Source organism: Bidens hawaiensis, unplaced genomic scaffold, assembly GCF_021521415.1.
Source record: "Bidens hawaiensis isolate Kalapana, Puna unplaced genomic scaffold, B.hawaiensis_p1.1 tig00028457_1, whole genome shotgun sequence".
NCBI classification, from domain to species: domain Eukaryota; kingdom Viridiplantae; phylum Streptophyta; class Magnoliopsida; order Asterales; family Asteraceae; genus Bidens; species Bidens hawaiensis.
This window is the reverse complement of record NW_027494639.1, coordinates 19,394-80,341: the sequence shown is the minus strand read 5'-3', so window position 1 is coordinate 80,341 and position 60,948 is coordinate 19,394. Positions and strand designations below refer to the sequence as shown.

Sequence of the window (60,948 nt, the reverse complement as noted above, 5' to 3'; positions counted from 1 at the left end):
TTTGACCTCGGTTTCTCAAATTGACTTCCTCACGAGTTCTTTTAGGACGAAATGCGCCTGAAATACAAACACTTGTTAAATAATATAACACATTGGAAACAGCAGATAATAAAACAACCACTTACTGCATCAGTGCATCTACAAGAAGCTTCAGCGGGTGCTCTGAAATAATTCAATAATCCATTAATAAGTCAATTCGATTAAATCAAGTAACCCGAAAGTTTAATTATTTATTTATTTTTTTTTTTGATAAGGCGCCTATAACCGCCAACAACAAAAAGAAACTAAAAAAGATATTGGAAGAAACCAAACCTAATGACATACGTTTTATGACTATTTTTATTACAAATCAAAATCACAACTCTAAAATCCATAATAACCAAAATAGAGGCCCGCTCGTGTCAAAATGCCATGAATCAATCCTGACTCAACCAAAATATGTACTAACACTCTTGGCCCACATAGAATTGTAATTCCAAATTTCCAATGTATATTCCAGGGCCTGTGATCGAATACTGCTTATTCTCGGCCCACATAAACGAGTACAAAGGCATCCGGTAATTAGCCCATATCCATTTTGTTAAATACCATAAGGTCCTCTGAGCTCTATTTTTTTTGTTTTTGCAACTTCACTTTTTTCCAGAAAGACCAGAATACCCTTTATGGTTATTATCAAAAAAATTTTCTCAGCCAAACAATCAATTTAGAAACAATCATGTTTAGAAATCAATTTAGAAATCCTCAGCCAAGCATACCTTCAATTAATAATGTAAAAGTTAGTAAAAGTACAATATGTTGACATTATATTGACTTTTTAACAGGTCTCCTTATCCTTGCTGACATTAGTTTACTATGTATTCTTCTGTTTAAACATTGCTACTCTTTTTGCAATCATCTGATCAAAGACGTACTCTTCAGAAAAACATATATTTCACTAGATCTGTCAAGCATACCTTCAATTAATAATGGCTGCTTCTGATATTGCTGAACTGATCACAGATCACGAGCGTCTATGTTCAAGAATCCAAAGGTTGACCAAAGGTCAACTGTCAATTGATGAACCCTTAATATGAAACCATCCTTTTATACATAACTTTCTGTTATATTTAAACTTGTGAACACAGTTTGGTCAGTATGGAAAGTCAAACTGCTGTGATTGTCTTTGAATTTAATACAATTACAAACATTATATTATTACTTATTTCTAGCTTGTGCTTGTTTAAACATTTCTGGAAGATATTTGTTTCTCTTATTCTAACTAAACTAAAAGAATAACTGTATGAATAACTTAAATGACTTAACCTTCAAATTACTTTGCTATAAGCCTATAATCACTTGTCCGTCTATGTTTTTCTTTTATGTTCTAGGAGCTGTTATCTACACCAATGCAATGAAATAGTGGACAGTCCATGGAAATGAAGAGGGTACTTGCTCGTATGCTAAGAGCAAATAGGTCTACGTCTTGCAAAACTTTTCTGTTATATAATTTTTGTTGAACATTAGTATTAATGAATCTTCTTGTAAGTTGATATACGTTTTGTATAGATGGACGAAGCACTATGTTTTCTTTTTCGTTTGAGCAGACAACTTAATGTATAATAATGTTTACATTAGAATTAATTGACTTTCATTAGTCAAACATTGCAAGTTTGATTGACTTTGACTACAAACGATCTTTAATTAGGGCTCACTATATTTCCTTCGAGCTTCATTCAACCCACGATTCCTGATCAATTGGGTCCGTATCCGGGCTGATCTAAATCCCCTTTCCGTTTTACCATTTTGATAAACCCATGCATAGCCCAGTTAACGATACTATTCACCATCAAGATACAGTTCCAGACTTCCAGCTATTGTTCAACCAACTTTTGACTTACTGGTCAAAAGTGACCAAAAAAGTCCACCTTCTCCAAAAGTCAACTCTGGCCAATAGAAATTCGAGTTTGATTAAAATTTCAGATTTGCACAAAGAATTCGCAACTTCATTTTTTTCCAGAAAGACTAGAATACCCTTTATGGTCATAACAATTTCTTGACAAATAGATTTCCAAATCTTGATATACACATTCCGTTGACTTTCATCGTTCCTCCATAAGTCAAAGTTGACACCAAAAGAGTCAAACCAAATAGGAGTGCCAGTTTTGACCAGTTTTCTTCTCTTTTCCATTTGTTCCATAATGACCAAAATACCCCTTTTGTCAAAAACCTTTCAAAGGGTTCTGAACTACCATGATCTTTTAGATACTTCGTCTTCCATTAATGCAAAGGCTTCACTTTGGTGAATATGAGGATTAGTGCTACTCAGTTACTTTTAGTAAAAAGAAAAATTCAACCAAAACATGAATTTCAAACTTTTCCCAGCTGCAGTATCTTGTACCAAGTAAATAGCAGGCCTAAGAGCATGGTGCTGCCACCTCTATTTCCGGGCTAGAATGGTAATGAAAAATACAAATGTCAAAGCTGATTCGAAATTGGTCAAATTTGATTTAAAAAGTCTAGCATGATTAAATAAATAGTCAAAAATTTTAAAAATTCAGGTTTGACCATAAAAGAGCCAACTTTGACTCAAAAGTCAAACTTGACTAAAAACTCAAACTTTGCCAGTTTCTTTTTCATCTTCATACTTTCCACCTCCACTTTCAAGACTCAAAAAACATATGATAAAAGTTACATTATTGCTTCAATTATATTTATTTCTAAAATGTTCACAGTAATATTTCTGAATATGCAATAGTAAAATTATTCTTTGCCTGCAAGGTGAAGCATAAGAACTTTCACATTAGCTCTGCAGCAATAAGCAGTGCCCTAATATGATCAAATCAATTTGTAAAATTGCACTTACTTGCACTGTTATCTGCAATTCAGCATCATTATGACTGTATAGGTAACATCACACGTAACTATAGGTAATTTATCCGCAAACAAATGATTAGCATGTTTAATTTCATACAAAAACTGACTCGCCTAGACATTATATCAACCCGGTAATGTGCAGCTAATTATTGGTCTCGATCCTGAACCAACCGGCAGCCAATTTTACTGCCTTTCTTGGTTTCGATTCGGTTCGGTCATACCTGATACCTTGGCTATAAATATCATTAAGTGTTCTAGTTAGGGGTCACTTTGAAATTATTTAAGTCATTTGACCTTAAAAATAAACTTTAAACTCGTGGCTATAAATAAACAGTGGTTTATGGACAATTGGAACTATAAATATCATTAAGTGTTCTAGTTAGGAGTCACTTTTATCCGGGCTTATCTAATTCCCCTTTCTCGTTTTACCATTTCGATAAACCCATGACACCTCATTTCTCAAGCATAGCCCATTTAACCAACTTTTGACTTATTGGTCAAAATTGACAAAAAGAAGTCAACTCTGGCCAATAGAAATTAAAATTTAGATTTGGACAAAGAATTTTTAATCATTAGTCATGTGACTTTTTACCGAACTAGGGCGTTAAATACGTTTTATATTCGTTATGTTAAGCAAGCATGCTGTTAAATATGATGCTTATGCTAAATCCATGTTAAACATCTTGTTTAACGAAGTTAATAATAAAGATGTACATTTTGAAGAACTTAAAGGGGGTGAAGTTGCAACTTTGGAAAATAAGTTCGTTAAGAGTTTAACAATAAGCCGTTGATAGATTTGTTCCATCATATGATTTCAATTCTCTATCGTTTTCGTTTATGTTTGTTTCTTTATATTCAATTTGTATTTTCTTTGTGTACTAGTTCCTCGGTGTTATTAATTACATTCCATATGACCAAAATACCCTTCCACCATTTAGCTCTCTTACTCTTGTTTTTTATATTTGAAACTGATATTATTAATTATGTGTAACTTTATTGTATACGAATATTTACATGAGAACATAAAAAATATAATGAATACACATAAATCTGGTGCATAAATTATTTAATAATACACATAATTTTGACTTAGAAAGTCAACAAATATTGAACATGTTCTTATTTTAACTGGTGCAGGGCACAAGTTTAAAATATTTTTTAATAAGAACCGAATGTGTAACATGTTTATTACTTGTGCTGCTGGTGTATTCAGATCAGATTTTGCTTAACTGATGACTTGTCAACTGCTAATGGATGATGTTTATCCGTTCTTGGATTGATGTGATAAACTGGTGATGTATTGCTGTTAAGTTGCTCAAATACATATGGGTTCAAAGGTGAAACATGGTGCTTTTAACTTTATAATGTTTATGGTGTTATGGTTCTTGTTAGCCTGTTATGGCATAACAACATTCGGTTCGGCCCAAGAAACCAACCAGTTTGGGCTTCGATTTTAAATATACATGTTGTAGTCGGTTTTGGGTTGGTTATGTCTGAACCAGAGACCAACCAAGAAACTCGAGACTGAACTTAAATAAATATTTAAACTGCAGCAATAGGCTATCGAAAACAAAAAACCGATCTGTTCATTCTTGAAGCTGTTTTGCTCTATATTCTTTTTTGGGGGTACTGAATTTCAAATTCTGGAAGATTAACAATTGTTCTTCTTCCTATTGTAGGTTGTCACATTTTGGATTGGGCTTCTGGAAATGTTATGCATAGATTATATGGTGTGAAAGTCAACGGTGGTCAAAGATTGGTTGGTATTGTTTTTAATTATCAAATATTGATGATCTGTATTAAAATCATAAACTGGACACTTATAGACTTCTGGGCTATTATAATGACCAGGATACAAATGCCCGACCATACAAAAACCAGACCAATCCATCCTTTGATGGTCTGGACCTTATAGACCGCTGGCTGCTCTCCACCCCCTCTATCTCATCAAACCCAGATACCCCTTAAACAGGTTATAACATCTCATTGCATTAAAAACTAATCTTACCAAATATTTGATTTGAAAATCCTATAAAATAGGGATACACTAAAAATTAATATCCTATTCTTTTTAATAAAAAAGATATTTATAATTAAGAAACAACTTTATAGTAAAAATAAAATAAGCGGGTCATGGGTCTCACCAAACCCAAATAGCTTTTAAACGGGTTATAACATGTCATTTATTTATGAGCCCTTTCATCCCTAAGTATATTATTCACTTCCTTAAAATAAATAAAAATAAAATTCAAAAAATATATAAATATTAGAAACGAAAAATATGAAACAACCCCATGATGTGGAGGATAAAAGCTAGTATAAAACATATAAATTACATTATCATTATATTCCGTGACTTGAATAAACCCAACATTTAGCCAGGGGGGCCTTTAGGATCCAACACGTTGCCTGTGTGGAGTGAAAAGATATACTCACCGTAAATCAAAACAATAGTATTATCTTGTTTTCACATTTTATAGGTCTAAAAAGTATAAAGACTTCCTAAAGCAATCATTTTATAATAATTTTTTTTTTGTAGTTAGGAGAATAAAATAATTTAATTCCACAAAGTAGAAGATTGTGAAAATACATTATTATGTTGACTTATAGTAGCTCCTGGTTCACATCTTGCCCAACTTATCTTAACATACCTTCTTTTGTTTAGACATTTCATTTCATCCTACATTTTTTTGCAACCATCTCGTGAATTTCTGGTCTACAGGGTTTATAACTACTCCTCTTATTACAGGACGCTTACCTACCAACGCTTAGATCCGGCTCTACCCAAACTTTTCTGGTTCACCCTAACATTCCCTGCTTGTCCGACTGTTACTGAGATAAATCTATTCTTATGCTTCTCATAAAATTATTAGTTTTCTTACATTAATCCTACCCTTGTATAGAAATTAGAAGTTGCATAAAGTTGACACTTCGTGCTATGTTATATGTTATGTTTCCTCCACTCAAATCCTATGGCAAGAAAACAGTCGACAGAACAGAGCACCAAAATGTCTGGTGAAAGACAGAGTAACACTCATTGAGCAACACAAATGTCAACGCTCGCTCCTTATATTCATCTCTTCCCCAATAATCCTATTTCTATTTTACGCTCAAAACCACATTCAGCTTTGCTTCTGGTTTCGGCACCAGTTACGCATGTTTAAATGTCGGTTAGGCGCATTTCAATTAGTTAACTTATTAATGCAGCAATGCTTCATTATCTTCCATTGCTCCTCTTGAAGCAATCCTTTTCGACATTGATGGAACTCTCTGTGACTCCGATCCTCTTCATTACTACGCCTTCCGTGATATGCTCCAGGAGGTACTTTATTCAACCGTTTTGATCTCCGTTTGTCATTTTAAATCTTGCTAAAACATACTTAGAGAGCATTGATTTTCATTTTTGATTTTTATAGATAGGCTTTAATGATGGATCACCTATCGATGAGGAATTCTTCATAAATAACGATAGCGGCAAGCATAACGAAGAGCTTTGTAATGTTCTTCTCCCCAACTGGGAGTTTGAAAAGGCCATGAAGTTCATGGTTGACAAGGAAGCTTTGTTTAGAAGGTAATTTGTAGGGGTACGAGCTCGACTGGGCTTGAGCTCAGCTTGCTTTGACTTACGAGAGCTCAAGCTCGAGCTCGGTTCATTACTCATGTTTCAAGCTCAAGCCCGGCTTGTGCGCAGCTTGTTTGTTATTATTTTTAATTATTTGTGTTATTGAGAAAACCTTAACGAGCCTAAAGCTCGGCTCTGCAGTGTGAAATAAATACATAGAAGTTCAAAAAAGTTAAAACTCAAAACTACGCTAGGCCCGTTAAGGCTCGACAAACCTAAACGATCTTCCCATACGAGGCTTGAGCTTTGGCTAGATAACTAAACGAGCTTTTATTTGACGCTCGGGCTCGGCTCATTTCGAGTTTTTTTTATTTATTTGATCACGAGTAGCTCACGTGCGTCTCTGCTCGTCTGCACCCCTAGTAGTTTGTATCATTATTTAAGTAAAAGCTAGTAAGTTTGCCCTTCAAAGATAAAATCTATAAAAACTAAAAAAAGATATGTTCTTTGACATAAAGTTCTGAGTAACTCGTGTTAAAAATTTTAATATTAATCGTGTTAAAAGGGCCCATGTTTGTGTTTGAGGAAATGAAACATTTAATTAATCGTGCGTGTTGGTGTTTAATACTTCTGTCAATCGTGTCTGGCCCGCTTAACACATTCAGACCTGATTTGCTGTCCCGTTGAGGTAAAACATGATGCCTTTTAAAGTTATAATCTTTATTGTACTGTTATTCAAGTCATTTTGACCTTAAAATGTAACGTTTTAATTCTTGTCTAAAAACAAACAGATTGGCAGCCGAACAATTGGAACCTATAAGCGGCTTAAACGATGTATGCAAATGGGTAGAAGATCTTGGCCTGAAACGGGCTGCGGTTACAAACGCTCCAAAATCAAATGCTGAGTTGCTGATTTCAATGCTTAAACTACAAGATTTCTTTGAAGTGATAGTTTTAGTTGAAGAATGTGCAAGGCCAAAACCTTTTCCTGATCCGTACCTTAAGGCTCTAAATGCACTTAAATTTTCCCCAAATCACACATTTGTGTTTGAGGTATGAACTCAACTCAATCATCTGTTAAAATAACCAACTGTTTCAATACGTATGCCAATTGCCATGTGTTTTCATGTGCAACTTTTTGTGTGTTGCCTAGGATTCTGTTTAGGGAATTAAAGCAGCTAATGGAGCCGGGATGGCGGCTGTTGGTATGGCTACTAGAAACCCTGAACAAATGCTACTAGATGCCAGGGCATCGCTCGTTATCAAGGATTATAACGACCCAAAATTATGGGAAAATCTACAAGAGATGGTACAACAAAAGTCGCCTATTTGATCCAACTATGACAGCAAAGTGCATCAAAAGTTTGTAGATTAGTTGGTTCTTCAAATTTAATAACCATCTCTTCGCTAAATTGCATTATCTTTTTAAGACATTTCATACATATGCTTTTTATTTTTTCTGAAAAATATATACGTATGATGAACAATAAGGGGATGTGAATTTGGGTTTTTGATTGATAATTTGTGGGTGCCACTCAATATTGTCGATCATGTGATCTTTTTTGAAGTATAAAAAAATAAAAATAAAAAAGGAACATGTCTTCTTTTTTAACGACCAACGAAACTTATATGATTAATCAAAATTAGGTTGTTACCCGGCGCGTTGGCCAGTTCTGTGTTGGTTACACTCGGGCGTCGTTTTCATAAGTTGACGCGAATTCGGTTGGTATCGGCAACGTTCTTTACGGTATCAAAACTAAACCAAAAAAATAATTCGTCAAACTAACGTATTTAAAACAAATTAAAAACCGAAACACCACACCATCTTACATTTTCATTTCTTGATTAAGTATGAAATATATAAATACAAAAATCTACATGATGAGAGAATGTATTTTTTTCTTGATATAGCATATGTGGAAAACAACAAAAAATTTGCCTAAAAAAGGCTCGAACTTGGGACTTGCAAGTTGCAACAACAAAATAATACCACAAAAGCAACTTCCTTTTTTGTTATTTTTATTACTTTCAAATAAGGACAAACAAAAACAAAAACAAAATAAAATAAAGGATGGGGGGGGGGGGCCTCAAAGAGGCTTGAACTCACGACCTAAACTTTGCAACAACACAACAAAACCACCCCACTAGCTTCCATTTTGTTATCTCTCCTAGTTTCAAATCAATAAATTTTCAAACAGATTTCAAAAATAATAATAAAAAAAAAAGAAAGTTAGTGGCTGTCACAACCCCTTTTACTGTAGCTAAGGGTTTCTATTTATATATAGTATAATAGTTGTCAGGTTAACAATCCTCAAAACGCCTTAAAAAGAAATGATTCTACATGATGAGAGAACGTATTTTTTTCTTGATATAGCATATGTGGAAATTATTTCACTTTCAACATATGCGAAAACATTTTTCTTGACATAGCATGCCAGTAAAAGCATGAGAAAAATATACTCATTTTGACGCGTAAATAATTCTTGATAAACTCCATCACGAAAAAGATATACGATTTAAGTATTTGTGGTAGTCTAGATATTTCGTTTTTGTTTGTTCCATGTTATCTATAAACAAAAGCACTTTTCAACATCTTTCTACATATTCTAATAAAGTAAAATGACTATTTACACGTGTCAGTTTGTGATTAAACCTTATAACTTTTTTCCCTACAAACTAATAATTATGTCATAAATCAATAATTATTCACTTTTCTTTTACACTCCATTTATATTATATCTATAACATGATTAAATTATTCACTTTTCTTTTAACTCTATTTTATTACATATATGCTATACATTTTTATAAAAATAAATATTTTTTATAAATTATAAATATATGCTTTAATTTATCCATTTATTTTTTCAGTTAATTTACTAAACTATATATATGTTAAAATGTAATAATATATACCATTCACTTTCATATATAATAAAGTTTATCCTGGTAAGTTTCTTGATTCTTTTTATCAATGATTGTTTCAGGTTCTTTGTGAAACTTAAATTTGATTGTTACGTTTCAAAAGTTGGTAAATAGATTGTGTGGTACAAGTTAACTACGTTTGGCTCAAAATTTGTTACGAGCCAAAAAGGGGTAATATGAGTAATTTTAAAAGTTTGAGAATACAAGTAGATTTATCATCAAATTTGTTACGGGTTCAAAGTTTTGAATTGAAAATGTCAAACAAATGAAAGTTGGAATTTTAAACGTGATTTAGGTTTTGAATTTATTTTCAATCACATTTTTGGAAATAATAAAAAGATTCGGGATTTGGCTAATTAACTATTTTCCCACAACTATTAAAATTTAAGAAAAGACGGCGAACACTTTCGACATGCTACCTCCAGGCCTATTAACGCTTCTAACATTTATCAAATTTGAAACATTTATGTCAGCATTGACTTTTCCTTTAATGGTGATTAAAATGTAGTGTGTGAAACATGTCATACAAAATTATGCTCAAGTAAAGCAAAACGCTAACAAAATTTAACATGTTAACGTGTTATTTTTATGTGTTGTCATTATGGCAAAGTCAAGAAGCCCCCTCAAAATTATAAAAATAATTTTCATGGTGTAGCTCAAACTATTATTGTATGAAAAGTCTTTTTTGAAATTCGTTCATAACCAAAATTCTTTCAGTTATATATATATATATATATGATACCGGAAATCAAACTTCCAATGAATGGACCGCTCTCAGGTATATTTTTGCACTTGCGTTATTATTATTATTATTATTATTATCATTTTTATCATGTTCTTTTAAAAAAAAATCATTTTCTGATATAAATAAATTCAATTTATATATACATAGTATATATATAAGCATAGATGTAATCATTTTTTCATATACAGTATGTACTTATTTGCTTTATTTATAATTTATTATTTTGATCATCCCGTGTATTATTTTATTATGAAATTAAGGTATGAGGTAGGGCTATTCTCGAGTCGAGTCAGGGTGGTTTCGAGCTTAGGCTCGAAATTAAACGAGGCAACTTAGCTAGGCTCTAGTTCGATTTTGAAGTTAAACGAGCTTAAGATCGAGCAAACGAATAAGCCATGACTCGAGCCAAGCTTGGGTCGATTTTGGCTCGGTTAAGAAACGATCCAAATCAGCAAAGGATGTTTCAAATCAATTTTTTATAACTAGTTTTAATCGAGCTTTTATCAAGCGAGCCACGAGCCCGAGCTTTAAGCCTCGAGCTTCTTGAACAGCCCTGGTATGAGGAAGTTAAAGAGAGTTAAAACTGATTTTGGAACAAACGTTAATTAATCTAAACTGGACCTGCTACCAACTTCATCTTCTCCGGTACCAAGGATCATTTTAAACCTAAATCTTTATTATCACCATAAACTATTTTCACATCTTTCAACCCTAAAGCACCCCTCCACCCTCTCTATCTCATCGGCAACCACCCAAGAACTTCCGTTCAAGACCATCACGCCCTCGCATTAACTTCCCCAACCGGAACTATCTGCTTACCCCATCCTCATCATATTCCACACTCAATACTCCGGTATCAATCAATCGATTTGCTCGTATACATTTCTAATGGAAGAATTTGGGTTTGTTCACAACAATAAGCCACCGCCTGTGAAGGACAAAGGAAGACAGAGGAGTTGGTGTTCTGAGGTGGAGACCACCACCGTGGGTATGACTGTTGTTACATTTGCTGCTTCGATGGTGATGGTGGTTGGCCTGGGAAGAAGAAACATGGTTGTGGTGGGGTTGATGAATTTAATTATTTTTATAGAAATAATTAATATATATATATATATTAATTTTTTATATTCAAATGGCTCCCATTTACTTAAAATTATATATGAATTTTTATCTTTATTACTATATTAAGGTTGAAATTACCTTTATACCCTCATGTGCCTAGCACATGCTAAGAGTTAACTGATTTTTTGGATGGTCGTTAGTCCAAAGGACAAAAAGCGAGATACATTGTCGTTTAAAGGACAGAGAATCAAAGTAAACTTTTTAAAGGACCCGATTCATAAATTGAATATGTTTAAAGGACAAAAGTTGTAATTCTGTCTTAAATATAATCATAATTTGAGTTTTAAAATTTTCTAATGTAAAGTTTACAAATATTATTTTGTCTCTAATCATATAACGAGTTATAATTGATTTTAAGAGAGGTAATGAACCTAGGTCACCGAAATTGTTACCGAAGATGATCACTTGTTTTTTCGGCCAAGAAATCAAGGCCCACGCTTTTGTCACCACTAGCCAAATATTTCTTATTAAGCCCACTAGATTACATTTTATTTATTGGGTTGAGTTATTCTATAAATGCCAACAAAAATGAGAAGTATGAGAAGCCATATTTGATTGACATGTGTTAAGTGGAGACCAAAGGTAAAAGAGTATAAAAATAATAGTACATATTTTCTCTCTCCACGTGCAACTCACATGTTAATTCTCCCATCATTTAAAACGTCCATAGCTTTTTCATGCAACATTATTTTTTTAAAGATAAAAAAACGCTTGCTATATAACAATATAATACTCATATTAAAGATAAAAAAACGCTTGTTATTATAGTGAGATTTAAAAAAAATGTAGCATGAAAAAGCTATGGACGTTTTAAAATAATGGGGGAATTAACATGTGTCTTGCATGTGGAAAGAGAATGTCAACAAAAGTGAGTTATTACCTTTATGCTCTTCTCATCAATTTATTTTTCTTAAATTAATCTATACAATTCAATTTTAAGATCAATGAATTAGATTCATTCTCACACTTCTCATTTTTGTTGTCTTTTATATTTTAACTTTACCATTTATTTACTTACACATTTTACTAAATACAATTATAGTTGTATGATATTTAATAATTTGAATTTTAAACTTTTATAAAATAATAAAGTCTAGGAATTATACATTCGAATTATAAACTAACAGAATTTAAACTTTGAATACACGAATACATGAGTATTTATAAATTATCTATTTACTTACATATTCTATAAATTTATTTATAGGTAATTCAGCCATGTCTATCCGTGAGGGAAGTGAAGAGCTTTGAAGAATTTAAGAAGATTCTTAATATGTTATCTAACAGTATTCTCATCAAACCCCTTATTTTATGTGAGGGGTGTTTTTATAATTTAGAGAGTGATTCATGGTGTTGGTGTTGTGAGTGAAGAGTTTTTATATTTTAGAAAAAATAGTGATTTTTTTGTATATTTGAAAAGCTACTTTTCATCCCCTATAATTTTTTAATATATTTTGAAAGTGGTTGTGAGTAACGGAAAGAGAAAAGGTAATGATAAAAGGTATAAAAAGTATTATTTAATTGAAATGGAGAGAGAAAATGTTGTGAGTTTTAGTGTAATTTTTGGTTTAGAGATAGGGGGTAGGATGAGAATGCTCTAATAAGAGGGGGCGGGGGTGGTCCGTTATACAAGTGCCATCACGCGTGATGGCCTCACGAACACCGCCGCCGGTCCCCCCATCACGCGTGATGGGGGTCCGGCCGTGATGGCCATCACGTGGTGAATACCAAGGAATCCGACCGTTGGGTGTAAAAAAAAATAAATAAATAAACAATATAAATTAACAACCATTTATATCCAACTCAAAATCAAATCCAACTCAAAACACTCTCAATCTTCTACTACAAAAACCTATTTCTTCACCACTTCAATTCAATACAAAAAAATATGGATTTTCCGAGCAACTCGTTTCCTCTAGACACCGATAGCTCTTCTTCTTCGGACGATGACATTGTTGAATGGTTCCCGTTGTTATATAACGAACTCGAAGGCCCGAGCCGTCCAAAGAAAAAAATGGTGGATCGTGATCGTATACATGCACACGAAGTGCTAATGAAGGACTATTTTGTGGAGGAACCGAAATACAATGACGAGACGTTCAGGGATCGGTTTCATTTGCCGAAATCTTTATTTTTAAAGATTGTAGCGGACGTCGAAGCAAGCGAAGAATGGTTTCAAGAATCTTACGATGCGAGGGGCAAACGAAGTTTTACGGCGCTTCAAAAATGCACATCCGCTATTCGTCAATTAGCGACAGGTAACCCACCCGATCAATTCGATGAATACTTACAAATGTCTCAGAGAACTTCACGTGAATGTCTGCAATTCTTTTGTAACGCGATTATTAAATTGTATGGCAAAGAGTTTCTACAAAAACCAACAAGACATGACATTACACGTCTTTACGCCGCGCATGAGGCTAGATGGCATTTTCCAGGGATGCTCGGTAGCATCGACTGTACACATATCGAATGGAGGAATTATCCACGGGAGTTTCGAGGGGCGTATGTTAGGGGTGATATCAAACGACCGACTATCGTACTTGAAGCGGTTGCGTCAAATGATTTATGGATTTTGCATTCTTATTTTGGTGTTCCTGGCTCAAACAACGACATCAGTGTTCTATACACATCACCGTTGTTTCAAAGCGTTACAGATGGTACCGCACCCTTCTGTCCGTATTTTGTCAACGGGAGATATTACAGACGTGGCTACTTTCTTGTCGATGGTATCTACCCGGCATGGTCTGTTTTTGTGAAAGCATTTTCATTTCCTGTCAAGGTCAAGAAAAAGACGTTCAAGAAGTTGCAAGAATCGGCAAGAAAAGATGTCGAGAGAGCTTTCGGTGTCTTAAAGGGTAGATGGTGCATACTTAGTCGACCGGTTCGTGCAATGAAAAAACCCATGATCTCTAGCATATTATATGCATGCATCATATTGCACAATATGCTAATAAAAGAAGACGGACGTGCAATTTCTCCAGATTGGGTTTGAGATCCCCACGGAGTGCCAGCTGCTTCTTCTCCGGTGGAACCTGCAAAACCACCAAACCCGCAGCTTCCCTCTCCAACGAATTTTTTCTTTCGACATCCCGCAATGACTGCATTTTAATTGTGATTTATCTTCCCGGGATGATGGCCCATTCGATTTTCACCCCTGGTCTGAGCAGTAGTGCCCTTATGATACAAACCTGGTTCCGATCGGTTCCCCTGGTCTGGTGGTAGCCAACCCAGCCGCCACTCCTTGCTGTGATGATACATCCGCACCCAAGATGTTCTGGTGAGGGTATGTATGGGATCCCATCTCAAAACTTCCCTCTTTATATGATCATATTTCCGTTCTAAAGCGATAAGGAATTGAAATAATTTTTGTTCAGACCTGATTATGTTGTATGTTTTGATAATAGCTGCACACGTCATGGGATTGGGATCAATTCACTCGATTTCTCCCCAAGTGCCCTGCATCACGATCCAGAAGTCTTTTGAGGGGCATGGCATTTTGTACCGAGTAATTAACACCATGAGTTTGTCTTGTACCCTGCACCACAAACAAAGGTGTTGACCTTTAACAAGACAAGTAATTAAACATTAAACAAAAGTAATAAAACACAAAAGAATCCTCGGTACAAGACAAACTCGTGGTGTTGACCTTTAACATGGAATTAAACAAACATAGGCGTTGACCTTTAACAAGACAAGTAATTAAACAAACAAATCCCGTGGCGTGTTAAACAAACAAATCCCGTTACGTGTTATTTTATTTTACTTTTCTTTTGTTATTTTATAAAGGTACAAGACAAGTAATTAAACAAACAAAGGTGTTGACCTTTAACAAGGAAAAAACAAATAAAAGTAAAAAAATATCCCTTGATTCCAGCCTCTAACGTTATAATCTTTGCTGTCATATTGTTGTACACATCTTCTATTTTGGGAAATGATGATAATCCGATCCTTTGAAATATTTATAATTTACTTTATTTTCTAACAAGAACAATTAGGATTAACCCTTCAATTTGTAGTTAAGAAAGTAAGACAGATTAATTCCAAAAAGTAAAAAGATTTTGAAAATTCATTATGCGGACATTGTATTGACATCTTTAATAGCATTTTATCCTAATACACATGCTGTAGTTAAAACATTCAATTTATCCTACTTTCTTTACTGGTGAATAATTCTTCAAAAAGGTCTGATCTTTTATGATCTCTCATGCATAGGATACATTCAATGGCTTCTTCAAGTTCATGTGGTCACAACAAGAGCTACAAGTATAATGTCTTTCTGAGCTTTAGTGGTGAAGACACACGCAAAACCTTTGTTGATCATCTTTATGCTGCACTTGATCGACAAGGTATTTACACATTCAAGGATGATGAGAGACTCGAGAGAGGGAAAGGGATTAGTGATGAGCTCTTACACGCCATTGAAGATTCCAGGTTCTATATTATTGTTTTTTCCAAACGCTACGCATCTTCATCATGGTGCTTAAACGAGCTTCTGAAGATCATGGAGTGCATTAAGACCAATGGGCATTCTGCTTTCCCCGTGTTCTACGATGTGGAACCCTCTGATGTCCGCAAACAAACTGGATCAGTTGGAGAAGCCCTTGCTACACATAAGAATAAATCAGAGGTTGGAAAACGGAGAGAGGCTCTAAAACAAGCAGCCGGTTTGTCTGGTTTGGATGTGAGGAACACTGCTAATGGGTACTTGTTTTTCAGTTTGTGTATAATGCCAGGAGAACGAGGGGCCGAATTGGATTGGGCCATAACTGGTTTGAATGAAATTGAGCTCGGGATCATGGTTCAGACTAAAATCAGTTTGGTTGAAATTAGTCGTTTTATAAATATAAGTACCAAAATAGGTGATCAGGCTACATCTTTTTATATGTCTAGTAACACCAGGTATTCACGGTGGAGAGGCGGCAACAGCGGGTATTATCTGCGGTGACCATGGTCGTGATTGCAACGGTGGTGTTGTATGCGACGGTGGCGGTTAGGGTGTTGACGGAGTGATGGTGATGGTAGTGGTTGCTCGCCCGGACGCATTATAGATTAACTAATGTGTTCTGAGCATCCCGTTCTAACACTTTGTATACTTTGGGTAGAGCCAGATGAACTTGAATGTATTGTTTGCCCAAATCGACCCATGTATTGGTTATAGAGTCAAATTGACATGCTTAGTGATAATTATTCATGTGGGTTCTTGATCAAGCTAATTGAATCCTCTTTTGTGTTCTATAGGCATGAAGCTAAAGTCATTGAGTTAATTGTTGATTGGGTTTCGCTTGAGTTACGTTCCATTGATATGAACGTTGATGAAAATTTAATAGGCATGGAACAAAGGGTGCAAGATCTTGATCGGTATTTAGAGATCGGTTTGGAGGATGTTCGCATGGTAGGGATTAAGGGCATGGGAGGTGCAGGGAAAACAACTTTAGCCCGAGCTATTTTTGATAAAATATCCACTGATTTTGAAGGTAAAAGCTTTGTTGAGAATGTGAGGGAAAACAGTTAGGTTTGGAGAAGTTGCAAGAACAAATTCTTAGAGATGCATTAAAGAGTAAAGACATTAGCGTAAGTGGTATCCAAGAAGGGAAAAACTTAATGAAAAATAGGTTACTTGTGCTTCTGATGTTGCTGAACTGATCACAAATCACCTGGTTCTACGTTTAAGAATTCAAAGTTGACCTTTCTGCGTCTACGTTTAAGAATTCAAAGGTTGACCAAAGGTCAACTGTCAATTGATGAACCCTTAATATTAAACCATCCTTTTATACATAGCTTTCTGTTATATTTAAACTAGGGAACACAGTTTGACTATTATGGAAAGTCAAACTACTGTGATTTTCTTTGAATTTAATCTAATTACAAACATTACATTATACTTATTTCTAGCTAGCGCATGTTTAAACATTTCTGGAAGATATTTGTTTCTCTTATTCTAACTCAACTAAAAATACAACTGGATGAATAACTTAAATGACTTGACAATGATCTTGAGATTATATATTTTAAACGTCTATGTTTTTCTTTTCTGTTGTAGGATCTATTATCTACACCAATGCAAAGAAACAGTGGACAGTCCACGGAAATGAATAACTTGCTCATATGCTAACTTCAAAACCTTTTTGTTCTATAATTTTTGTTGAACATTAGTATTAATGAATCTTCTTGTAAGTTGATATATGTTTTGGATAAATGAACGAAGCGCTATGTTTTCTTTTTCATTTGAATAGACAACTTAATGCATAATAATGTTTTCTTATAAAGTTTTACACATTAGAATTAGTTGACTTTCATTAGTCAAGCATTGCAAGTTTGATTGACTTCCAGCGTGTAGAAGTAACTTAATAGATTTTGCTTAGCCACGTTAACTTGACAATAAACAACCGCTTTGGGTATCATGCTCCTCAGTGTATCCGATACCATACCAATATACAATGACACGTTTGATCTGATCCTTCTGAAATATGCTTCTGCATATCGGTCAACTAAGGGTATGGGTCTGGACCAGGTGGGTTTTTGCAGTCTCCAGGTTAAGGAGTGGGCCCCATTTTGTAAGCTTCCGGAAAAAAATTGACGGTCAGATATGAAGACTCCATTTTTACTAGTCTAAAAATAAAAACTGTCTTTTTACTCTCTTCACGAAACTTTTCCAATGCTTCACCCGCAGCGGCAGGGAGAGCGGTTTGCAGAGTAGGAAACCGCCTGAAATCCTGTTTTCATTATAATTTAGTCATTTAGGGTATGTTTGGCAAGGAGCTTTTAGGGGTTTCAAGCTTTTAAGAAAAAGCTCATACTTTATTAAAAGCCTTGTTTGGTTGGAAGGAGCTTGAAGCTTTTAGGTCATGAGAAAAAGCTTAATGCTCCAACTAGTAGCGTTTGAAAAGGGCTACGAGCTTTTAGTATTTTAATTACTTAAATAACCTTCCAAAATAAGTATATTTAATACTATTGTTTTTTAATTATGCCAATTTTGGTCATTTTATACATTTATAAAAGATCCAGCTACTCTGCCAAACACTTAAATATATCTAAAAACTATAGCATCTAGCTACCAGCTTCCAGACACCAGTCACCAGCTTCCAGCCACCAGCTAGTTTTGCCAAACATACCCTTAGTGTTACTTACAAATTCAGTATTAATAATAGTGAAAGAGTTTGACCTCGGTTTCTCCAATTAACTTCCTCACGTGTTCTTTTAAGACGAAATGCGCCTGAAATACAAACACCTGTTAAATAATGATAAAGCTTTCTTGGGACAAAGAAACTGAGCAAGATGTTCGAATAAACCAAACCTAAAGACATACGTTTTATGACAAATCAAAATCGCAACTCTAAAATGCAAAATAATCAAAAAATGGCCCACTTAGAATTGTAATTCCAATGTATGTTCCAGGGCCGGCGATCGCAATACTGCTTATTCTCGGCACACATAAACGAGTACAAAGGCATCGGCAATTAGCAATGCTCCTCTGGGCTCTAATATTTTGTTTTTTTTAATTAATAGCCAGTGTAACATAACTAGCCCAGAACTGTTTGCACTGCAACACTTGACTAAACCAGGCTCAATTGTTTTTATTCAACCAATCTCTAACTAGGTCTCACTATATTTCCTTCGTGTTTCATTCAACCCACTCTAACTGATCAATTGGGCCCTATTCCGGGCTTATCTAATTCCTGTTTCTCGTTTTACCATTTAGATAAACCCATGACACCCCATTTCTCAAGCATAACTCTGTTAACTATACTATTCGCCATCAGGAAACAGTTCCAGCTCTTGTTCAACCAAGTTTTGACTTATTAACCAAAGAAGTCCACATTCTCCGAAAGTCAACTCTGGCCAATAGAAATTCAGATTTAACTGAAATTTCAGATTTGGACAAAGAATTCTCGACTTAAACTTTTTTCAGAAAGACGAGATTACCCTTTATGGTCATAGCAATTTTTTGTTCAGCTTTTATGACCAATAGATTTCCAAATCTTTATATACACATTCTGTTGACTTTCATAGTTCCTCCAGAAGTCAAAGTTGACACCAAAAAAGTCAAACCTAATAGAATTGCCAGTTTTGACCATCTGTTCCATAATAACCAAAATATCCTTTTTGTCAAAAACCATCAAAAAGCTTCTGAACTTACCATAAACCATCCTATAATACAAAATCAAGTCAATAGAAGTTTGGAACTCCACCAAATAACTTTTTCCTCAATGAAATTGGAGAATTGCAACTAAGCAATGGCTTAGGGGTAAATTAGTAAAACAACTAGTATTTGACTAAAGTAAAGTCAACAGGAAGTAAAGTTCAAAATATTCTTATTTTAACTGGTGCAGGGCACATGCTTAATATATATATATATATATATATATATCTTTTTTAATCAGAATCAAATGTGTAACGTGTTAATTACCTGTGCTTCTGGTGTATTCTGCTCTGATTTTGCTTAACTGATAACTTATCAACTGCTAGTGGATGATGTCGATCCGATCTTTAGATTGTATTGCTGTTTAGTTACTCAAATACATGAAGGACGCAGTGTGACTGTTAGTACATGAGAACTGTTAGACAGGTTTTATATATACAGGGGTATTATAGTCATTTCCCTATTTAGTTTCTTAATGATTGTTAGGTAGTTATAATCATTGAAACAAGCTTATACACATCTCCTAAACTTCTTATACCATGAGCAATTAAATCAAGAATTCATTAGTTTGACCAAAGGTCAACTGTTGATGCAAAATTGGGTTTCTGGACTTAAATTCTTCGAGCTCGTGCGTGCCCGCACATCCCGCGGACACGAATGCAACTCCGAAAACCTGGGCTCGCGTGAGGTAGTTTTTTTTTTGCACTTGTTTTTTGAGACTGCTCGCTGGTGCATTTCGTAACTGAAAGTCAATGACATTAATGATCATTATTCAGTAATGATTACTAAATTTCAGTTTCTCTTAACTGAATAGTCAATGATATTAATGATCATTAATCAGTAATGATTATTATCTTTCAGTTTCATTGTACTAATGACCATTATTATGATAATTACTAGTTATTATTATGCACTAATGGTCAACAATAAGTTATGAGTTTTATTGTTATAAAACTAGATGAAATGCTTCATTTCATACAACCCGAGAAAACACACAACTCTCTCGTCCTCTCCGCTGCAGCATTATTACGGTTTCGTTTCAGACAAGTGATCAAGTTCGGCAGTCCGCTACTGCTTTGAACCGGAGTACCCTGGGAACAGACCGCGAATCTGTTTAAGGGAATTGTGTCAAACACAAGCCCGGTTCACCGTTATCATTTATTGTTTCTATTTTATTATTTCCGGTTCTAATACTGGAATACCAACACATGTAAACCGTAAAATTAAACCGCATTTCTGTGTTTTCAAAGTGTGCCCATCGTGTCCATATCCTCTCTAAAATCTCCAGAGTAATGAGATCAGAATCGCATCCTTTTTATACATATTATGGAAAGTCAACTGCTGTGATTTTCTTTGATTTCAGCCTAATTATAACATTATAATTTACAGATTTCAAAATTACACCTGTTTAAACATTTCTGGAAGATATTCGCTTGTCTTTTTCAAACTTAATGCTCACAGATTTTAAATTTGTCTCTGTTTGTTTCCCCCCTTTCAAGAGGGGATCAATATAATTACTCAGTGAAGCACATGCTAACCAACTAATCACCTGACAACCGGTTACACTTCATAGGTCAGGTTTGCACTTCATAGATTTGTCAAGTATTAGCATACCTTCGATCGATGGCTTCTTCAAGTTCATGTGATCACAACAAAAGCTACAAATATAATGTGTTTCTGAGCTTTAGTGGTGAAGACACACGCAAGATTTTTGTTGATCATCTTTATGCTGCTCTTGATCGACAAAGTATTTACACCTTCAAGGATGACGAGAGACTTGAGAGAGGAAAAGAGATCAGTGAAGAGCTCTTACAAGCCATTGAAGATTCCAGATTCTATATTATTGTGTTTTCCAAACGCTACGCATCTTCATCATGGTGCTTAAACGAGCTTCTGAAGATCATGGAGTGCATTAAGACCAATGGGCATACTGCTTTTCCCGTGTTCTATGATGTGGATCCTTCTGATGTGCGTAAACAAGCTGGATCAGTTGGGGAAGCCCTTGCCACACATAAGAATGAATCAGAGGTTGGAAAATGGAGAAAGGCTCTTAAAGAAGCAGCCAATTTGTTTGGTTTGGACGTGAGGAACACTGCTAATGGGTAATTCTTCATTATATCTACACTATGGCATCTCATGTTCTATTGGCAAATTATAATGTAAAAGACTTGCATTCCAAATTGTATGGATAATAGCAACGCAAACGGACGGCCAGGTCGGGCTGGGTCATAACGGGTTGAATGAAAATGAGTGATATGGTCTAAAATATACATATTATTACATAAATATTCTCTACACTTTTAAGTGCTTGTGAGCCAAGTTTTTATTGAATATTATTAATATTTGGTTCATATGCGAGTTTTTAAAGATTTCATGAGTCAACGAGCTAAAAAGAGTATTTATCAATACTAAACTAAGTTCATGAAAAATTAATATATCTGATATGTTATTATAATTTTATTATAAATAGAATTCTACTATTTTAACACATAACGTTTAAGTGATTTTAGTGATTGAATTCTTTGCTTTACATTTAAAATATAATAATATTATGTAACCCTTCCAACAATATATTTGATGTAGGCAGGAACCAAGAAATAATGTAGTAGGCTATAGAGTTTATTATATTGGGCTTGTTTAGTGCTTTTGAACATGGACTGGATCAACGAGCTTTGCACACATGATGTAGGCTGAATACAAAGAAAAAAAAAGAAAGGGTTTTGTTTCAGTAATTGGAATGTCGGCAATAATTATTAATATAAAAAAGGTTTTAGTGATAATATGAGGAGGAGACCCCTACGCATCAGGTGAGAAAATCAGACAAAGGGGACAGCACGCAAAAAGAAAGAAACAAGAAGAGGAAGGCCGTTGGTTCGAGTAGAGAGCATCCGGTTTCAACACCTACTTATCAAAACATCATTATTATTTATTTGGTTTGAATATATTATTTTCGTCATGAATTTTTGTTTGAACCAATTTATTTTCTTTTGTTCTTGAGTATGTGTAGGTCCCTATTCGGGTGGATCTAACGTCGTCTTTGGATCAACCTAACTTAGTGCTAGAGGAAATCACACTAAGCAACCAAGAGGTCTCGGATCTAGAGATTATGTTCGGTTGAGTGTAATAAGAGAGAAAGAGAGGGCCGAGAGAAGGAGAGAAAGTGTGTAATTAGATTTTTTTGCAAAAGGTTATTTCTCTCATGGCATGCTCCCTATTTATAGGGTGGCATGCATGAGAAGCATGAATTATATTCACTAAGGCCCAATGGGCTTCTTTACAATGGACCGTGGCCCAATACATACAAAATGACCAATCGGCCCCAAATACATAACCGAACCAATACAAAAGACTAAAACATACAAAAGGGGCCTAACAATCTCCCTCTAGTCTTTAGTATTGGAACCCGTCGGTGTCATAATCTAGCCAGCCGTCCTCGGGTAGTGGAAGTTCAACAACTCTTCTAACAAATTTGTTGAAGGCTTCCACCATCCGGTCTGTGTTCTGATGACCAATGTCCTCGACGGTTCCCAGGGGTGAGTTGTAGAACTTCTTGATATCTTCTATATGCAACCCCATTAGCTCATGCTCGTCAAATACGCGAATCTCAGGCAGATCTTTGCAGCGTATGATGGCCTCCCCTGTTGTGTTGTCAAATTCCCAGCCTGTGAAGTCTCGGAGGATGTTGGGAACAAAGGGCTCTCCATGGTAGATGATATGACAATTCTTTGGTGCCCTGTATCTCCACATGGTTCGTGGCTCTCCAGTGACTGGGTCTCTTGGGTTCTTGTACTTCCGACTCTTATTTGGCTCAAACTCCTTGTAATCGACCTTCGACTGTCGATGAAGATAATCTGGGATCCAACTATCCAGAGTGCTCCCAACCGCACCATGACCTAGAGCTTTTCGAAGATAATTGAGGTCAAGCTCTGGTAGTGACTTCAGCTCATGATGGTTGAGATAAATTAGATCACCACTATATCGCCTAATCGCCGAACACGCGTTCTCCTTATTATACTTTGCATATACAGTCAGCGAATCATCGTGGTAAGGATAGATGAGATCGTTGGCGCATGCAAGACTTGACACTATATGATTCTTTCTCTTTCTCTTTAGTAGTTCCTGTGTCAGATCATCTGTTAGAGTGGAGACGGGATCAGCAGCAGGAGTCTCCGTAGCCTGAACTTGAGCAGGAGGAGTGTCTGGATTTGGTGAGTAATTGATGTAATCGTCTTCAACCCTCGCCTCCGTATTCTGATCAATAAGTTGCTCCAAGTTCTTTCCTGCTTCGATAAAGTCATCCATAGCATCTACAAAGTCATCAGGAAATAAATCTTTATACATGTCAGTAATCTGTGTGTCGTGTTCCCAGACTTTGCCAGCAGAGTCGTGAGCAGCAGGGTCTTGAACGTCATGTTGAGCTAGTGGAGGTGATTGAGTGTTATCTCCACCTCCACCTCCTGCTGCCCCCGGCCCCTCCGTCTCCACCTGCTCCACCTTCATCATAATTATCGTCATCTTCATCAAAACTATCATGAACTTCATCATCGTCGTCATCTTCTTCCTCATCATCATCTTCTTCATCACCATCATCATCACCATCATATCCACCACCAACACCGCTAGACTGGCCGCCTTGTTGTACTAACCTCTCCTTTAGATACTACAGCTTGAACTCCTCGCATGGTCACAGAAGGACCTGCGGCAGGCTATGAACCACCGAATTGAGAAGTCTCACCAGACCTTCTCCAAGTTCCAAACACGGCGTCAAGCCTATCCTCCAGACCATGAAATTCATCTTCTTGAATGCCCATGAGATGAGGTCTGAGGCCGCCTGGTACTTGCTTACCATGTCTTCATTTGTCTTGAGCTATAGCTCATTCAGACGATCTTGCTCTTTTATCTTTCCTTGTATGGCCTCCACTTCTGCTCTAAACGTATCGAGAAAGGCGGAGGAAGCAAGCTAATTTTCCAAATTTGCAACTCTTGAGTTTGTAGCTTCCTTTTCAACATCCCACATTCTCGTTGTATCTTATATCTTCTTGTTTACACTAGATCTAAGAGCACTAGCACTTGGCAAGTCTCTTTCAAGTGTAGTCAGCCTATCTCCAAGTCTTGTGTGATCTGCTCTCAGATTAGCGTTTTCAGAGGCCTCACGGTTCATTAACGCTTGTAGATTCTGGATTCGGGTGTGGAAGGTGTTTGTCAACAATCTTTGATTTTCAGCAAGAGCGTCACTTGCCTCCTTCTACTCCTCCAACACCCTTATCCTTTCCCTCAGAGCCGCCTTTCCTTCTTCATCCTCAAACGCCTTTTGTTTCATTTCCTTAATGAACTTAAGGAGCACAATTTCTCTTTCCGCCCTCGGATTCCTCCAGTGCGACGATCCTATCGAGGATAGGATCTGGAGGTGTCGAAGACATCCCTCGGGAAATGGGTTTTGGTGAGATAATGGTGGATGGTGGGGTGGTGGACATGATGGGTGGTGAGGTTGTTGGCAAAGGTAGGGTGATGGCTTGGGTAATGATTGGTGAAGTTGTAGTGGTGAGTGGTGTTGGTTGTGTTGTAGGTGGTGTGAAGGTTTGGGTTGGGGAGGTAATGACGGTTTTGCTCCGTAAGCTTGTTGTTTGTATTGGTAAGCTGAAAACTGATGAGGTGATATGGATGTGGTTGTTTGGGTAGGTGGTGTTGAGACTTGAGAAGGTTCGGGTTGGGTTTGTTGTTGTGGTGGTGAGTGTGGTAAGGAAGGTATTTGGGGTAGGAATATTGAAATTGGTTGGTCTGTTGGTGAGGGTTCAGGTGAGGATTCTGGTGAGTCATGGAGTAGGGTCTTGGTTTTCTTGGCTTTGGTTTTCTTTCTGGTTTTTGGTGGCTTATAGGTAGGGATTTGTATCTTGGTTACGTCTAGTGTTTTGAGGGCTTGGGCCAGGGCTTCTTTGGTGATTTTTGGTTGGTCGGGTGGTTTGTCTTGTGAGGGAGACTTGACAAGAAACTTGGTTGACTTCTAGGAGTCCCCAAGTTTCCTCAAGCGCTTCAGGGGCGGCTGGTCTTCTTCTTCCTCCTCAAGTTCTATCACTTTGCCCTTTTCAGCCACTTTCCTCTTCAAGTCATGCTTGGCCTTTGTTCGATCCTCGGCCGGCTCATCACTGGAATCTTGTTCACCTTCAACTACGGGTTCATCATCATCTTCACCCTCAGTAGACGCCTCTTCCCCGGCAGGCTCTGTCTCCTCAAATAAACCAAACTTAGGACCCGGCCTTGGTCCTTGATACTGATGCCCCCTCCCTTTGGTGCTAAGCAACACACTGAAAACCGAAGTTTTAATCTTATTCACATGTTACGGCTCAGGAAGTGACTTCTTGTCCTTGGCCTTGTTGGTCCTCGATTGTGGAACATTTGGAATTAAATTGTCTAAAAGCAGCTGTACGAATCTCGGGTACATGAGCCATGTAGCACCACTCTTTATGTTTCCAGCATGCACAAGAATATCCTTCGAGAGGAGTTGAACTTCTCTCTATTAGTCAATGCAAACATAATACGAACCCAGTCTGTACTCATACTGTCGAATCCTCCACGAATATCAGTCAGAAAATGGGTGACTATGTGGAATAAAAACCTCCGGAAGATGACTCTTTTCGAGGCTCCTTCGTATCCCATCTGTTCAACAAAACCAACCAGCTTCTTCTTGTTTCCCTTTTCATACGTATAATCTGGCTGGTCAGCAATCTTTAACACCCGTCTAATGTATGCTTCTGTAATTATCAACTCCTTTCTTGCCACAATTTTTGTGAAGGATAGAGAATCAACAGCAATCTTGGCAAATGCTTAGAAGTCCAAGATCCATTTATAGTAAACGGCTGGATTGGCGGTGATAGCATAGGCAAGTGGTGATTGCTTGAGCCCTTTGACCATTGAAGTGAATACTTTGTCAGCCTTTGTCTTAGGCAGCCCGAGAGCACAAAAATTGTTATGTCCCTGAAATTTAAACCAAGAGATCATGAGAATCATCATTAAGTTAAAACATAAACATAAAGGTTATGTACATAAGCATTAAGTATTTACATCTACATAAGTTAACTAATTTACTTCAATTAATAAAGTTTAAGTATAATTTTAGTTTTAATAAGTTAACAAAGTTATCTATTAACAAGTCAATTTATCCACAAAGTACAAAGATCAAGTCCAAAAAAAAAAAAAAATTGTCCAGGAGTCCAAACAGTCCATTTATGTCCAAGCAGTTTAGTAGCTTTATCAGACTTTTAATTCCAAAAAATTTCCAAGTGTTGGTTTTTCGCTTGAGGGCTCATTTCGCTTCGCATGACCATGAGAAGCGAAACAGATGGTGTTTCGCTTCGCATGTTCATGCGAAGCGAAACCTCCTTTCAAGCAAACACTTGAATGTTTGATTCCTTTTCCTTTTCTTTGGTGTCGCCCAGATCTGAATTAGGGTTCTGGAAAGTTTGAAGGCAAACCCCTTATATCTTCATGGTCAATTGAACACTTGAATGTTTGAACAAAGACCTAAATCTACAAACTTTTCAAATCAATCCTAAAAACTAATTAATAATGATGATAAACAAGATCTAAAGTCTAAAAACAGAATCTGAACATGATAGCAACCCAAATCATGAAGATCTATACTCAGATCTAGCAGGCGGTTCATAAGAACCGCCGCCTCGATCTCTGTGAACCCAGAAACATAAAGATGAAAGGATTTATGGGGTTCTGATGCTATACCGAGGGTGGATAATCTGGATTCAACGGCATATTGGAGAATAAACAGGAGGATCGGTGAAGAATTTGAAGAGATTTTAGGGTTTGAATGTTTGAAGATGAGAGGGAAGAGAAAGTAAAAGATAAAAGTGTTGGGTGAAAAGTGAACCAATACAAAAGACTAAAACATACAAAAAGGACCTAACAGTATGGTTGTTGGCTAAACCCCTAGACCGCCTAGGCTTATGATGAACTTTTGTTAATGTTGGATTTTAGTTTGGACTTTGTTTTTGTTATGGTTTATGATTAAGAGGTTTCTTGTTATTTATTCGATGCATATGTGTGCTTACCGGTTGACAGTTTAGTTAAGTTTAAGAGTGTAGAATTTATTACTTAGTGTCTAGATTAACGTTTATTTAGTTAATAAATTAATAACTACTTTTTGCACATCAATGAGCTTGGATCAACATGCAGATTTACAAAAGTATCACTAGTGACACAAGTAAAATCAGTTTGGCTGAAATAAGTCGTGGGCTACATTTATTTATGGCGACTAATGACACAAGTATTCATGGTGGAGACCCTAGCAAAAAAGGCGGAACCAACAAGTATTACCATTGGTGACCATGGTCGTGATCACAACAGCAGTACTGGTAATGGTGATAGAGAAGGCGATGACAACAGTGGTTGCTCGCCTAAACCCTTTGTATAATTTGAGTAGACCTAAACGTATATTTGTTTTTACCCAAATCAACCCATTTATTAATTACAGAGAAATAATTGACATTCTTAATTAGTGTGTATAGACGTGAAAAATAGTTATTCATGTGGGTTCTTTAGCAAGCTAACTAAATCTTCTTTTGTGATTTACAGGCATGAAGCTAAAGTTATAGAATTAATTGTTGAGTGGGTTTCACTCAAATTACGTCCCTTTGATATGAACGTTGATGAAAATTTAATAGGCATGGAACGAAGGATGCAAGATCTCGATGCATATTTAAAGGTTGGTTTGAAGGATGTTCGCATAGTAGGGATCAAGGGCATGGGAGGTGCAGGGAAGACAACTTTAGCCCGAGCTATTTTTGATAAAATATCCGTTAATTTTGAAGGTAAAAGTTTTGTTGAGGATGTGAGGGATAAAGCCTCTTGGTTAGGTTTGGAGAAGTTGCAAGAACAAGTCCTTAGTGATGTATTAAATGATAAAAGCATTAGTATAAGTGGTGTTTATGATGGGAAAAACTTAATGAGAAAGAGGTTGCTTAGTAAAAGAGTTCTTGTTGTTCTTGATGATGTGGATCGTAGAGACCAGCTTGAGATGTTAGCTGGTGATCCTACTTGGTTCAAGCCTGGAAGTAGAATTATAATTACAACCAGAGATGAAGAGGTGCTCAAAGAACATAACATGAAATGGATACATGATGTCAGCCTTTTATCGGAGGAGGAAGCAATTCGTCTTTTTAGTAGGCATGCATTTGGGAAAGATGTTCCAACTCTAGCATATTAAAAGCATTCACGTGAAGTTGTAATTTACGCTGCGGGTCTTCCGTTAACCATAAAAGTTTTGGGTTCAAAACTATGTGGTAAAGATGATAGGCAATGGGCGCATACACTAGAAAGACTCAAAACAATTCCATTGAAGGAAACTCTTGAAAATTTGGAACTAAGTTATGAAAGCCTAGAGGACGAACACAAGGAATATTCCTTGACGTGGCATGCATCCTTCGAGTTTGGGATAAAGATACAACAATAAGAATACTTGAAAGTATTCTTATTGTTAGCTGGTGATCCTACTTGGTTCATAAACGTTAACGTTTGCACGATCGATCTCTTTTGTCAAAACAAAACATAATAAAAGAAGACACTAAAATAAAGTCAAAAATAAAATTAAAATTAAAATTAAAATTAAAGATAAAATAAAATAAAATAAATAAAAATAAAATTTAAAATATTAGAGTATGCAGATACTTAATATTTTAGAAATTAAAAACAAAATAGATTTAAAAAAAAATTAAAACATTTTAAAGTTAAAAACAATAATATTAAATTAATTTACATAGTTCTTTTTCTTTAGTTAATTTACAAAGAACGATCACGACATGGAATCATATTGATTTGCAAAGCCCTAGATCGCATTTCCATTTTAAAGTTATTGTGACACAAGTTCATCATTGACTGTAGATATTGTCCTCCTTTTTAACTGACAAGTGTTTTGATGCCAAAAATAACACATTTAAAGTACAATTAGGTACGGTGCTTATCTGGTTCCCACTTAATCAGACATGTTACTGATTCCATCATATCTCGGGCCTACTTTGTGTTAACATATCACCTCAACTTGACTTAAACCTTTCTTAGTTGATCACAGTACTCTTATTAACACACTTGACTTATTGTACACTGTACACATGACACTTTGTGCTTTGCACACTTGACTTGATCTAGAAAGATTAAAATAAAGCAGAAGTTCAGGCCATAACAATCAGGTCGGATAATACCATATTATCGCGTAGAGAAAGTCCAAGGCTTGAACAAAAGAAAGAAAATAAAACAAAGCAGAAGACTCAGAGCCTTAACAATCAGATCTTGTATGACTACAAACGTAGAAAGTCCAAGGCTTGAGTCGAAAATAAATGAAGAAATAAAACCGAAGTTAAAATTCCTAGGGCTGACTCCTTTTCTGTCTTTTTTTCTTTTGTTTTTCTGACTCTTTTGTTTTCTTTTTCTTGCTTTTCTTGACTTTTTACTTGACTCTTTTCTTAACTCAATGAAAATAAAAATTGACACTGACTTTCATAAGACTACTGTGATTAGGTAAAGAGAGGCTTGGGTATGACATGTATAGTTACATTTTTGCCTTCATGAATATGACTTTACGAAATCATGCAACCGTTTCATAATCGTATATCCACTAGTACCGGTAGGAGTTTAGGTTTATATCATTCGACACTTGTTTGTCAAGCCTACCTACACATCTATGAATGATCTTATAGCCTTTTGTTCTATTCTTTTAGCGCGCTAGAATCATTACAAACCAATGTACTATCACTTTCCAAATGATCGGATCAAATTCTCAAAACTTGAAAATTTTAAATATACGACTCCCTCTACGAAGAAGCTCCCTCTAAGCGGGACACCACTTTTTGAATTTTCTTAAATAGGAGTAAGGAAGAAATTAATATTATATATAAAAATTAAAATCTTTTTGTTAAGTCAAGTGACTTGATTTTTGTTTTTCTAAAAGTAAATTCAAAATCTTTTTGGTGAGTTAAACTTAACTCAATTTTCTCCCTCTAAAATTGTGACATATTTGAAAAATATTTACAGTTTTAAAAACTTAAAAGATAAGATTTACTCAAAAGAGATCATGCCCAATGACTCAACAACAAACAAAAATCGGGCATGACTAAAAGCTTTAGTAAAGAGATCTGCAAAGTTATAGTCAGTATGGACCCTTTTTATGTCGACAAGCTTACGATCATAACAATCACGAATAAAATGTATTCGGATGTCAATGTGCTTGGTCTTTGAGTGCTGGACCGGGTTTTTAACAATTGCAACGACCGCCTCATTATCACATTTGATCGTTGATCCATAGAAATTCAAACCGTAATCCAGCAGCTGATGCTGGATCCATGTCACTTGAGAGCAGCAGCTGGATGCAGCAATGTACTCGGCCCCTGCTGTGGAGGTGGACATGGTGACTTGTTTCCTGCACTGCCATGAGATCAACCGATCTCCCAGGAATTGACATCCACCAGATGTAGACTTTCTGTCCAAGTTGCATCCCCCATAATCTGTCGGTGTAAGCATGAAGTTCCAAGGGAGATTCCTTTGGATACCAAAGACCCAAACGTGGTCTACCTTTCAAGTATCTGAAAATACGCTTGACAGCCGTCATGTGGGATTCTCTCGGGTCTGACTGATATCTGGCACACTGACAAACAGGGAACATAATGTCCGGTCTGCTTGTAGTGAGATACATGATGTGCCTCGGATAACCCTCACAACGAAGCTTTAATTAAAACGAAAATCCTAACCACACAACCGGCAAGTGTACCGGTCGCAAGTAATATAACTCTAGGAAGTCCGAGTATCGAACACGAAGACACAAAAGACGCTAACGATTACGACCCTAGACACGACCAACCTAAGAATAATAATTAATTAATTTTTGATTTTTAAATTTGTTTTTATAAAATGACTTAACTGGACTGACTGACCTAACTGACAAAAGTTACCAAAAATAGAAAACTTAACGGAAAACTGACGGTGTTAACTTCGGATGGGAGAAACGTCTACCTAGGGTTGAATCAAATTGTAAAACTGACAAGCTAATGGATTGGATGATATCAGGACATCGGTTTCTAAAGATGACACGACTAAGGATTGCTCGGGCTCACTGGATTACCTCTCGGTCTCACACAACAAGCCTAAACTACTTAAAATCGATAAAAAAGGACCAAACCAGGAGACAATTGCTAATGTGTTCTAATGAAGGATTACCTCTCGGTCTCACCGACACTCGACCCTAATGGTAATGAATACTACACAACCAAGGATAGAGGAACAATCTAATCTAGACCAAAATGGACCATCTAGTCGCTCAAAACACCTAAACCGGTCGGATTTTTGTAGGCAGTACGGAAGGCCCACAACGCATCATCTAACTTGTCGGACCAATCCCGACAATTCGAACCAACCGTTTTCTCAAGAATACGCTTGATCCCCCGATTACTCACTTCTACCTGCCCATTGGTCTGTGGGTGGTAGGCGGTCGCAAGCCGATGGGTGACCTCATAGCGTCGCAACGCCTTCTCCATCTGCGCATTGCAGAAGTGAGTTCCTCTATCACTGATCAGAGCCTTCGGGACACCAAAACGAGCAAAAAGGCTCTTGAGAAAACGGAGTACAACTCGACCATCATTAGTGGGTAAGGCCTTGGCCTCAACCCACTTTGAGACGTAATCAACCGCCACGAGTATGTACTTGTTCCCACGCGAAGATGGAAACTGTCCCATGAAATCAATGCCCCAAACATCAAAAACCTCACAAACCTGAATAGCATTCTGGGGCATTTCATTTTGCGAAGAAATGTTGCCGACCCGCTAGCAACGATCACAACTCCTCACGAACGCGTGCGCATCCTTAAAAATCGAAGGCCAATAGAATCCACAATCAAACACCTTCTTTGCCGTCAAACTCGCACCGTGGTGACCTCCTGTTGGCAATGGCTAAGAATCTGTCATCCCTCCTTAACGTCAACACACCTCCTAATCAACTGATCAGCACCTATACGAAAAATATACGGGTCGTCCCACAGGTAAAACTTAACATCAGCAAAGAATTTCTTCTTTTGCTGGTAAGATATCTTCGGGTAGTACCCGTCAGCAAGATAGTTTGCGAAGTCGGCGAACCATGGAAAACCCTCATCCTGAGCCGAAACAAACATGAGACTCTCCGTCGGAAAATGGTCATTAATCCTAACCCATGGCTCTCCTAAATCAGCACCCTCAAGACGTGAAAGATGATCGGCCGCCACATTCTCGGCCCCCTTTTTGTCACGGATCTCAATATCAAACTCTTGAAGCAACAGGATCCATCGGATAAGGCGTGGTTTAGCATCCTGTTTGCTAAAGAGATAATGAATGGCAGAATGATCCGTGTACACAATCGTCTTGGACAGAACAAGATAGGACCTGAATTTATCGAACGCAAACACCACAGCTAAAAGCTCCTTCTCGGTGGTGGTGTAACTCTCTTGCGCACCATTCAAGGTCTGGCTCGCGTAGTAAATCGGATGGAAGTGTTTATCCTTCCGCTGTCCAAGAACCGCTCCGACTGCGAAGTCGCTCGCATCACACATCAACTCAAAGGGAAGCGACCAGTCGGGAGAAATCATGATCGGGGCGTTAACGAGTCTGTCTTTCAAGAGATCAAACGCCTCGATACACTGCTCAGAAAACACAAATGGGGCATCCTTCTCCAGGAGTTTGGTCATGGGTCTCAAGATTTAGAAAAATCTTTAATGAACCGGCGATAGAACCCAGCATGACCAGAAAACTCCAGATGGATCTCACGGAAGTGGGCGGGGGAAGATTAGAGATGGTATCGATCTTCGCTCGGTCGACCTCTATCCCCGTACTCGAAATACGATGCCCCAAAACGATGCCCTCGCGTACCATGAAGTGACACTTCACCCAGTTAAGGACTAGGTTGGTGTCTACGCATCGGGCCAACATCCTCTCAAGGTTAGAGAGACAACGATCAAAGGAACTCCCGAACACCGAAAAGTCATCCATGAAAACCTCCATGGAGTCCTCGATCATGTCGTGAAAGATAGCCACCATGCACCTCTGAAATGTGGCTGGAGTGTTACATAGTCCGAACGGCATACGTCTATAGGCAAACGTGTCGTATGGGCAGGTGAACGTGGTTTTCTCCTGGTCGTAAGTACCCAGAGAAACCATCCAAGAAGCAGTAATACTGCTGACCCGTCAAACGCTCCAATATCTGATCGATGAAAGGTAGAGGAAAGTGATCTTTCCTCGTGGCATCATTCAGTCTGCGATAATCGATGCAGACTCTCCAACCAGTCACAGTCCTAGTGGGAATGAGCTCGTTCCTCTCATTGGTGACGACAGTCATGCCACCCTTTTTAGGAACCACTTGGACTGGACTAACCCACGCACTATCAGAAATGGGGAAAATGATCCCCGCATCAAGGAGTTTGATGATCTCCTTCTTCACGACCTCCTGCATCCTCGAATTAAGCCGCCGCTGCGGCTGAACGACAGTCCTAAAGTCATCCTCCATGAGGATTTTATGCGTGCAAAACGAAGGGTTGATACCCTTGATGTCGATAATCTTCCATGCAATGGCCTCCTTGTGCTCTCGAAGCACCCTCAACAATATCTCTCTCGACCTCCGTCAAAGCAGATGCAATGATAACCGGCAACTTCCTTTCCTCGTCCAAAAACGCGTACTCCAGATGGTCAGGCAGATCCTTAAGCTCTAAGGAAAGAGGGGGGCTCTTGACAGAAGGTCGGTCCATCGGATCGTCACGTACGATCCCAGCAGACACCTCAGACTCAGGGGTATGTAACTCGGTGTCATCTTCCGTTGACTGATCGGTCAGGGCAACCATCTCAATCTCCGGAATATCCCTATCGAGAATCTGAGTGTCGGAGGCAGATCCTCCACAGATCTCGCTGAAAAACTCCCCAACATGCTCATCACCAACCAGGGCTTGTTGGTTAGCCATTGGTTGTACATTCAGTATGGGTGCAGCAGTAGCTATGTCAACATGTCCAAGATCTTTCAAAACAACATGCATAAGGATAGACTGATCATCCGCGGTTTGAACAGTTTGAGACACAACAGGGGAAACCATTGGTGCGGCGAGTGTCATATACATTCCACGAAACTGCTTGAACAATCCTTCATAATCAAACATCCAGTCCGGACCATTGTGTGCATCAGTAGGGTTTAACTCCTGCCAATCAATGTTGAAGGACTCCAAGATCACTCTTGATTTCTTATTGTATACACGATAAGCACTTTTATTAGCAAAATAACCAATAAAGTAGCACTCATCCGCCTTTTCAGCAAAGTTGGAAGTTGTTCCAACATTCGTTTGGAGTATGGTACAGAGACATCTAAACGTTCTGAAGAAATTTACCCTTGGCTTAGTTCTATAGAAGAATTCATACGGAGTCTTGTTTAGTCTTTTGTTCAGAAGCACACGATTCTGGGTAAAGCAAGCAACATTGATAGCTTCACCCTAGAAAATCAATGGTAGTTTGGAATATGAGAGCATTGTTGATGTGTTGTAAAACACACGTACTTTCCGCACGTTTTATCTACACATTATATTATATTTTATATGTTTTAACTTGTTTTAGATAGGTTTTACGTAAGTTTATTCATATTGTAGGTTATGGGTTACAAGGAAGAAGAAACCGAGACTTTTCGAGCATTTTACGAGCCTTTTACGCATACAAGTTCAAGACAAAGCTCAAGGCCTGGCCCGTATGCATCATGGAGGCCCAAATCTTACATTATAATATAATATATAAAAAATAAAAAAACCCTAAGGGCTGAACAGGGGCTGCGATCGGCCAGAAAAAAAAAAGAGAAAAAAGTTTTTTGGGAGCTAGGGTTTGGACTTGTAGCGGCAAGGGAAGGAAGAACAAACAAGAACAAGCCTCGGTGATCGTTTACCATCATTTTACAGCAGCAAACAGCAGCCCAGAACACCCAATATCCTTTCTTTCATAACATTGTTCAACAACTTTACTTCTCTTGTTTAATTGTTAACTAGTTTTGTACTTGATTGAGAGATTGAATTTTTTATGATTAGTATTGATCATTGGATGATTATTATGATGATTGGTATGAGTTTAATGATGATTTTGTTAAGTGTTTGCTGCTGTCCAAAAAATATGCACGGCTAAACTTGTTAGTTCTACCTAGGAATGATGAAAATTGTTAATGTTTGATGAGCTTGTTGGATTGTTTGATTGCTAGATGTATTTTGCTATTGTAAAGTTTGATTTAGACTTCAAATAGGTTGTGTTTAAGGGCTGGAATTATTGGTTAATTTATTGCATAAACCCCGTGTGTTGATTGATTAGTTTTGTATTGATTGATCGATGCATTGTTTGATTCTAGACTTGGTGTTTAGGGTTTGTTTGCGGTAGGAACAACCGTAGGGTTTTGTTGCATGATTAATTGATTAAAGTACAGCGGTTAGACACCTTCTTTGAGACCGAGAGGTGATAGGAAGTTAGGGTCATCTCATTGCCTTTACATGCTAGAATAAGGATTGCGCGAGAGCGAGTTCGTTTCTTGTCAGGTTTAGGTGTTTTGAGTGACTAGTTGATCTATCTTAGTTTAAGTTGAATTGTTCCTCCATCCTTGGTTGTGTAGTATTCATTGCCATTAGGGTCGAGTGTTGGTGAGACCGAGAGGTGATCTAGCATTAGAACACGTTAGCAATTATTTCCCGGTTTGGTCGTTTTAGCCGATTTTGAGTAGTTAGGGTTTATTGAGTGAGACCGAGAGGTAATCCAGTGAGCCCGAGCGATCCTTAGTCATGTCATCTTTAGAGACCGGTGTCTTGAAGTCATCCAATCCATTAGCTTGTTAGGCCTACAATTTGATTCAGACCTAGGTAGACGTTTTTCTTCATCCTAAGTTAACACAGTTAGTTTTCCGTTAAGTTTTCTATTTTTGGTAAGTTTTGTCAGTCAGTTAGGTTAGTTCAGTTAAGTTAAAAGAAATCAAAAATCAATTAAATATTATTCTAAGGTAGGTCTTGACTAGGGTTAGTAATCGTTAGCGTCTTACGTGTCCACGTGTTCGATACTCGGACTTCCTAGGTCTATACTACTTGCGATCGGTACACTTGCCGGTTGTGTGTGGTTTTAGGATTTTCGTTTTAATATTAAAGCTTAGTTGTGAGGGTCATTATTATAGGATTATTAGACACACATCAATTGTTCTAGCGGCTTCCACCAAAGTATGGATTCTTCTCTCAGCCACCCCATTTTGTTCGGGAGTGTAATGTGTGCTGAGTTGATGAACAATTCCCTTGTTTTGACAGAATTAATTCACCACCTTGTTGCAGAATTCGTTGCCGTTGTCACTTCTGATACATTTCACCTTCTTATCAGTTTGATTCTCAACCAACATGATAAACCTGAGTAGAAACTGTGACGTCTCGTCCTTGTGCCCTAACAAAAATGTCCAACTGAAATGCGAAAATTCATCAGTAATAACCAGACAATAGGCTTTGCGACCGTTGCCATTGGTTGAATTGGACCGAAAAGATCCATGTGCAACAACTGAAGAGTGGAATTGATGGAATTGACTAGCTTGGGTCTATGAAGGAGTTTGTGTTGTTTGCATTTAGAGCAAGATAAACATTTTTCAGTACAGTGAAAAGATTTTACTGGCAGACCCCTCACATGGTCACCTTTAACCAACTTGCTCAAGTTCTTATAGTTGACGTGACCCAACCGTCGATGCCATAAGGATGAATCGTTCTCCGAGGCCTTGGACATTAAACAAGAAGCAGACCGCATGGAATAATTACTTCTTATATCCAGAATGTAGGCATCATTGTGCCTCGGAGTACGCATCATAATTCATTCTTCAGGGACTTCAAAACCTGGTTTCAGAATGAGACATTTATTTTCAGTAAATAGGGTTGAAAATTTCTTATCACAGATCTGAGAGATGTTAAGCAGGTTGTGGTTGAGCTATTCCACCAGATTGACTTCATCGAATGTCAAAGTGCCATTAGTGACCTTCCCTTGCTTGGTTATCTCTCCTCCAATGTCACCGGCAAAAGAAACGTGACCACCGTTGAATGGTTTGATATCGAACAACAGCAACTCGTCTCCTGTCATGTGTCGGGTGCAGCCACTGTCTAAGTACCAAATACTGTTGACATCCCTGCACACACGAAGAACCAATTAGTGGAGGGTTTCCCGAGACACACTTGTCTCGGGAAGGTTAAACATAAAATCACCAAGTTTAATTTTATGATTTCTGAAAATGTAATCCTTTGGTGAATCAGAATCTGAAGAGCAATCCCTCGAGGAACTTGAATTTTGATTTCCTCGGTTTTTGAAAAGTTTTCTAGATTGCCTTCGTTTTGGTTTTGGCTTAACCACAAAATCTTCTTGATTAGCTTTTGTGAAAACCTTTGACGGGCTCTTGAGCTTTTCAACCTCAGACCCCTTAGCTAACCGCTTTCTTTCTCTTTGGGTTAGCCAAAATGGTTTCTTGGGTTTTTTGGTTCTTTCGGACCTAAAATTCATCTCATTGGCTGAAGTGTAAGTTTGGTTAGGCATTTTCTTGGTTTGAGCATTATACCTAGGAAATGTCCGACCAAACTTACTGTTGAAAACTTTTTGTTGTTTATGCCAGTTCTTGCAATGCCTTGCAAGATGGGACGAATTTCCACAAATGAAGCAACATTTTCTTTGGTTGCATATATAGACATCTTGCTCACTGAGATATGTGGGATGAGGTGATGTAGATTGGTTAACATGTTGGTGACCTCTATCTAACTGATAATTGTAAGCATTTGAATGATGAGTTGCAAAATAATTTGATTGCCTAGGTTTCTGTCGAGAGTAGTAAAAGTCACTATCAAATTGATCATAATATTGAGAACTATTGTTATAATTTGTATTTTGAGAAAAAGAAGTTTTCTTGGGTGGCACATATTTACATGAAGTGCTTGGTTTTTCATTTTCAAAGCTAATTCTCTCTTTTATTAAGTTCTCAATTTTATCATCAGTTGATGAGCAGCTTTGACTAGTCTGTTCATTAACCTTGACTTTGACGGTTTCATCAAATACAGTTTCACATTCTGAATCAGAAGAGGAACATTCACTTTCATTGCAAACATTTATACAATTGTCATCACTTGACGATTCACAAAATACATCCTTTGATCTAGATATTAAACTTCCTATCATTGATTCACACATTTTGTTACAAACCGGATTGTTAATTGATTCACACATTTTGGTTTTGGCTTAACCACAAAATCTTCTTGATTAGCTTTTGTGAAAACCTTTGAAGGGCTCTTGAGCTTTTCAACCTCAGACCCCTTAGCTAACTGCTTTCTTTCTCTTTGGGTTATCCAAAATGGTTTCTTGGGTCTTTCGGTTCCTTTAGATCTAAAATTCGTCTCACTGGCTGAAGTGTAAGTCTGGTGAGACATTTTCTTGGTTTGAGCATTGTACTTAGGAAATGTCTGATCAACCTTACTATTGAAGTCTCTTTGTTGTTTGTGCCAGTTCTTGCAATGTCTTGCATGATGAGATGGATTTCCACAAGTGAAGCAACATTTTCTTTGGTTACATTTATAGACATCTTGCTCACTGTGATATGTGGGATGAGGTGATGTTGTTTGGTTAACATGTTGATGACCTCTATCTGACTTATAATTGTAAGCATTTGCATGATTAGTTGCAAAATAATTTGATTGCCTAGGTTTTTGTCGAGAGTAGTAAAAGTCACTATCAAATTGATCATAAATTTGAGAACTATTGTTATAATTTGTATTTTGAGAAAATGAAGTTTTCTTGAGTGGCACATATTTACATGAAGTGCCCGGTTTTTCATTTTCAAAGCTAACTTTCTCTTTTATTAAGTTCTCAATTTTGTTATCAGTTGATGAGCAGCTTTGACTAGTCTGTTCATTAACCTTGACCACCATAGTTTCATCAAATACAGTCTCACATTCTGAATCAGACGAGGAAAATTCACTTTCATTGCAAACATTTATACAGCTGTCATCACTTGATGATTCACAAAATACATCCTTTGATCTAGACATTAAACTTCCTATCATTGATTCACACATTTTGTTACAAACTGGATTGTTAATTGATTTTGTTAGACCCACACAGGATTCAAAACGTGGTTCTAACTCTCCCTTTGGTTTACAACCCTGGTTAACCTTCCCACCACTTACATCACTTGCTACACAAGACATGTTGATGTTAGAATTATCAGATGACGAAATTTGGGCTGTTGATGGAGAGGCAGCTGAAACAAATTTCACTGGTTTTGGTAGTTTACCAATACCACAGGCCATCTCTTCTTCAGGGGAAGTATTATAGCTAAAATGGGGTATGCAAGTGTAATTATCATTCATTGGTGGAGGCACCGCTAAATAATCACAACCTAGTCCCGATTTATCTTTAGTACTTCTCTGAGCTCTGATAAGATCATCTAATTGTTCAGATGATGCTTCAAATCTTTCAACCTATTTTTCCTTTTCTCGTTTATCAGAAAGATCAAGTTTTGAAAAGCTGTTTTTCCTTTTCTCGTTTATCAGAAAGATCAAGTTTTAACTTTTCAATTTCATCTTTTAATTTGTTTGCAATGTCCTTGTAATAGATGACATTGTGCTCTCCTTGAAAGATTTTGAGTTTAAGATTTGCAACATCATCGTGATGTGTTTTAATCTTTTCAACATATATCTTGTCAGCCTTTACATATTCAGCATTTAGTTGACGAAGTTTTGCGTTTTCTTTCAAAACTTCGTCCTGAAGATATCTATAGTATGTAACTTTATTTACGCAAGCTTTAGTGCATAGATTTCTTTTTACCTCATCAGAAGGTGATGCATCAGGACTTGCAGCAGTAGATGAAGAAGCTTCATTGTTTATGAGAGCCATGCCAGCCATGTTGAGAGGATTCTACAGCTCTTGGAATTGATCATCCCAATCCACACCAACTTGGACCTCCGATTGGGAGACAAGGGCCTTTGAGTTTGAGCTTGAGTTGCCCTTGTGTGGATGACCTCCAATTCTTTGTGATGAGCTGCTTGGTTCTGCACCTCATGCCTTTTTCCTGCAGCCTTGCTGTTCTCTTCCTCTGTCACCTCAGTCACACGAATATCATTTGCATGTTTTGATGGATTCGTGCATTCTCGGGAGAAATGACCCATCTCACCATAATTGTAGCAACGCAGCTTTGACTTATCGAACCCGATCCTTTTCCTGTCTGAATCATTGAAGCTATCCTTCCCGTACGTTTTCATGAAGTTGGTAGCTCTTTGCACCGCCATTGCTATCTGGTACTTGATATCCATATTTTCAAATCCTTTTGATTGATATCTCTTAATTCTCCAGCTTCAAACTATGGTGGCAATAGATTTCCTTGCATCAACTCTTCATGGCTTGACAGAAAAGCATGAACTACTGCAATGTTTGAGTCATTCAACATGGGTTGTGCTTCACAGAAACTTTAAGGTTTGCTTGGTTGAGGTTTTGAAGATGAGGAAATCCCTTGAGCTTTTAAGGCTTGGGCAACTGCACTGTCGACTGCCTTTTGAAATGAACTTGTATCGGAAGAATCCGATTGATTAGTTGTTGAGATGAATGCTGTTGGTTGTGAAGGTACACTTGGAGAGTACTTGGGAGTGGTCACGGGATACACATTCTGTTGAGCTTTGCTTATAAAGGCAGTAGGCATTGAGGAAGCAGAACTCACTCCAGCTTGATTCAGAGAACTTAGATGATTGTTCATTCTCATCTGCTCATCCATTTCAAATGACCTGATAGTGGATATCAAGATAGTGTTTGACATCATATTTAGATTGGTAGTTCTCTTGATTGTGACAGTATTGGTACTCCAGCTGTATGGCAATGAATTCATCAACTTGTGGTTGACCTCAGCATTTGCAATGTTGACACTAGCAGCCCTAATTCTTACCATAAACTTCTCAAATCTCTTTACCAACTCCAAAATAGCTTCACCTTGACGATGATTAAACATATTGAACTCTTCCTTTAAAAGGGCCTTCTTGTTTTCCCTAATTTCGGCATTACCCTCAACTTTATCAACAAGTGCTTCCCACAGTCCCTTTGCACTTGTGTGTTCACGAAGAGTTTCAGTGATTTCATTTGAGAGGCAAACAGTCAATATGAAATATGAGATAGGCTTTCTTATTTTATGCCAACAGGTCCCTGTCTACTTGATCATAGTTTTCTGGAGCCTTAAGTTGTTCCCCAGCATCAGTGCGAGTCACGGGAACATGAGGACCTTGTTCAAAACATCTCATTAAATCAGTCTCAGTCAATGAGATATAATTCATAAATCTCCATTTGAAATCTGCAAAGTTATCATCCAAGGTCATATACTTTAGTGACTTTGTAGATGAACAGCAAATAACCCTTCAACAGCAACAACTTTAAATCAGTGCTAGCCATGGTCTAAGCAGTTACAAGCCTTTAACAAAGCTTAATCTTCAAGACAGTCAACTATTTCGCACAAAACTGCTTCAAGCGAAGCGAAACAGATCTAAGCGAAGCGAAACAGCCTTAACCGAAGCGAAATAGATCCAAGCGAAGCGAAATGGATCCAAGCGAAGCGAAATTGATCCAACTTTCTAGAAGAAATCTTCCTCGGGATCAGTTTTCACCTAACCTTATCAGTACTAGGTCAAAGGTTGTTGCACAAACTTTCATGCCATGAGAAGCGAAATTGTTTCTTATCAATTTTGACCAACTTTTTGAACCCGTAACCCAAGCTTTAACACCTTTTAACCCAAAACTTCTTAGATCTAGACTTGATATTTTTACCAAGAACACTTTCTAAGACATTTTTATGAAGATTTTGCCCAATTCTTTTTGTATTTTTCTTGTTTTTGAGGTTTTTGTGAACTTTCTTGTAAAGAGCACTTGTTTTCTTCTTCTCAAGATCAAAACTCAAGGTTGTGATCCAAAAACCCTCAACTAGTGAGCCGAAGCTCTGATACCAATCGTAAGTCCCTATTCGGGTGGATCTAACAACGTCTTTGGATCAACCTAACTTAGTGCTAGCGGAAATCACACTAAGCAACCAAGAGGTCTCGGATCTTGATATTATGTTCGGTTAAGGAAGTTAGTGAGAGAGAGAGAGCAGAGAGAGAAAGAAGATGTGTAATGAGATTTTTTGACAAAAGGTTATTTTTCTCATGGCATGCTCCCTATTTATAGGGTGGCATGCATGAGAAGCATGAATTATATACTAAGGCCCAATGGGCTTCTTTACAATGGACAGTGACCCAATACATACAAAATGACCAATCGGTCCCAAATACATAACCGAACCAATACAAAAGACTAAAACATACAAAACGGGACCTAACACAAAATTTAGGAGCCTTGACCTTGGGCTGATGCCCAACCTCGAGAGGTTAAGTCTTCCACATTGTGATGATTTGGTAGAACTTTACGTGCACGGTGGATGTCTAAAAAGCCTTGTCTACCTAAACTTACATGGCTGCAGAAGTTTGAAATCTATATCTTTTATCGAGCAGTTGGAATCACTTGAGGTTCTTTATATAAGTAGATTAAATTTATTCCAGCAACAATTTGCTAGAGCTTCATCTTTCACATAATGAAGATATAGAAGAAATACCCTTATCAGTTGGAAATCTTCATAAGCTTGTCTATCTAAATCTCGCTCATTGCAGCAGACTTAAGAGTCTTCCGGGAAGCATTTGTAGTCTACAACATTTGAGAACTCTTAACCTTCGATCCAGTGGCATAGAGGAATTGCTCGATGACCTTGGCCAACTAAATGTTTAGAATACCGAGATTTATCTGGTACAGATTTTAAACATGTTCCCGGTAGCATTTGTATGTTGAAACGTCTAAAAACCCTAATTCTTGGATGTTGTTGGCTTCTTGAGAAATTACCTGAGGATGCTGGTGAATTAGAATCTTTGGAGAAGTTAGATCTATACTTTTGCTCTAATTTAATAAAAATTCCAAGCAGCATCTGTAAGTTGAAACGTCTCACAGGGTTGGAGCTTAGATGTTGTAGAAGGCTTGAGAAATTGCCCGACGAACTAGGTAATGTGGGATGTTTACAGTTACTAGATATTAGGGATGCTCGCATAACTCATCTTCCACATAGCATTTCTTTGTTGAAAGGTCTGAAAATCAAGATATCTGAAATTAAAAATTAAATATTAGATGATGATGTGTTCCAAATATGATACTTGGAAGCGTCAAATAAAGGGTTTTCAACAATTAAGAACTCTCGACCTTAGAAGATGTGGCATAGAAGAATTGCCGGAGGCCCTTGGGCATTTGGAACGTTTAGAAGAGCTAAATGTAAGTCACACATATGTTAAACATCTTCCTAATAACATACTTTACTTAAACATACGATAAAAGTTACACTATTGCATCATATGATCTAAGTTGCTTGTACGTTTGTCTAAAGCAAACAACATATCTACGTACGTTGCGGTTGTCTTTTTTAAATTCCATTACAGCACAACTACAGAAGAATAATAATATAGAGCAATTCAATTATTTCGTTTCTAAAGCATATCTACATAAGCACTTTCACATTAAAGTTAACAACATGATTTAGATAATTCTGCAATAATAAGCAGGGCCCTAATAAGATCAACTCAATTTGTAAATTAGCCGCTTGTTTTCTGCAATTCAGAATCATTATGACTGTAACTATATAGGTAATTGATTCTCTTTGATCTATTTACAATTTACTACAAAATGATCAACAGGTCGAATTTAATACAAAAATCGACTCGCCTGGACATTATATCAAACAGGTAATGTGCAGCTAATTATCGGTCTCGATCCTGCACCAACCGACAACCGGTTGCATATGCAAGCATTGAATTTGTTGTCAAAATTGTTATGAGAAATTATGATTACAGAAAGTAATCAGTGCGTAACTGATCAAATATGTTCTTTGATTGAATGGAGTTTGATATAAAGTGGCCTGATGAATTTAAGAAGATACTTAATTTGCTTATTTAACAAGTTAGGGATTTTGTGCCTATGTAGTTTTTTTATCCGTCATGTGATTTCTATCCGAACTATGGTGTAAAATATGTATTTTGTGCTTATGTGTAAGGCCAAAAATGTGACTTGCGATATCAAAATATGAAACCCGTTATTTATTCACGGTCAAGTTAATAATTAATGTTGGCGAGAAATCCGGATACGAGACGAGAACTTTGACATGCGTTTAAGTTTAACAAGAAGATATTCTAGAATATTATTGTTTTTAGCTATAAATATGTCATATGTTAGTCATTTATGTGTGCGTTTTGATGGTGTAAACAACCACCCAAGGGGAGCTCACCTTGGGTGGGATCGGTTCGTTTTATCATATATGTAATCTTTTACAACCGATAACGAGATCGTTCCTTTATTTTATCGTTATATTATTTATATTCGGTCGTTTGTTTCACCGCACCCGTCTCGAGCGTTTATCAAGAACAAAGCCGTTCGTTGTCGGATTCGGTTTCGGGACCTACAATTGGTATCAGAGCAGGTCGAATCTTATGATTCAACTTTGTTCTTGATAATCGGGTTCTATTTCCGCGATTACCCGAACCGAGACGTTAAAGTTTTGGGAAATAAAATTTGGTGTTTGAAAATAAAATTTTGAAGATTTGGGGAAATAATCGTGTTCGAAGCTCGTCTTGTTCGCAGATCTGGATTCCCCGACACTTTTCGGGGTGGTTGTCCAAACGGTTGTCAGTGATTGTGATGTTGGATCTGAGGTTGCCATGAATGATAGTCTGGATAATTTTTTTTTCCGGTGAGGGTGTCCGGTCATTGGATCTCTCTCTCTCTCTTTTTTTTCCAAAAGGTTTTCTATATGTATATCAAACTTCAACAACCCTTTACTTCTCATGGCATGCTTCCTATTTATAGGGAAGCATGCATGAGAAGTAAAGCCTAATGCCCAATGGGCTTCTTTACAATGGACCGTGGCCCAACAATGTACAAAATGACCTATCCGCCCAAATACATAACTGAATCAATACAAAAGACTAACTATACAAAACAGGGCCTAACAATCTCCCTCTAGTCTTTAGTATTGAAACCCGTCGGTGTCGTAGGAATTCGTCCTCGGTTAGTGGAAGTTCAACAAGTCTACGCACGAACTTGTTGAAGGCTTCCACTATCCGATCGGTATTCTGACGTCCCAAATCCTCGACGGTTCCCAGCGGCTTGTTGTAGAGCTTCTTCACATCTTCAACGCGTAGTCCCATAAGCTCATGCTCGTCAAACACTCTAATCTCGTGCATATCACGGCAGTGAATGACGGCCTCGCCGGTTGTGTTGTCAAACTCCCAATCAATGAAGTCTCGGAGAGTGTTGAGAAGATAAGGCTCGCCAAGATAAATCTCGTGACATTCTTTCGGCACCTTGTATCTCCACATCGTGCGAGGCTCTCCGGTAGCCAGGTTTATCTCTCTTGGGTTCTTGTACTTGCGACCCTTATTCGGCTCGAAGTCCTTGTAGTTGACTCTCGATTGTCGCTATAGATAAGTCGGGACCCAACTTTCCAACGTACTTCCAGTTGCACCATGACCCATGCTCTGAAGATAGTTCAGATCAAGCTTAGGTAGAGTCTTAAGCTCGTGATGACTGAGATAGATGAGGTCCCCGCTGTAACGTCTGATGGCCCAAACTTTATTCCGCTGATCATACCTAGCATATACGATCACCGAGTCGTCGTGATATGGATAGTTGAGCACGCGGGTAGACGCACAGCTTGAGACAATGTGCGTCTTTCGCTTCTTCTTTGGCGGATGAGCAAAGACATGATCGGTTGCAGGAGCTTGTGAAGCCTAAGCGGGAGGAGTATCTGGATTTGGTGAGTAGTTAATGTCATCGTCTTGTTCATTTACTGCCTTCTCCATTTTCGTTCCCTCGATGAATTCCTCAAAGCTCATACCTGCATTGATAAAATTAGCGATCACACCTGTATTGTCAGTCGGAGATGATATCTTTGTACAAGCTGTCAAGTAGTGAATCAGGCCTACTTTGTGTTAACATATCACCTCAACTTGACTTAGACCTTTCTTAGTTGATCACAATACACTTATTAACAAACTTGACTTATTGTACACTGTACACATGACACTTTGTGCTTTGCACACTTGACTGGATCTAGAAAGATTAAAATAAGGCAGAAGTTCAGGCCATAATAATCAGGTCGGATAATACCATATTATCGCGCAGAGAAAGTCCAAGGCTTGAACAAAAGAAAGAAAATAAAAACAAAGCAGAAGACTCAGGGCCTTAACAATCAGATCTTGTATGACTACAAACGTAGAAAGTCCAAGGATTGAGTTGAAAATAAATGAAGAAATAAAGCAGAAGTTAAAAATTCCTAGGACTAACTCTTTGTCTGACTTCTTTTCTTTTTCTTTCATGACTCTTTTATTTTCTCTTTCTTGCTTTTCTTGACTTTTTACTTGACTCTTTTCTTGACTCAATGAAAATTGAAATTTGATACTGACTTTCATAAGACGACTGATCAGTTAACGAGAGGCTTGGGTATGACATGTGTAGTTACATTTTTGCCTTCATGAATATGACTTTACGGAATCATGCAACCGCTTCCTGTATATCCACTAGTACCGGCATTAGTTTAAGTTTATATCACTCGATACTTACTTGTTTGTCAAGCCTACCTACACATCAATGAATGACATTGTAGCCTTTTGTTATATCCTTTTAACGCACTAGAATCATTATAGACCAATGTACTATCACTTTCCATTGGTTGGATCAATTAAATTTGGAAATTTTAAATATCCGTCTCCCTCTAAGCAGGAGCTCCCTCTAAACGGGATAATTCGTTTTGAGTTTACTTAAAATATAAAAATAAAATCTTTTTGTTAAGTCAAATGACTTGTTTTTGTTTTACTGAAAGGAAATTTAAAATCTTTTTGGTGAGTTAAGGTTGACTCATTTTCTCCCTCTAAAAGTGAGACATATTTGAAAAATATTTACAGTTTTAAACTAAAAGATAGACGATAAAAATTTACTGAAAGGAAATCATGCCCAATGACTCAATGAGAAACAAAAATCGGGCACGACAGAAAGCTTTTGTAAAGAGATCTGCAAAGTTAAAATCAGTATGGACCCGTTTTATGTCGACAAGCTTGCGATCATAACAATCACGAATAAAATGTATCCGGATGTCAATGTTCTTAGTCTTTGAGTGCTGGACCGGGTTTTTGACAATAGCAACGGCCGCCTCATTATCACATTTGATCGTTGATCCATAGAAATTCAAACCGTAATCCAGCAACTGATGCTGGATCCATATCACTTGAGAGCTGCAGCTGGATGCGGCGATGTACTCGGCTTCGGCTGTGGATGTAGACACAGTGACTTGTTTCTTGCACTGCCATGAGATCAACCGATCTCCCAGGAATTGACATCCACCAGATGTGGATTTTCTGTCCAAGTTGCATCCCCCATAATCACTATCGGTGTAAGCAGAAGTTCCAAGGGAGAATCTTTTGGATACCAAAGACCCAAACGTGGTCTCCCTTTCAAATATCTGAAGATACGCTTGACAGCAGTCATGTGGGATTCTCTTGGGTCTTACTGATATCTGGCACATTGACAAACAAAACATGATGTCCGGTCTGCTTGTAGTGAGATACATCAGGGAACCAATCATTGACCTATAAAGGTGTTGATCGACTGGTTTTCCTGATGGATCAGGAGCGAGAACAGGACGAGTAGCGATTGTGTCATGAAAGCTGTTGAGTCCTTGAATCCAAATTTCTGAACAATGTCATGAACGTACTTTTTTTTCAAATGGTTTTCTATATGTATATCAAACTTCAACAACCCTTTGCTTCTCATGGCATGCTTCCTATTTATAGGGAAGCATGCATGAGAAGTAAAGCACTTCTAATACCCAATGAGCTTCTTTACAATGGACCGTGGCCCAACAATGTACAAAATGACTTATCGGCCCAAATACATAACTGAATCAATACAAAAGACTAACTATACAAAACGCGGCCTAACATTATGTAGTTTTTGGATATGATGCAAAGTTAACTCCGTGTTAAACATCTTGTTTAACGTAGTTAATAAAATTCAGTGGCTGGTTGGTAAATTCTTCAAAGTTGTTTTAAGAGCAATTGAAGAACTTCAAGGGGTGAACTTGCAACTATGGAGAATAAGTTCGTTATATTCGGGCTTATAATTAGCCATAGATTTGTCCGTTCAGTTTGATTTCAATTCTGTATCTGTTTGTTTCTGTTTGTTTCTTTCGATTCATAATCATTAAACTAGTGTTAGCCCTAGCTCAATTTGGGTTTTCTTTGTTTATTAGTTTTTGGTGTTATTAATCAAATTCAGTATGACCAAAAAACCCTTCCACTTTTTAGCTGTCTTACTCTTGTTTTTTATATTACGTGTAACTTTATTGTACATGTAACATGGATGATTACATGAGAACATAAAGAGATATTATGAATACACATAAAGCTGGTGCAAAAATTATTTAATAATACACAAAATTTTGACTTTGAAAGTCAATAAATACTGAAAATGAACACATTATCTATATGTTCTTATTTTAACTGGTGCAAGGCACAAGTTCAAAAGATTTTTTTAAACAGAACCGAATTTGTAACGCGTTAATTACCTGTGCTTTTGGTGTATTCTGATCCGATTTTGCTTAACTGATGACTTATCAACTGCTAGTGATGATGTTGATCCATTCTTTGGATTGATGTGATAAACTGGTGATGTATTGCTGTTGAGTTGCTCAAACACACATGGGTACAGAGGTGAAACAATATTCGGTTTTTGTTAGCCTGTTAGGAGTGAACAATATTCGGTTAGGCCCAAGAAACCTACCAGACAAACAGTTATGCAGTTTGGGCCTCGGTTTTAAATATATATTGTTGTAATTGGTTTTGGGTTGGTTGTGTCCGAACCAAAGACCAACCGTGAAACCCGAGAATGACCTTAAATAAATATATAAACCGCAGCGATAGGCTACAGAAAACAAAAGACCGATTTGTTCATTCTTGAAGCTGTTCTGCTCTATATTCTTCTTTTTTGGTGGTACTGGAATTTCGAATGTTGGAAGACGACAGATCGGAGATTAACAATTGCTCTTCCTATTGAATTGGGCTGCTGGAAATTCTAGGCGTAGCTTGTATGGTGTGAAAGTCAACGGTGGTCAAAGATTGGTTGGTATTGTTTTTAATGTTCAAATATTGGTGATCTGTATTAAAATCATAAACTGGATACTTGCGGATAGGGGTCAAGGTCCAGCTAATCTAATATACAAATGCCCGACCTGGCAAAACCCAGACCAATCCATCCTTCGATGGTTCGGGCCTTGGACATTTTATGGAAAACTCGGGTTTGGGTGAGTCGGGTCAGGTTTCAGCCTGATGCACATCCCTAGTTCTAGTTACATCAAATATCATGAAAATGTTTAATTTAGCAGAGATTTGAAATCATTCAAGTCAATTTTGACCTTATAATTCAACTTTTAACTCTTGTGTATAAATAAACAAATTGGAACCTATAAGCGGGTTGAACAATGTATGCAAATGGGTAGAAGATATTGTGCTAATCAAGAATGTGCAAGACCAAAACCTTAACCTCAAGGCTCTAAATGCACTTAAAGCTTCCCCAAATCACACATTTGTGTTTTGAGGTTTTAACTCAAGTCAATCATCTCTCAAAATAGCAAACTGTTTCAATACGTATGGCATGCGTTTTCATGTGCAATTTAATGTGTGTTGCCTAGGATTTTTTTTTTCTTGATTTAAAGCGGTCAATGGAGCTCTTGGTATGTTGACCCTGAAGAAATGCTACTAGACGTAGGGTCATCGCTCGTTATCAAGGATTATGATGACCCAAAATTGTAAATCCAGGGCAAGATGGGGAACACGAAGAGCAACTCCATACGTCATCAAGAACATCACAGTGGCCAAGCGGGTTAACACTCGGCATCACACAGCTGCCTGGATTCCGACCCATGGTGTGGGTTTTGGTAGGAACACATACTGGCATACAATTTAAATTACAGATAGTTCAATATATGGTTTTTTTCTAGAAAAATTAATAAGTTTTCTCAAGTTTATCCCTAATCCTTCAACATTGATATAAGGTTTCTTGTTATGCAATTGCTACTCATTTGTAAAAATTGCCGATTTCTTAAAAAAGACATTTTGTTTATGTGAACGAAACCAACATTATCTTTTTCTGACACATGCTTATCTAACCGGCTCTACTTTTGGGACCAACCGGCTCTCGAACTAGATCTTCTAACACAAAACGCCATTTAAAAAAATTAATTAAATTAGTTAATTAATAATCTAATACTTTAAACTAACGAAACTAAGTCACGGAGGAAGTCGCTTCCACGTTAATTTTTTGCCGGCCTGTTTCTACCACTACTAGCCCAATATTTCTTTATAAGCCACTAGATTAGAATATGTATATTGGATATAAATTTTTTTAGTTTTAAAATTAATAGACATTTTACAAATATTGTTTTTTCAATAATTATATCTACGAATTACAAACATTTTTAAGAAAGCAATACAACTTTAAATCACGTATTACCTGTCCATTGCCCAATTACTCATTTTATTTTATAAATTTACACTTAAAATAAAGCCTGTATATATTAGATGATAATGGATCGCGTTGAACAAATTAAGAACATTTTTTAATTGAGTAATAATAAGTTTGAGATTTAAGGATGTATAGTCTCTTGTTGTGCTATGAGACGGCTTAATTATATATGAAATTACGTTTTATTATATTTTTCTATACATGTACATTTGATCTGTATATTTGCCAATGACCTTGGTGGTGGAGTAGTAAGGGAGAGAATTTGCATGTGTTTTATGTGACCAAGGTTCGATTTCTGTCCCTAATTCTTTTGTTTCAGCGGCACCAGGTGATGATGAAGACCAGACGAGTATGTGTCGTCACTAGTTCGATCATTGAACTGAACGAGTTTTATCTCACTGCGTTGTCGTGCCTTCGAGCTAATGTTTATGTGCGTTGGCCTTAGGTGAGGGTTTCTCCGAATCGAAAGTTGAGTGTATCCCAATGTGACGAAATTAGCAGGTAGCCAAATTTGAAAGATTCGTTGGTTGTTTAAAAATAAAGTCAGGCTGGGATGAAATTACGTTTGATTTTCCTAAGCACGTACACGGTGTATAAAATAAATAGATCCGGTATATCCGTATATAAAATAAAAAATAGATCCGGTATATAAAATAAATAGATCCGGTACACAATAAGACGCCTATTACAAGACATAAATTAAACAATATCCACCACTAATATAATAATATGTCATTACAAAAACTACAAAAAATAATCAAACCTTACCTACCATTATTACAAAACTCCAAAGTCCAACTCATGAATCAAACGATACCCACACCCACCATTAGTTAAATGTAATAATAATATTATAAAGAAGACTTGACTTTTCGATCAGTAAATCCAAAATAAAGAATAGGGCCATGTCGAAGTTGTTACGTGTGGTTCCTAGGAATTTATTTGACCAACCACCTGCACTTTTTCTTTATGCACTTGTGATATTATAATCTTGGTGCTCCACTTCTGATCTCTAAAAACTAAGGATTCAAAAACACATCTCTACCTTTGAACTTGGGTGAGCTTAGTCATATCCTGATTCACACCTCCATTCTATCATCAAAATCTCGAGTAATATTTCTTCTTCTCGTGATGTATTATTATTATTATTATATATATATATGATCGACGTTTATCATATATGATGTAAACTAATGAAACTAAGTCACGGAGGTTGCTTCTCTTCTCCGGCCGATTGTGTGCAATCGGAGATGATGTCATGGCTATCTTTCCCGGTTATTACTAAATACAAGTTTTCTGTATAAAAATTTTGTGCATCCAACTATTCCAAAACTAATACATTAACATAGCATTTGGACTGACCAGAATAACGCTAACGATACCCATCATTATTAATATGATTTTAAAATGTAAACTGAATAATAAGTTAAGGGACATGGCCCATTTATAAATTATAATCCAAGTTGTTGCCCGTGGCTTTCCAGGAAATTAATCTTAGTTTCATTACTTAATTGGATTATTCATTGTTTGTATTAAATATTAATATACATTATATTAACTTTAATAACTCTTTCTGTGTGGCTCACAACTTTACATCTTGCCCAGCCTTGTCTAAATATGCATTCTGCACTTCAAACATAACTTTAATGGCTTCTTCAAGTTCATGTGCCAACAACAAGAGCTACAAGTATAACGTATTTCTGAGCTTCTGTGGTGTAGACACACGCAAGACCTTTGTTGATCATCTTTACGCTGCACTTGATCGACAAGGCATTTACACATTCAAGGATAATGAGAGACTTGAGAGAGGAAAAGAGATCAGTGAAGAGCTCTTACAAGCCATTGAAGATTCCAGATTCTATATTATTGTGTTTTCCAAGCGCTACGCATCTTCATCATGGTGCTTAAACGAGCTTCTGAAGATCATGGAGTGCCGTAAGACTGGCGGGCATATTGCTTACCCTGTGTTCTACGATGTGGATCCCTCTGATGTCCGAAAACAAACTAGATCAGTCGGAAAAGCCTTGGCAAAACATAAAAATAACAATAAGTCAGAGGTTGAAAAATGGAGAGAGGCTCTTAAAGAAGCAGCCAATTTGTCTGGTTTGGATGTGAGGAACACTGCTAATGGGTAATTCTTCATTATATCTATACTCATGTTCTATACTCTATTGCCAAATCATGAAGTAAATTTGAGTCTCGTTGAAAGATGTATATTTAAACCTGAAATATGTTTTAAATCTGTGTGTATTATGCCACACAAACGGACTTGCTGGGTCTGGTCATAGCTGGTTTTAATGAAAACGAGCGATGGAGAGGTGGCAACAACGGTATTACCGACAGTGACCATAGTCATGACCGCAACAGTGGTGCCGGTAGTGGTGATGGAGAAGGCAACGACAAGAATGGTGGGGTAAATGGGTTGTATGCGACGGTGCCGGTTAGGGTGGTGATGCAGACGGCAGTGGTTGCTCACCCGGGCCCATTTAATGTTTTATGAGCTGCTCGTTCTATCCCCTTGTATAATTTGAGTAGACCCAAATGAACCCAAAGTTACTATTTTTAACCCAAGTCATGAGTTTATTGGTTATAGGGTCAAATTGGCATGCTTAGTGCGTATAGACGTGAAAAATAATTATTCATGTGGGTTCTTGATCAAGCTAATTGAATCTTCTTTTATGTTCTATAGGTATGAAGCTAAAGTCATTGACTTAATTATTGATTGGATTTCGCTCGAGTTACGTTCCATTGATATGAACGTCAATGAAAAGTTGATAGGCATGGAACAAAGGGTGCAAGATCTTGACCAGTATTTAGAGATTGGTTTGGAGGATGTTCGCATGGTAGGGATTAAGGGCATGGGAGGTGCAGGGAAAACAACTTTATCCCGAGCTATTTTTGATAAAATATCCACTGATTTTGAAGGTAAAAGCTTTGTTGAGAATGTGAGGGAAAAAGCTTCACAGTTAGGCTTGGAGAAGTTGCAAGAACAAATCCTTAGAGATGTATTAAAGAATACAGGCATTAGTGTAAGTGGTATCCAAGTAGGGAAAAACTTAATGAAAAATAGGTTGTCTAGCAAGAAAGTTATTGTTGTTCTTGACGATGTGGACTGTAAAGAACAGCTTGAGACGTTAGCCGGAGATCCTACTTGGTTCAAGCCAGGAAGTAGAGTTATAATTACAACTAGAGATGGAGAGGTGCTCGAAGAACATAACGTGAAATGGATACACGATGCCAGTCTTTTAACGGATGAAGAAGCAATTCGCCTTTTCAGTAGGCATGCATTTGGGAAAGAAATTCCAACTCAAGGGTATGAAAAGCATTCACATGAAGTTGTAAGGTATGCTGCTGGTCTTCCATTGACAATTAAAGTATTGGGTTCAAAATTATGCGGTAAAGATGAAAGGCAATGGAGACTTACACTAGAAAGACTTAAAACAATTCCATTGAAGGAAACTCTTAAAAAATTGGAATTAAGTTATGAAAGCCTTGAGGATGAACACAAGGAATTGTTCCTGAATGTAGCATGCTTCCTTCGAGGGTGGCAGAAAGAAGATGCCATTCGTATGCTTGAAAGTTGCGGACTTTATACTGAATATGGTTTAAGAGTTCTTGAGCAAAAATCTCTAATTGTAACTTTAAAACGCTATGAGGATATAATCATAGACATGCATGATCATATAGAAGAAATGGGCAAGAATATTGCAGGTCGTGAACATTTGGACAAGCCCCACAAGCGTAGTCGATTATGGGTTCAGAAGGAAATTGAAGATATTTTGGGTGATAATTCGGTAGGAGTCCAATTTATTTGTAAGGTGGAGACGAAACTCGTAAAATTTTCATCCGTTATAACTCAACTTTTATGATTGTTTTTGAATTGCAGGTTTGTAAACGAACAAGATGTATAGATCTAAGAATCACTCCTGGTATTTTTTTGGAAGGTCTTGGAAACATGAAAAAACTTACTTGCCTTATTGTGAACAACAGGCGGTTCAAGGATAGTTCTGCTATTGACGAAGCTTGCCTACACTTTCCAGATTCGTTACGATATCTGTATTGGTTTAGGTACCCCCACTGGTGTTTACCCAAAACGTTTGAAGCAAATAATCTTGTTGCACTTGAAATGCGTAGAAGCAATATCGTACAGCTTTGGGAAGGAGGAAAGGTAATATGGTTGATTGGTTGTTATTTAATGGTATATCTATTAGCTAACAACTTACATTTACCTTATTTTGTTCTCTTTTCATCTTGTGATAGGTTATGAAGAAGCTCAAATTCCTTGACTTGAGTGAATCAAAGGTGAGGAGCCTTGACCTTGGGCTGACTCCCAAACTCGAGAGGTTAAATCTTGAATGTTGTTATGATTTGGTAAAAGTTGACGTGGACGGGGGATGCCTAAAAAGCCTTGTCTACTTAAACTTATATGGCTGCAGCAATTTGAAGTCTGTATCTTTTATCGAGGAGTTGGAATCACTTGAGGTTCTAAATATAGGTAGATTAGGTCTGAGGGAATTCCCGGGTTGTATAGTCACAGGGCACTCCAGCAATAGTTTGCAAGTGCTGGATCTTTCATTTAATTACTTAATATCAGAAATACCCTCATCAATTGGAAATCTTCATAACCTTGTCTCTCTACGTCTCAAGAGTTGCTATACACTTAAGAGTCTTCCCAGAAGCATTTGGAGTCTACAACATTTGACAGCTCTTAACCTTGACGCCAGTGGAATAGAGGAATTGCCAGAGGAACTTGGCCAATTGGAATGTTTAGAATACCTACATTTAAGTTATACAAAAGTTAAACATCTCCCTAATAGCATTTGTATGTTGAAACGTCTGAAAACCCTACTTCTTGGAAGAAGTTATCGTCTTAAGAAATTACCTGAGGATGTTGGTGAATTGGAATCTTTGGAGGTATTGGATCTACGCTTTTGCTCTAATTTAAGAGAAATTCCAAGCAGCATCTGTAAGTTGAAACGTCTCAGGTTGTTGAATCTTGAAGAATGTGAGAATATTGAGAAATTGCCTGAGGAACTGGGTAATTTAGGATGTTTACAATTATTAAATTATAGGGATACATGCATAACTCATCTTCCACAAAGCATTTATTTGTTGAAAAGTTTGAAAATCTTCAGATGAACCATCTGAAAATCTGATTTTGAAGATGAAGTTACACTTCGATTAAAAGGTACTCTCTCTCTCTTTCAGCTAGTTAACTTTGTGTTTGATATTTGAAATAAAACTAGTGTAAACATTATTTAACAGAGTTTTGACTTTGCCTGTTATCTTATATTGAAATTAACACGTTGGAATTTGGATACTAGGGGAGTGCATAGGTCGGTTCGGTTTTGGGCTAAAACAGAACCAAAAACCGAAGTATCGGTTTTTGAGTTTTTGAAAACCAATTGGTTTCAGTTTTTCAGTCAGTGGTTTGGGTTCGGTCCGGTTTTAGTTTTTTCGCGTTAGCCAAAAAATAATGAATTTTGGCCTAAGTTTTTTGTTAGTTAATTGATTATTATACATCTGGGACAAAACTTTTGGGTTAACTAATATTAAACTATTATAAATCATTAAATTTTGGGTTAACTATCTATTAGTTTGGTTCGGATCCGTTTTTTCGGTTTTAACTACATGCAAACACAGAAACCGAATCGAGAGTTTGGTTTTTTAAGAAAACATAAAACCAAACCGTCTTAGCTTGCTTCATTTTGGTTATTCGGGTTTGGTCTTTCCATTTTTTTCCTTTTTTGGATAGATTTTTTTGGATTCATGCACACCCCTATTGGATACAAGTACTCTAGCCCTATTTTGTTTTCAATATTTGAAATTGAAATGATTATGGATAACTTTAATGTAAATAATTGGATAAATACAAATAAAGGTAGTGAAAACATTATACATCAGAATTTTGACGTTGACAGTCATCTTGTATTGAATTAGCACATTGGATAGTTCCAGGGGTGTGCTTGGGTTGGTTCAGTTCGGTTCGGTTTTGGACTAAAACTGGACAAAAACCAAAGTGTCGGTTTTTGAGTTTTTGAAAATCGACCGGTTTAGGTTTTTCGGTTATTGGTTTGGGTTCGATTCAGTTTTACTTTTTCTGGTTAGCTAGAAATAATGAATTTGGGCCTAAGTTTTTTTGTTAGTTAATAACTAACTGATTATTGTATATTTGAGCTAAAACATTTGGGTTAACTATATATTAAACTATTATAAATTATTTAAATTTTAAAATAAATCTATTAGTTTGGTTTGGTCCCGTTCCTTTTTTTCAGTTTTAGTTACATGCAAAACCAAAACGAATCAAGAGTTCGGTCTAACCGTCGATTTATGATTCGGTTCGGTTATTTTGGTTGGTCTTTTCGGTTTTTTTCATTTTTGGATCGATTTTTTTGGATACAAGTACTAATTGTTCAAAGTTATTTTAATTTTCTTATTTTTAACTGGCATCAGGGGCATTTTTGTAAATATTTATGCAATCGATCTGAATTTGTAACATGTTACTTGTGCTTCTGATGTATCTGAACTGATCACAGATCACCTGCGTCTACGTTCAAGAATTCAAAGGTTGACCAAAGGTCAACTGTCAATTGATGAACCCTTAATGTTAAGCCATCCTTTTATACATAACATATCTGTTATATTTAAACTAGTGAACACAGTTTGACTATTATGGAAAGTCAAACTACTGTGATTTTCTTTGAATTTAATCTAATTACAAACATTACATTATACTTATTTCTAGCTTGCTCATGCTTAAACATTTTTGGAGGATATTTGTTTCTCTTATTCTAACTCAACTAAAAATATAACTGGATGAATAACTTAAATGACTTGACAATGATCTTGAGATTATATATTTTAAGCGTCTATGTTTTTCTGTTATGTTGTAGGATCTATTATGTACACCAATGCAAAGAAACAGTGGACAGTCCACGGAAATGAAAAGGTGCTTGCTCATATGCTAAGAGACAACAGGTCTACAGCTTTCAAAACTTTTTTGTTCTATAATTTTTGTTGAACATTAGTATTAATGAATCTTCTTGTAAGTTGATGTATGTTTTGGATAAATGAACGAAGCGCTATGTTTTCTTTTACATTTGAATAGACAACTTAATGTATAATAATGTTTTCTTATAAAGTTTTACACATTAGAATTAGTTGACTTTCATTAGTCAAACATCGCAAGTTTGATTGACTTCCTGCGTTAAGTAACTCAATAGATTTTGCTTAGCCACGCTAACTTGACAATAAACAACCACTTTGGGAATCATGCTTCTCTGTGTATCCGATACCATACCAATATACAATGACACGTTTGACCTGATCCTTCTGAAATATGCTTCTGCATATCGGTCAAATAATGGGTCTGGACCAGGTGGGCTTCTGCAGTCTCCATGTCAAGGAGTGAGCCCCATTTTGTAAGTTCCGGAAAAAATTGACGGTCAGATATGAAGACTCCATGTTTACTAGTCTAACAACTGTCTTTTACTCTCTTCACGAAACTTTTCCAATGCTTCACCTGCGGCAGCAGGGAGACGGTTTGCAGAGTAGGAAACCGCCTTAAATCCTGTTTTTGTTATAATTTAGTGAAAGAGTTTGACCTCGGTTTCTCAAATTGACTTCCTCACGAGTTCTTTTAGGACGAAATGCGCCTGAAATACAAACACTTGTTAAATAATATAACACATTGGAAACAGCAGATAATAAAACAACCACTTACTGCATCAGTGCATCTACAAGAACCTTCAGCGGGTGCTCTGAAATAATTCAATAATCCATTAATAAGTCAATTCGATTAAATCAAGTAACCCGAAAGTTTAATTATTTATTTATTTTTTTTTTGATAAGGCGCCTATAACCGCCAACAACAAAAAGAAACTAAAAAAGATATTGGAAGGAACCAAACCTAATGACATACGTTTTATGACTATTTTTATTACAAATCAAAATCACAACTCTAAAATCCATAATAACCAAAATAGAGGCCCGCTCGTGTCAAAATGCCATGAATCAATCCTGACTCAACCAAAATATGTACTAACACTCTTGGCCCACATAGAATTGTAATTCCAAATTTCCAATGTATATTCCAGGGCCTGTGATCGAATACTGCTTATTCTCGGCCCACATAAACGAGTACAAAGGCTTCCGGTAATTAGCCCATATCCATTTTGTTAAATACCATAAGGTCCTCTGAGCTCTATTTTTTTTGTTTTTGCAACTTCACTTTTTTCCAGAAAGACCAGAATACCCTTTATGGTTATTATCAAAAAAATTTTCTCAGCCAAACAATCAATTTAGAAACAATCATGTTTAGAAATCAATTTAGAAATCCTCAGCCAAGCATACCTTCAATTAATAATGTAAAAGTTAGTAAAAGTACAATATGTTGACATTATATTGACTTTTAACAGGTCTCCTTATCCTTGCTGACATTAGTTTACTATGTATTCTTCTGTTTAAACATTGCTACTCTTTTTGCAATCATCTGATCAAAGACGTACTCTTCAGAAAAACATATATTTCACTAGATCTGTCAAGCATACCTTCAATTAATAATGGCTGCTTCTGATATTGCTGAACTGATCACAGATCACGAGCGTCTATGTTCAAGAATCCAAAGGTTGACCAAAGGTCAACTATCAATTGATGAACCCTTAATATGAAACCATCCTTTTATACATAACTATCTGTTATATTTAAACTTGTGAACACGGTTTGGTCAGTATGGAAAGTCAAACTGCTGTGATTGTCTTTGAATTTAATACAATTACAAACATTATATTATTACTTATTTCTAGCTTGTGCTTGTTTAAACATTTCTGGAAGATATTTGTTTCTCTTATTCTAACTAAACTAAAAGAATAACTGTATGAATAACTTAAATGACTTAACCTTCAAATTACTTTGCTATAAGCCTATAATCACTTGTCCGTCAATGTTTTTCTTTTATGTTCTAGGAGCTGTTATCTACACCAATGCAATGAAATAGTGGAGAGTCCATGGAAATGAAGAGGGTACTTGCTCGTATGCTAAGAGCAAATAGGTCTACGTCTTGCAAAACTTTTCTGTTATATAATTTTTGTTGAACATTAGTATTAATGAATCTTCTTGTAAGTTGATATACGTTTTGTATAGATGGACGAAGCACTATGTTTTCTTTTTCGTTTGAGCAGACAACTTAATGTATAATAATGTTTACATTAGAATTAGTTGACTTTCATTAGTCAAACATTGCAAGTTTGATTGACTTTGACTACAAACGATCTTTAATTAGGGCTCACTATATTTCCTTCGAGCGTCATTCAACCCACGATTCCTGATCAATTGGGTCCGTATCCGGGCTGATCTAATTCCCCTTTCCGTTTTACCATTTTGATAAACCCATGCATAGCCCAGTTAACGATACTATTCACCATCAAGATACAGTTCCAGACTTCCAGCTATTGTTCAACCAACTTTTGACTTACTGGTCAAAAGTGACCAAAAAAGTCCACCTTCTCCAAAAGTCAACTCTGGCCAATAGAAATTCGAGTTTGATTAAAATTTCAGATTTGCACAAAGAATTCGCAACTTCATTTTTTTCCAGAAAGACTAGAATACCCTTTATGGTCATAACAATTTCTTGACAAATAGATTTCCAAATCTTGATATACACATTCCGTTGACTTTCATAGTTCCTCCATAAGTCAAAGTTGACACCAAAAGAGTCAAACCAAATAGGAGTGCCAGTTTTGACCAGTTTTCTTCTCTTTTCCATTTGTTCCATAATGACCAAAATACCCCTTTTGTCAAAAACCTTTCAAAGGGTTCTGAACTACCACGATCTTTTAGATACTTCGTCTTCCATTAATGCAAAGGCTTCACTTTGGTGAATATGAGGATTAGTGCTACTCAGTTACTTTTAGTAAAAAGAAAAATTCAACCAAAACATGAATTTCAAACTTTTCCCAGCTGC

At 36.9% G+C, this 60,948-nt stretch overlaps 2 protein-coding genes across 4 annotated transcripts; both read left to right on the top strand.

Moving 5' to 3' along the window:
• Nucleotides 1-15,421: 15,421 nt before the first annotated feature.
• Nucleotides 15,422-28,750, top strand: LOC143577032 (TMV resistance protein N-like). Of its 3 annotated transcripts, none has more exons than XM_077060982.1 (2): nt 15,422-15,911; nt 27,934-28,750. In XM_077060982.1, exons 1-2 carry the CDS (start codon nt 15,433-15,435, stop codon nt 28,562-28,564), a joined length of 1,110 nt encoding a protein of 369 aa, XP_076917097.1. In that variant the 5' UTR covers nt 15,422-15,432; the 3' UTR covers nt 28,565-28,750. The 3 variants fall into 3 exon arrangements, with proteins under 3 accessions (XP_076917097.1, XP_076917098.1, XP_076917096.1); XM_077060983.1 differs by lacking the exon at nt 27,934-28,750 and adding an exon at nt 16,449-16,752; XM_077060981.1 differs by lacking the exon at nt 15,422-15,911 and adding an exon at nt 20,948-21,452.
• A 23,874-nt stretch (nt 28,751-52,624) lies between these two features.
• Nucleotides 52,625-56,126, top strand: LOC143577030 (TMV resistance protein N-like). The gene is made up of 4 exons (XM_077060978.1): nt 52,625-53,118; nt 53,677-54,781; nt 54,874-55,155; nt 55,248-56,126. Exons 1-4 carry the CDS (start codon nt 52,634-52,636, stop codon nt 56,124-56,126), a joined length of 2,751 nt encoding a protein of 916 aa, XP_076917093.1. The 5' UTR covers nt 52,625-52,633.
• The last annotated feature ends 4,822 nt before the right edge of the window (nt 56,127-60,948 follow it).

Coding starts and splice junctions, on each gene's coding strand:
- LOC143577032 (XM_077060982.1), top strand. CDS start 15,433: ATGGCTTCTTCAAGTTCATGTGGTCACAACAAGAGCTACAAGTATAAT. Junction 15,912..27,933: donor GTGAGGAACACTGCTAATGG/GTACTTGTTTTT, acceptor TGTGATTTACAG/GCATGAAGCTAAAGTTATAG.
- LOC143577030 (XM_077060978.1), top strand. CDS start 52,634: ATGGCTTCTTCAAGTTCATGTGCCAACAACAAGAGCTACAAGTATAAC. Junction 53,119..53,676: donor GTGAGGAACACTGCTAATGG/GTAATTCTTCAT, acceptor TATGTTCTATAG/GTATGAAGCTAAAGTCATTG. Junction 54,782..54,873: donor ATATTTTGGGTGATAATTCG/GTAGGAGTCCAA, acceptor TTTGAATTGCAG/GTTTGTAAACGAACAAGATG.